This window comes from Arachis hypogaea, chromosome 17, assembly GCF_003086295.3.
Source record: "Arachis hypogaea cultivar Tifrunner chromosome 17, arahy.Tifrunner.gnm2.J5K5, whole genome shotgun sequence".
Lineage (NCBI taxonomy): Eukaryota > Viridiplantae > Streptophyta > Magnoliopsida > Fabales > Fabaceae > Arachis > Arachis hypogaea.
In genome coordinates, this window is record NC_092052.1 from 15420665 (window position 1) to 15492753 (window position 72089).

At 36.7% G+C, this 72089-nt stretch overlaps 1 protein-coding gene and 1 non-coding gene across 2 annotated transcripts; one reads left to right on the forward strand and one right to left on the reverse strand.

Annotated features, from left to right (window-relative positions):
* Positions 1-3026: 3026 nt before the first annotated feature.
* On the reverse strand, positions 3027-3134 carry LOC112768097 (small nucleolar RNA R71). Its single transcript, XR_003185535.1, has one exon. It is a non-coding gene; the product is annotated as a small nucleolar RNA R71 (small nucleolar RNA).
* A 10508-nt stretch (positions 3135-13642) lies between these two features.
* LOC140180500 (uncharacterized) lies at positions 13643-14116 on the forward strand. The gene has a single exon (XM_072221710.1). The coding sequence runs from the start codon at positions 13643-13645 to the stop codon at positions 14114-14116; it is 474 nt and encodes a 157-aa protein (XP_072077811.1).
* Positions 14117-72089: the final 57973 nt, after the last annotated feature.

Here is a 72089-nt window from a genome sequence, read left to right on the forward strand (position 1 = left end):
GCAAAAGGAGGGTGAATCCTATTCTAGTATGATCGAGAACCTCCAGATGATTAACCATGCAGTGATAGCGCATCGGACCATTTTCACATAGAGGATGGGATGTAGCCATTGACAACGGTGATGCCCTTACATAAAGCCAGCCATAGAAAGGAGTAGGATTGATTGGATGAAGACAGCAGGAAAAGCAGAAGTTCAAAGGAACAAACGAATCTCTATACGCTTATCTGAAATTCTCACCAATGATTTACATAAGTATTTCTATCTTTTCTGTTTATTTCTTTATTAATTAATATTCGAAAATTCCATATCCACTTAATATCCGCCTGACTGAGATTTACAAGATGACTATAGCTTGCTTCATACCAACAATCTCCGTGGGATCGACCCTTACTCACGTAAGGTTTATTACTTGGACGACCCAGTGCACTTGCTGGTTAGTTGTGCGAAGTTGTGAAGTTATGTTTGGACCATGGTTCTGTGCACCCATTTTTGGTGCCATTGCCAGGGAAAAGAACGAACAAATAATTTTACAAATTCAAAGATCTGAGTAAGAATTTCGCATACCAAGTTTTTGGCGCCGTTGCCGGGGATTGTTTGAGTATGAACAACTAACGGTTCATCTTGTTGCTCAGATTAGGTAATTTTATTTTAATTTTAAGTTTTTGTTTTTTTTTCTTTTAAATTTTTGAAAAAAAAATATATTTTAAATTATTTTATGTTCTTCAGAATTTTTAAGAATGAATTCTAGAGTTTCATGAAGCATGTTGAAGCCTGGCTGACTGTAAAGCCATGTCTAAATTCTTTTGGACTGAGGCTTCCAAACCATCAGCATAGAGGCAAGTTAATTTGATAAGTAATGAGCAGTATATTCTGATATTACATGCTGAAGCTTGGCTGGCCATTGGCCATGTCTAGTGTTTTGGACTGGAGCTTTCATTGAAAGCTTGGCTGGCTAGTGAGCCATGTCTAATTCCTGGACTAAAGCTTTAGACTAAGAATGCAAGATTCCTGGAATTCATATTAAAAATTTTGGAATCCTTATTTTTCTTTTTCAAATACTTTTCGAAAAACCAAAAAAAAATTTAGAAAATCATAAAATCAAAAAAAATATTTTTGTGTTTCTTGTTTGAGTCTTGTGTCATATTTTAAGTTTGGTGTCAATTGCATGTTTTCAAGTTTGCATAAAAATTTCGAAAAATTCATGCATTCATAGTGTTCTTCATGATCTTCAAGTTGTTCTTGGTAAGTCTTCTTGATTGATCTTGATGTTTTTCTTGTTTTGTGTCTTTTCTTGTTTTTCATATGCATTTTTCGTTTGTTAGATTCTAAAAATGAAAGATTTCTAAGTTTGGTGTCTTGCATGTGTGTCTTTTCTTAAAAATTTTCAAAAATATGTTCTTGGTGTTCATCATGATCTTCAAAGTGTTCTTGGTGTTCATCTAAATATTCATAGCATTCTTGCATGCATATATTGTTTTGATCTAAAATTTTCATGCATTGAGTCTTTTTCATGTTTTTCGCTTTCATTATTAAAATTTAAAAATAAAAAAATATCTTTCCTTTTTTCTCTCATAACTTTCGAAAATTAGATTTGACTTTTTCAAAAAATTTTAAATTTAATTGTTTCTTATTAGTCAAATCAAATTTTTAATTTAAAAATCTTATCTTTTTCAAATCGTTTTCAAAAATCATATCTTTTTCAATTTTCTTAATTAATTTCAAAAATTTTTAAAAAATATTTTTCAAAAATCTTTTTCTTATCTTTACCTCATGATTTTCGAAAATATCATCATAAATTAATGTTTTGATTCAAAAATTTCAAGTTTGTTACTTGCTTGTTAAGAAAGATTCAAACTTTAAGTTCTAGAATCATATCTTGTGATTTCTTGTGAATCAAGTCATTAATTGTGATTTTAAAATTCAATTATTTTTCAAAACTAATTTCAACCATATCTTTTCAAAAATATCTTTTATCTTATCTTTTTCAAATCATATCTTTTTAAAATTTTATCTTTTTCAAAAATTTGATTCTAAAATATCTTTTCTAACTTCCTATCTACTTATCTTTTTAAAATTGATTTTCAAATCTTATCTTTTTGTTTCAATTATATCTTTTTCAAAACTATCTAACTAATCCCCTCTCTCTTATTTTCGAAAATTCCCTCTCTCCTTTTTCAAAATTCCTTTTTAATTAACTAATTATTTTAATTTTAATTTAATTTCAACTTTAATTTTCGAAATTTAACTTTAAATTTTAATTTTTAATTTAATTAATTTCGAAATTCTCCCTCTCTCATCTCCTTCTATTTATTTATTCATCTACTAACACTTCCTCTCACCCAAATTCGAACCCCTTCTTCTATCTGTGTTCGAATTTTCTCTTCTTCCCTTCTTTACATTACATTCTTTTCTTCTTCTACTCACATAAGGGAACCTCTATACTGTGTAAAAAGGATCCCTATTATTATTTTTTCTGTTCCCTCCTTTTTCATATGAGCAGGAGCAAGGACAAGAACATTCTTGTTGAAGCTGATCCAGAACTTGAAAGGACTCTAAAAAGGAAACTAAGAGAAGCTAAATTACAACAATCCAGAGACAACCTTATTGAAAATTTCGAACAAGAAAAGGAGATGGCAGCCGAAAATAATAATAATGCAAGGAGAATGCTTGGTGACTTTACTGCACCAAATTTCAATTTACACGGAAGAAGCATCTCTATCCCTACCATTGGAGCAAACAATTTTGAGCTGAAACCTCAGCTAGTTTCTCTAATGCAACAAAACTGCAAGTTTCATGGACTTCCATCTGAAGATCCTTTTCAGTTCTTAACTGAATTCTTGCAGATATGTGATACTGTAAAGACTAATGGAGTAGATCCTGAAGTCTACAGGCTCATGCTTTTCCCTTTTGCTGTAAGAGACAGAGCTAGACTCTGGTTGGACTCTCAACCTAAGGATAGCCTGAACTCTTGGGATAAGCTGGTCACGGCTTTCTTAGCCAAGTTCTTTCCTCCTCAAAAGCTTAGCAAGCTTAGAGTGGATGTTCAAACCTTCAAACAAAAAGAAGGTGAGTCCCTTTATGAAGCTTGGGAGAGATACAAGCAACTGACCAAAAAGTGTCCTTCTGACATGCTTTCAGAATGGACCATTCTGGATATTTTCTATGATTGCCTGTCTGAATTAGCTAAGATGTCATTGGACACCTCTGCAGGTGGATCCATTCACCTAAAGAAAATGCCTGCAGAAGCTCAGGAACTCATTGACATGGTTGCTAATAACCAGTTCATGTACACTTCTGAGAGGAATCCTGTAAACAATGGGACGCCTCAGAAGAAGGGAGTTCTTGAAATTGATACTCTGAATACCATATTGGCTCAGAACAAAATATTGACTCAGCAAGTCAATATGATTTCTCAAAGTCTGAATGGAATGCAAGCTGCATCCAACAGTACTCAAGAGACGCCTTCTGAAGAAGAGGCTTATGATCCTGATAACCCTGCAATAGCAGAGGTAAATTACTTAGGTGAACCTTATGGAAACACCTATAACTCATCATGGAGAAATCATCCAAATTTCTCATGAAAGGATCAACAAAAGCCTCAACAAGGCTTTAATAATGGTGGAAGGAACAGGTTTTAACAATAGTAAACCTTTTCCATCATCCACTCAGCAAAAGACAGAGAACTCTGAACAAAATACCTCTAATTTAGCAAACTTAGTCTCTGATCTATCTAAGACCACTCTGAGTTTCATGAATGAAACAAGGTCCTCCATCAGAAATTTGGAGGCACAAGTGGGCCAGCTGAGTAAAAGGGTCACTGAAATTCCTCCTAGTATTCTCCCAAGCAATACAGAAGAAAATCCAAAAGGAGAATGCAAGGCCATTGATATAGCAATCATGGCCGAACCCATAAGAGAGGAGGAGGACGTGAATCCCAAGGAGGAAGACCTCCTGGGACGTCCAGTGATCAACAAGGAGTTTTCCTTTGAGGAACCAAAGGAGTCTGAGGCTCAACTAGAGACCATAGAGATTCCATTGAACCTCCTTATGCCATTCATGAGCTCTGATGAGTATTCTTCTTCTGAAGAGAATGAGGATGTTACTGAAGAGAAAGTTGCCAAGTACCTTGGTACAATCATGAAGCTGAATGCCAGTTTATTTGGTAATGAGACTTGGGAAGATGAATCTCCCTTGTTCACCAATGAACTGAGTGATCTGGAGCAACTGAGATTGCCTCAGAAGAAACAGGATCTTGGAAAGTTCCTAATACCTTGTACCATAGGCACCATGATCTTTAAGGCTCTGTGTGAGCTTGGTTCAGGGATAAACCTCATGACCCTCTCTGTAATAGAGAAACTGGGAATCTTTGGGGTGCAAGCTGTTAGAATCTCATTAGAGATGGCAGACAATTCAAGAAAACAGGCTTATGGACAAGTAGAGGACGTATTAGTAAAGGTTGAAGGACTTTACATCCCTATTGATTTCATAGTCCTAGATACTGGGAAGGATGAGGATGAATCCATCATCCTTGGAAGACCCTTCCTAGCCACAGCAAGAGCTATGATTGATGTGGACAGAGGAGAATTAATCCTTCAACTAAATGAGGACAACCTTGTGTTTAAAACTCAAGGATCTCTCTCTGCAACCATAGAGAGAAAGCATGAAAAGCTTCTCTCACTACAGAGTCAACAAGAGCCCCCACAGTCAAACTCTAAGTTTGGTGTTGGGAGACCACAACCAAACTCTAAGTTTGGTGTTGGAAAGTCTCAACAATGCTCTGAACATTTGTGAGGCTCCATGAGAGCCCAATGTCAAGCTAATGACATTAAAGAAGCGCTTGTTGGGAGGCAACCCAATTTTTATTTATCTAATTTTATTTTTTATTTTATTGTTCTTTCATGTTTTATTAGGTTCATGATCATGTGGAGTCACAAAAACTACACAAAAAAAAATCAGAATGAAAAATAGCATTGAAAAATAGAACACCCTAGAGGAGAGCTTACTGGCGTTTAAACGCCAGTAAGAAGCATCTGGTTGGCGTTCAACGCCAGAACAGAGCATGGTTCTGGCGTTGAACGCCCAAAACAATCAGCATCCTGGCGTTCAAACGCCAGAAATGCACAATGAGGAAAGCTGGCGCTGAACGCTAGTAAGAAGCATCTGGCTGGCGTTCAACGCCAGAAACATGCTGCATCTGGGCGCTGAATGCCCAGAACAAGCATCAATTCGGCGTTTAAACGCCAGAATTACATGCAAAGGCATTTTACATGCCTAATTGGTGCAGGGATGCAATTCCTTGACACCTCAGGATCTGTGGATCCCACAGGATCATCTCAGCATCTGTGGACCCCACAAGATCCCCACCTACCTCCACTCATACTCTTCCCTCTTCTCAATGTTCATCTACTCTTCCCCATAAACCTACCTCATAAACTCCACCTACCTTCAAAATTCAAAATCACTTTCCCACCCAAACCCACCCCATATGGCCGAACCTTACCCACCCTCCCTTCCCTATATAAAGCCTTCCATTCTTCTTCATTTTCACACAACATAACCCCCTCTTCTACACCTTGGCCGAATACACATCTCCCCTGCTCCTCCATATTTTCTTCTTCTTCTTCTCCTCTTCTTTCTTTTCTTGCTCGAGGGCGAGCAATATTCTAAGTTTGGTGTGGTAAAAGCATAAGCTTTTTTGTTTTTCCATTACCATTGATGGCACCTAAGACCGGAGAATCCTCTAGAAAAGGGAAAGGGAAGGCAAAAGCTTCCACCTCCGAGTCATGGGAGATGGAAAGATTCATCTCCAAAGCCCATCAAGACCACTTCTATGATGTTGTGGCCAAGAAGAAGGTGATCCCCGAGGTCCCTTTCAAACTCAAGAGAAATGAGTATCTGGAGATCCGACATGAAATCCAAAGAAGAGGTTGAGAAGTTCTAACAAACCCCATCCAACAAGTCGGCATCCTAATGGTTCAAGAGTTCTATACTAATGCATGGATCACTAGGAACCATGATCAAAGTAAGAACCCGAACCCAAAGAATTATATCACTATCGTTTGGGGGAAATACTTAGATTTTAGTCCGAAAAATGTGAGGTTGGCGTTCAACTTGCCAAACATGGAAGAGAACGCACGCCCCTACACAAGGAGAGTCAACTTTGATCAAAGGTTGGACCAAGTCCTCATGGACATATGTGTAGAAGGAGCTCAATGGAAGATTAACTCAAAAGGCAAACCGATTCAACTAAGAAGACTGGACCTTAAGCCTATAGCTAGAGGGTGGTTGGAGTTCATCCAACGCTCCATCATCCGCACTAGCAACCGATCTGAAGTTACTGTGGATCGGGCCATCATGATTCATAGCATCATGATTGGAAAGCAAGTAGAAGTTCATGAAATCATCTCCCTTGAACTCTAAAAAATAGCCAAAAAGCCCTCCCCCTTGGCAAGGCTAGCTTTTCCTCATCTCATTTGCCATCTATGTTACTCAGCTGGAGCTTTCATAGAAGGAGACATTCCCATTGAGGAAGAAAAGCCCATCACTAAGAAAAGGATGGAGCAAGCAAGAGAGCCCACTCATGGAGCCCAAGAAACGCATAAGGAAGCTCATCACCAAGAAATCCCTGAGATACCTCAAGGAATGCACTTTCCTCCACAGAATTTTTGGGAGCAAATCAACACCTCCCTAGAAGAACTGAGTTCCAACATGGGACAACTAAGGGTGGAACATCAAGAGCACTCCATCATCCTTCATGAAATTAGAGAAGATCAAAGAGCAATGAGGGAGGAGCAACAAAGACAAGGAAGAGACATAGAAGAGCTCAAGTACATCATTGGTTCCTCAAGAAGGAAACGCCACCATCACTAAGGTGGACTCATTCCTTGTTCTTATTTTTATCTGTTTTTCGTTTCTTTATGCTATATGTGTGTTTATGTTTTGTGTCTTATTACATGATCATTAGTATTTAGTAACTATGTCTTAAAGTTATGAATGTCCTATGAATCCATCACCTCTCTTAAATGAAAAATGTTTTTAATTCAAAAGAACAAGAAGTACATGAGTTTCGAATTTATCCTTGAACTTAGTTTAATTATATTGATGTGGTGACAACACTTTTTGTTTTCTGAATGAATGCTTGAACAGTGCATATGTCTTTTGAAGTTGTTGTTTAAGAATGTTAAATATGTTGGCTCTTGAAAGAATGATGACAAGGAGACATGTTATTTGATAATCTGAAAAATCATAAAATTGATTCTTGAAGCAAGAAAAAGCAGTGAATACAAAGCTTGCAGAAAAAAAAAAAAGAAGAGAGAAAAAGCAAGCAGAAAAAGCCAAAGCTCTTAAAACCAAAAGGAAAGAGCAAAAAGCTAAAAGCCCTTAAAACCAAAAGGCAAGGGTAATAAAAAGGATCCAAGGCTTTGAGCATCAGTGGATAGGAGGGCCTAAAGGAATAAAATCCTGGCCTAAGCAGCTAAACCAAGTTGTCCCTAACCATGTGCTTCTGGCGTGAAGGTGTCAAGTGAAAACTTGAGACTGAGCGGTTAAAGTTGAGGTCCAAAGCAAAAGAAGAGTGTGCTTAAGAACCCTGGACACCTCTAATTGGGGACTTTAGCAAAGCTGAGTCACAATCTGAAAAGGTTCACCCAATTATGTGTCTGTGGCATTTATGTATCCGGTGGTAATATTGGAAAACAAAGTGCTTAAGGCCACGGCCAAGACTCATAAAGTAGCTGTGTTCAAGAATCAACATACTGAACTAGGAGAATAAATAACACTATCTGAACTCTGAGTTCCTATAGATGCCAATCATTCCGAACTTCAATGGATAAAGTGAGATGCCAAAACTATTCAAGAGGCAAAAAGCTACAAGTCCCGCTCATCTGATTGGAGCTATGTTTCATTGATAGTTTGGAATTTATAGTATATTCTATTTTTTTTATCCTATTTGATTTTCAGTTACTTGGGGACAAGCAACAATTTAAGTTTGGTGTTGTGATGAGCGGATAATTTATACGCTTTTTGGCATTGTTTTTAGTATGTTTTTAGTAGAATCTAGTTACTTTTAGGGATGTTTTTATTAGTTTTTATGATAAATTCACATTTCTGGACTTTACTATGAGTTTGTGTGTTTTCTGTAATTTCAGGTGTTTTCTGGCTGAAATTGAGGGAGTTGAGCAAAAATCAGATTCAGAGGTTGAAGAAGGACTGCTGATGCTGTTGGATTCTGACCTCCCTGCACTCAAAGTGGATTTTCTGGAGCTACAGAACTCAAACTGGCACACTTCTAATTGCGTTGGAAAGTAGACATCCAGGGCTTTCCAGCAATATATAATAGTCCATACTTTGCTCGAGTTTAGATGACGCAAAAGGGCGTTGAACGCCAGTTCTACGCTGCGGTCTGGAGTTAAACGCCAGAAACACGTCACAAACCAGAGTTGAACGCCAGAAACACGTTACAACCTGGCGTTCAACTCCAAAAGAAGTCTCTGCACGTGGAAAGCTAAAGCTCAGCCCAAGCACACACCAAGTGGGCCCCGAAAGTGGATTTATGCATCAATTACTTATTTCTGTAAACCCTAGTAACTAGTTTAGTATAAATAGAACTTTTTACTAGTCTTTTGGACATCTTATGATTGTTTAGTTCATCTTTGGGATCATAGAGATCACGTTTGGGGGCTGGCCTCTCGGCCATGCCTGAACCTTTATCACTTATGTATTTTCAACGGTAGAGTTTCTACACTCCATAGATTAAGGTGTGGAGCTCTGCTGTTCCTCATGAATTAATGCAAAGTACTACTATTTTTCTATTCAATTCAACTTATTCCGCTTCTAAGATATTCATTCGCACTTCAACCTGAATGTGATGAACGTGACAATCATCATCATTCCCCCATGAACACGTGCCTGACAACCACTACCGTTCTACCTCAGATTGAATGAGTATCTCTTGGATCTCTTAATCAGAATCTTCGTGGTATAAGCTAGATTGATGGCGGCATTCATGAGAATCTGAAAAGTCTAAACCTTGTCTGTGGTATTCCGAGTAGGATTCAGGGATTGAATGACTGTGATGAGCTTCAAACTCACGAGTGCTGGGCGTAGTGACAGACGCAAAAGGAGGGTGAATCCTATTCTAGTATGATCGAGAACCTCCAGATGATTAGCCATGCAGTGACAACGCATCGGACCATTTTCACAGAGAGGATGGGATGTAGCCATTAACAACGATGATGCCCTTACATAAAGCCAGCCATGGAAAGGAGTAGGATTGATTGGATGAAGACAGCAGGAAAAGCAGAAGTTCAAAGGAACAAACGCATCTCTATACGCTTATCTGAAATTCTCACCAATGATTTACATAAGTATTTCTATCTTTTCTGTTTATTTCTTTATTAATTAATATTCGAAAATTCCATATCCACTTAATATCCGCCTGACTGAGATTTACAAGATGACTATAGCTTGCTTCATACCAACAATCTCCGTGGGATCGACCCTTACTCACGTAAGGTTTATTACTTGGACGACCCAGTGCACTTGCTGGTTAGATGTGCGAAGTTGTGAAGTTATGTTTGGACCACGGTTCTGTGCACCCGTTTTTGGTGCCATTGCCAGGGAAAAGAACGAACAAATAATTTTACAAATTCAAAGATCTGAGTAACAATTTCGCATACCAAGGGACCTGAGCAAAAATCTGATTTAGAAGCTGAGAAAGGACTGCAAATGCTGATGGATTCTGACCCTTTTGCACTCGAAATGGATTTTCTGGAGCTACAGAAGCCCAATTGGCGCGCTCTCAAATGCGTTAAAAATTAGACATCTTGGGCTTTCCAGCAATATATAATAGTCCATCTTTTTCCCGAGATTTGATGGCCCAAACTGACGTTAAACGCCAACTATAAACTTTCTGGCGTAAAACGCCAGAACTGGTATACTTTTTGGCATTAAACGCCCATTTTGGCACCCAGGGTGGCGTTTAACTCCAATGTAGGGGATATGCACGTGGAAGATTGAAAGCTCAGCCCAAACACTCACCAAGTGGGTCCCAGAAGTGAATTTCTGCACTATCTGCACTTAGTTACTCATTTTCTGTAAACCTAAGTTACTAGTTTAGTATAAAAACTACTTTTAGAGATTTATTTTGAAACTCATAGACATTTTTACATTCCATATTGTATCTTTGACGGCATGAGTCTCTAAACACCATAGGTGGGGGTGAGGAGCTCTGCTGTATTTCAATGGATTAATGCAATTACTATTGTTTTCTATTCAATCACGCTTGATTCCATTCTAAGAAACTCACGCGTACTTCAATCTGGAGAAGATGATGATCCGTGACACTCATCATTATTCTCACATTTATGAACACGTGCCTGAAAACCACTCCCATTCTATCTAAACTCAATGTAGTCATTGGGCGATAGCTTGAGTGCGTATCTCTTGGGTCTCTGATCCACGGACCGAGTCCGTGAGATCAGAACCTTCGTGGTAAAGGCTAGAACCAATTGGCAGCATTCCTGGGATCCGAAAAGTCTAAACCTTGTCTGTGGTGTTCCGAGTAGGATCTGGGAGGGGATGACTGTGAGGAGTTTCAAACTCACGAATGTTGGGCACAGTGACAGTGTGCAAAAGGATAGAGAGATCCTATTCCGACACTAGTGAGAACCGACAGATGATTAGCTGTGCAGTAGCTGTACCTGGTATTTTTCATCCGAGACGAGAAATTCGACAGTTGATTAGCCGTGCAGAGACCGTGCCTGGTATTTTTCGTCCGAGAGGATCATACAGCTTGCCATTGAAGGAAGCCATGCGTGTTTGGAGAAGAAGGCAGTAGGAAAGCAGAGATTCAGACGACAGAGCATCTCCAGAACCTCAACCTGTTCCTCATTACCGAATCACAAGTACCTTTTAATTCATGTTATTTACTTTTCATAATAAAATCATTTTTATCATTAATCTCCTGACTAAGATTTACAAGATAACCATAGCTTGCTTCAAGCCGACAATCTCCGTGGGATCGACCCTTACTCACGTAAGGTATTACTTGGACAACCCAGTGCACTTGCTGGTTAGTTGTGCGGAGTTGTGAAAAGTGTGATCACAATTTTGTGCACCAATAAGCGGATATTTTATACGCTTTTTGGCATCATTTTCATATAGTTTTTGTCATATTTTGTTTAAGTTTTATTATATTTTCATAGGTTTTAGTGCAAAATCCAAATTTTTGGATTCTACTTTGAGTTTGTGTATTTTATGATGATTTTAGGTATTTTCTGGCTGATATTGAAGAGTTTTGGCAAAGTCCGATTCAGAGGCAAGGAAAGCGTAGCAGAAGCTGTCAGGATCTGACCTCCGTACATTCAAACGAGCATTTCTGGAGCTACAGAGGTCCAAATGATGCGTTCTCAACGGCGTTGGAAAGATAACTTCTAGAGCATTCCAGAAATATATAATGGTTTATACTTTTCTTCAAAGAAGTATGCCCATTCTGGGCATTAAATGCCAAGGAGCTACCCCCTAGCTGGCGTTCAACGCCCTAAAGGAGCCCCAAAGCTAGTGTTGAACGCCAACCACCCCCCTAGTAGGCGTTCAATGGCCAAAACAAGCACAAGGCAGCACTAATCACTCCCCTTATAGGCGTTCAATGCCCATTCCTCCAAGTGGACGCCAAGCTCAGCCCAAGTACTCATCGCACCTCTAGTCTATTCTATCATAAATTTTTGTACTTCTTAGTTATTAGATTAGTATATATAGGAGAAGATCAACCATGTTTAGGATCTTCTTCCCCCACTTTTACTTTCAAACATTATTATACAGTATGAGCAACTGAACCTACTAGGTTAAGGTTAGGAGCTCTGATAATTCTTATGGACTAATAATATCATTGTTCTATTTCAATCTATGCTTGATTCCATTCTAAGATGTATCTTCGTTCTTCATCCTAATGAATTGAGAGTGTAACTTGACCGCCATCCCTATTCTACATGGGTTCTTGTGAGTCCTTGATGGGATAGTATTGAACCGCAACCGTTCTTATATCATTGATTTCACACCTATTCAATAACACTTTATTTATTCTATTTTTATGCGTTTTTCACAACAACGATCTTTTCTAATCGCCTGACTAAGATCCACAAGGTATCCATTGCTTGCTCAATCCGACAATCTCCATGGGATTCAACCCTCACTCACCTAAGGTATTACTTGGACGACCTGTTGCACTTGTCGGTTTATCCGTGCAAAACTTGCGGAGTTCAATTTCGTGCACCAACTACACCGGCCTCAACAAAGCTTGTCCAAAAGACCTATATCCCCTACCCAATATTGATGCTTTGGTGGATTCTTCCTCATGATACCAGTACCTATCATTCATGGATGCGTACTCGGGATACAATCAAATCCCGATGTATAAGTCGGATCAGGAGAAGACATCGTTCATCACGCCCAGAGCAAACTACTACTACATGGTCATGCCTTTTGGATTAAAAAATATAAGGGCCACATACCAAAGGTTGATGAATAAGATGTTTGCACCTCACCTCCGAAACTTAATGAAGGTATATGTGGATAACATGTTAGTAAAAACCAAGGATGAGGCCAACCTTCTATCCGACCTCTCACAAGTCTTCGACACCATAAGAAGACATGGGATGAGGCTAAATACCATCAAATGCACCTTCACAGTAGAGGCCGAAAAATTCCTAGGTTTTATGCTCACACAAAGGGAGATTGAGGCTAACCTTGATAAGTGTAGAGAAATCTTAGAGATGAGGAGTCCAACTTGTTTAAAAGAAGTCCAACAACTGAATGGCCGACTCGCAGCCTTGTCCAGATTTTTGGTAGGATCAGCCTTGAGATCCTTGCCACTTTTTTCACTACTTAGAAAAGGATGCCGATTTGAATAGACCTTTGAATACGAAGAGGCCTTTCAAGAATTTAAGAAATTCTTAAGTGAACCACCCATCCTTACCCGGCCACAAGCGGGACAAGAGTTGGTGTTGTACCTAGCTGTCGCTGAAAAGGCAGTAGCATCAGCATTGATACGGGAGGATGAGGTTGGACAACACCCAATTTATTTCACTAGCAAAGTCTTACAAGGGCCAGAGTTAAGGTTCCAAAAAATAGAAAAATTTGCATACGCCTTAATCATGGCATCTAAGAGACTCTGACCTTACATCCAAGCACACAACATAAGAGTCTGGACAAATCAACCCATGAAGCAGATACTCCAAAAGACCGACATAGCAGGTCGGATGGTGCAATGGGATATAGAGCTATCCGAGTTCAACCTAAGATACGAAACTCGGATAGCCATCAAAGCTCAATGCTTCACCGACTTTTTCGCAGAAATATACAGGCGATCAGATTAAGACCTCCACGACTTGGGAACTCTATGTAGATGGGTTCCAATAAGGTCAGAAGTAGAGCGGGCATAATACTGGTCAATAAAGAAGGAACTCAAATAGAAGTTTCTTTGAAATTTGAGTTTTCCGCTTCCAACAACCAGGTCGAGTATGAAGCCCTGATTGCAGGACTAAAACTTGCCAAAGAAGTAGGAGCGACCAAAGTAGTGATCTTCAGTGACTCCTATATAGTAACTTCACAAATCAATGAAGAATACTAAGTAAAAGACTCTAATATGAAGAGATACTTAGAGAAAATGCTTAAACATCTTCAACAATTTAAAGACACTGAAGTCCGACATATAATTCGGAAACTTAATAGCCAAGCAAATGCCCTTTTTAAATTGGCAAGTACCAAACCTGGGGGAAACAACAGAAGCCTGATACAAGAAACCCTCAAAGAACCCTCCGTTATCAAGTTAGATAATAAATTGGATGTTCTATCCATTTTCGGCTTAAACCTCGGATGGATGGTTCCCTTTATCGAATATCTAAAATTCGACATCCTTCCCGAGGAGCAAAAGGAAGCCAAGAGGGTTTGGAGGAAAGCCCAGAACTACACCTTGGTACAAAATGTTCTCTATAGAAGGAGAGTATCTGCACCTTTACTAAAATGTGTTCCGACTGATAGAACTGAAGAAGTCTTGGAGGAAGTACATAATGGCATCTGTGGAAACCACCTCGGGCACGGTCTCTGGCTAGAAAGGTAATCCGAGCTGGTTTCTTCTAGCCGACTTTGTAAAAGGATGCTACTGACTTTGTTAGAAAGTGTCCACCCTGCCAAATGCATGCCAACTTTTACATCGCTCCACCCGAAGAGGTCATCTGTATAACCTCTCAATGGCCTTTTGCGAAATAAGGGTTGGACCTACTCAGACCGTTCCCTCAAGCGCCTAGACATGTTAAATACCTAATTGTGGAAGTGGATTACTTTACTAAGTGGATAGAGCAGAGCTATTAATTACTATCACAGCTCAAAGAAGTCAGAAATTCCTATACAATAATATCATTACTCGGTTCGGAGTCTCTCACTCCATTACCACAGATAATGGTACATAATTCACCGACTCTACATTCAGGAATAACAAGTTTGAGGATCAAGCATCAGTTCACGTCGGTAGAACATCTTCAAGCTAATGGGCAAGCTGAAGCAGCCAATAAAGTCATATTAGCTTGGTTAAAGAAAAAGCTGCAAGATGAAAAAGGAGCTTGGGCAGAAGAACTCCCGCAAGTCCTATAGGCCTATCGAACAACACCTCATTCCACGACTGGAGAAATATCCTTCCGACTTACATATGGAATAGAAGCCATGATCCCAGTAGAGGTAACTGAGCAAAGTCCAAAGGTGAGATTTTATGATGAGGGCAGAAGAAATGTTGTAGCCCATAAAGATGAACTCGAATTCCTCCCAAAAGTCTGAGAACAAGCCCAAATAAGAGAAGCAGCGTTAAAGCAAAGGATGTCAGCCAGATACAACAAAAAGGTCGTACAAAAAAGTTTTTCCACAAACGACTTGGTCCTGATAAGGAATGACATCAGAGTAAACAAGTCGAGCGAAGGAAAGCTCACTGCTAACTAGAAGGGACCTTATAAGATCTCTGAAGTCTTAGGGAAAGGCTATTACAAAGTGTCTGACCTGAACGGAGCTGAACTCCCAAGGTCATGGCATGCGTGCAACTTAAAAGATACTATAGCTAGAAAAAAAAATAAATTATTAATTATAATACTTTTAAAATTAAAAATAAATTATTAATTAATAATATACTAATTTAATTCTCTAATTTAAAAACAAATAGTTTTTCACAATTATAATATAATTTGTATAATTTACGTTTACTGTAATTAGTAATAAATTAAAATATTATATTTCTCCTAATAATACCATCATATATATTGTTAGCATTAATTAATTTAAAATATTAATAGTTTAATAACATATAAATATTATCTTGCTTATAATTACATAATAATATTCACATTCTTTTCGTAAATATAGTTCTTTTAATATTAGAATAAAAATTATTAATTAATGGTATAATAAAAAACATCAAAATAAAATCATACCCAATAAATCAATACATTAAAAAATAAAATCTCAAACTAATTACCTATAATAAACTAATTCCCTTAAAAAAATAAATTATGATTAATAGACTAATTCCTTTAATTAGAGTATATGTATTTAACTATAATATTGTTAAAATTAAAAAATAAATTATTAATTACTGATATAATAATTTGATCTTTAGTTTAAGAACAAATAATTATGTACAATTGTAGTATAATTTGTATTATTTATATATAATATAATTAATATAAATTAAAATATTATTTTTTTCTAATAATATAATTATATATATTCCTGCTGTTAATTGATTTGAAATATTAATATACATATTTTAATTTTAATAATATATAAATATTATCTTTTTCATAATAATATATTAATATCTATATTTATTAAATAACATTAGTTATTAATATTAGGTTTAATTACTATGTTGGTCCCTATAGTTTCGTAAAATTTTCAATTAGGTCCCTATACTTTTTCTCTTTTTAATTAGGTCCCTGCACTAATTTTTTTTTTCAATTAAGTCCCTCTTAGTAGTAATTGGCTTAATTTATAAGGACCTAACTAAAAAGGAATTGGTATAAGGACCTAAATAAAAGGGAAAAAAAAGTGTAGGGACCTAATTAAAAAAAAATTTGGTGCAATGACTCAATTAAAAGGAAAAAAAATATAGGGACCTAATTAAAAATTTCGCAAAACTATAGGAACCAACAGAGTAATTAAACTTTAATATTATATAATATATTAATATGCGTAAAGTGTTATACAGAACACTGTATTTAAAAATATTTTTTTCTTATACATGTTTATTATTATTGACAAAGAAATAATATTATTATTTTAAATAATTTAATTTTTAATTATTGGTGGATTAAAAATATATCAAAATTATATGATATATTATCATATTAGTAGTATTTTTTACTAAATTATTTGGATATATTACTGATAAAATACACTAATAAAAATATAAAATTAAAAATTAATAAATTAAATATTATATATCTAAATTAAATAGACTTAACTAATAACATGAGATCAACTTTTAAATTTTTTTTAATCTAAAATCAAATTCTAGTATTATAATTAAGTTATTTTAATAATATCTATAATATTCAATTCTAGACTTTAGATTCATATACATTAGAATCATTTTTATAAAAATAACTAGCGAAAATAGTTTGATCAGATTTAATATGTAATCCATGCAAATTCAGACTTTTCTCTTTTTAAATAAATTTCATCATTTGTTAGCCATATAATACGACAAGACAAGAATAACCACATTTAGCTCAATAATAAATTCAGTTTTTCTATGAAATATAATTTCACCAACATTTTATTATGTTGATTATAATATATAAGAAGATCTAACCATCTTTCAGTAAAATAAAGTTTATTATTTTAACTGTATTAAACTCTTACATCCATATATAACTAACACCTGAATCAATAAAACAACTTGAGATAGAACATGATGGAGGTGATGCATTATAAATTATTACGGTAAAAGATAATTTTGTTGCAAAGACAAAAAAAAAACAAATTAAGTAAAAACACTCGTTATATAATTAAAAGAATAAAAGTAAGGTTGGGTATATAAAAAAAAAAGATAAAATTTTAATTTATATTTTAAAAAAATCAATTTCAATAAAAAAATTAAAGAATATATTATTATTGTATGAAAATAACAAAAGAAAATTCAAAAACAAAACAAAAAATTTTGACTCTAATTAACCTTTAAATTTAATTTTACAAAATTATCCCCTCAGTTAAACTAGAGGCCAGTTTGTAAGCAGAGTTATGAAGACAAAATAATTGAAGCCAAGGAATTTGGAAATAATAAAGAATTAAGAAAAGAAAGAAGACAGAGGAAATTGGTTAGTTTGTTAAGCTTGGCGGGAAAGTTAGTTGGAGATATTTTATGATTGGTTATTGATGAGAATGAAGTAGTACTAGTATATAAGGTGATAGTGGAGTCAGAGTCTGTGTATTTTGCGCTCTCTTGAAATAATTCTGATTTCTCTCTCTCTTCTCCAATTCATTCTCATTCCATTTCTTCGATCTTTCTCTGTTTCTTCAATCATGAACCAGGTAGTGCTCAGGGTTCTCCAGGTTGGAGGTGTGGTTCTCTTTGGTATCTTCATATACGTCCTTCGACGGCTCTGGCTTCGGTTCCATGGGCCACCACCTCAGGTGCATTCGATTCCGATGGGGCTCCAGCTGCATGAACAGCCACAGGGCGGTGGCGGTGGCGGCGGAGCAGGTCGAGGTGACGGTGGCAACGGAGCAGGTCGAGGTGACGGTGGCAACGGAGCAGGTCGAGGTGTCGGTGGGGGCGGAGCAGGTCGAGGTGACGGTGGCGGCGGAGCAGGTCGAGGTGACGGTGGCAACGGAGCAGGTCGAGGTGTCGGTGGCAACGGAGCAGGTCGAGGTGACGATGGTAGCGGAGCAGGTCGAGGTGACGGTGGCAACGGAGCAGGTCGAGGTGGCCGTGGCAGCGGAGCAGGTCGAGGTGGCCGTGGCACCGGAGCAGGTCGAGGTGGCCGTGGCAACGTAGCAGCCCGAGGCGGCGATGGCATTCAAGTGATTCAACAGGTTGATCCTCAGCAAGAAGCTGACTTAGGCCACCGTCAACATCTTCCACTCCTTCCCGATAGTGAGTGAATTTTTGCATGAAATTCTTGATTCAATTTAAGTTGCTACATTGTGATGATAATTCTTGATTCAATAGGATCCTCAAATCAAGCTCCAAGAACTGCCCAAGTGAAGCCAATTCAAGATGGAACTCTCCCACCTGTTGATGAACTAAAAGAAACCTCTAGCTACGATGCAGCAGAAGAGTAAGTTCTTGGTCATATCAATTGACATGCTTCATGTTATTCCCTTGTGCCAACCAATTCCATATTCCTTTTATGTTACTATTAATGCAGATACGCAGTGAGCGGCAAATTGAACGATAAGAGTGCTGCTCTATACAATTTGACTGTTGTCCTTCTCAAGCTTTTGGCACGAAAGAAACCAAGTGATCAGCAGCAGGGCGTATCTTCTGAGCCTTTGTTGAATGCTGCTGTTTATGCAGCGCAATGAGTGGGAGATTGAGTGTTGTCCTTCACAAGCTTTTGGCAAGAAAGACATCACCAAGTGGGCAGCAGAGCCTAGCTTCTGAACCTTTGTTACGTTGAATAATGCAAGACCAGCTGGTTAAGCACCAAATTAAACTAGCTACACTCTCTATATCTCTTTTTACCTACTCTATCTGTCTATCTGTACGTACATTTTAATTTCTTGCAAAAACTCGTGGTAATAAATTCCCATTGTTTACATACGTTTCATTCATTTTGTTCATAATCCATAACGGTTTTTGAGGTATACTTGCTTCTTTTTTGCTGCTTGTTTGATCTACATACCTACCTTTTATGATGGATTATTATTGCCTTCTTACTTGGAACTATTGGCAAGAAACTGCAAAAACATGCATAAATGAGATTGGTGCAGATCAAATAGAATGTGATTATTAGCATATTTATTCTTTGAAAAAGAGAGTGGGAATCACCAAAACCCTATTCTTTGTAAATTAATTCTTATGTATATGGATGACGTCAATTAAGTAAAAAAGGCAACACAAAAAATGTTCCAAGATTTCAACTTGTTAGTGAACAGAACCAACTGCAAAATATAATGTGGCTAGAGGCAATGAATAACGCTATTATATATTCTGCTCAACATTTGAGTACTTATACAAGAGACTCTTGAGTGTGTTAAGTGTTAACAATTATGCGTTGTTCTGATAATGTGGTTGTCAACTTGTCATGCATGCACAGATAATTTTCATTTTCCACTGGTAAGTCACTGTATCACAATCATGAAAGACTTGCACACACAACACAATCGATGACGGCAATGTGTAGAGCATCACCCTTAACCAAGTTCTCTTTGCTTGTATTTTTCATTTTTCTACAAAGTGGCAAGTAAAAAATTACTATGTTTTACAGGGCTACGTGTACACCAAAATCAGTCACCAAAATCAACCACTAGTATAAAATACATGCTAAAATATAAATACACATTAAAAATAAAATAAATCACACATGTATTTATATACAAATACATTGGTGGCTGATTTTAATGGCTGATTTTGGTGTACAAATAGCATTTTTCATGTTTTACTAATGATAATTTGGATCCAAACTCGAGCAAGAGTGTGTTTATATTAGTGATTGCACAGCCACGAGGTTCCAAAAATCAAGGATAACTTACACCTTACTCAAGAGATAAAATCAATCACAAATGCTTAATTAAATGGCCACAATCTATTAAATGTTTGATTGAAAAGGAAACTTCATAATATTATTTGAGAAAGCCTATATGCTGAACAAGGAAACTGTATTTATCCTTTCTCGTACAGAATTTAGAATGGTCTAATTGAAATTCATCATTAACATATCTTTATCTATCTTTTCAGTTTTCACACACTGTTTCATCTTAAATGTTAATGTTGAGTTTCTTATCTCAAATGGAAACTTCACATACAGGAACATTTGTAAGAAATTTGAACAAGATGACTTCTGGTCAAAGAATAACTATCGTAGTTATTTGCTATCCTTCTTTGCAGTTCATTACACCATCGCATATATGAGAATGCCAACAAATATAGTTAAATCTGCTAACTGTACTTACTGCTTAAGAAATTTGCAGTTCATTACTCAAGATGAGTCCATTATTGATTATGTTTGTAAAGTAATTCTAAATTTCTTTATATATATATGCGCGTGCCAAGAATATTCTAAAATAAATCAAAAGATATTTTGGAATGAAATTAAATTATTATATTCGTTCGTTAAATTGTAAACTTGAATTTAAAACTTAAAATTGACTATGTAAAATAATGACTAAATTAATAAAGTGATTTTTACCATGCCTAAAATTAATGTACGTATCCATTTTTTTAAAAGTAATATTATATTATCAATATAATAATTTTTTTAAGTAATTTATCAATAATATTTAAAAATATTAACTTAAAAGTATGATATTAAATTACTAATTAAATTAAAGATATATTGAATTGTGAACTAAAAATATTGATAAATATAAACTAAAATTTCTGAAATTTAAATTTTTTTTCATAAATAAATAAAAGATGAACATACATTAGAAAAATGATGTAGTATTGCAAGTTTATTGCTTGTAATTGTATTTGAATAAAAACACGATAAAATATTATTCATATCTTTATAATATATCTAATATAATCTAAGGATAACTAACGATACTGTTAACCTAATTAAAAAAAGGAAGAAGAGAAATGCAGGATAAACAATAAGAAGAAATAAAATAAGAATAAGGAAGAGTTAAGGAAGAAATTTAACAAAGTCAAGATTATAGTTCAAAAGAGAAGAAAGAAAGCGACTATGACATGTCACATTCGTTTTCAAGTGCATATTAAACTCTACAGCCACCGCCATCGCCAAGAGGACAACCGCGAAAGCAAAAACCGTCGAAGTTATAAACCAGCCCCACCAAAGATACAAGTCAAATTTGGTTTTATTGTAAAAAGATAAGGCGCGGGTAACCTCTGCTAAGAAAGCAGAGAACAAGAAGAAGAAGAAGAAGAAAAAGGAGTAAAAAGTAACGACAATGTTGGTGCAACCAAAGTTGATGTTGTTATGCGACTGTTTAGGGGTCCATAGCAAACCCATTAAAACTTCCGAAGCGGAAAAAGTGTTCAACTTTACTATGTCCTTACAAGTTTTGGCAACTATAGAATTAAATCGAAAAGGAGAACTCATTTTTGTAAACCACATAACTAAATACTTAACTCACTTGCTTTTAAATCTTAGAATTTAGAACTATTCTCCTCCTCATCCGAGAATAATACCGTATAATAAATTGTAGTCATAACTAATTATTACGCTTTGTTTAGAATTACGACTAAGAAATAATAAAATGCTTTTAATTATTTTATAAAAAAAAATATAATTTATACCCACATCTATTCTACAGAATTTGTATAGAGATCCATAAAAAATATTCACGCATAAATTATTATTGTTTGTACATCTTTATCATACATCTTATATCAAAATTAAATAAATAATATATAGTTCCAGGTTTTGCTCCATTTTTTGTTTGTTTGTTATTTTTACCATAATTGTTTTATTTGTTAAGAATTTAATTTGAGGATGTTTGGTGTTATACGTCCAAAAATATCAGCCACCTAATAAGATTCTTTATTTTAATTTATTAAATATAAGTACTTCGTTAAGTTATTATATGTTTAGGTATAGGATACATTTTAAATATAACTTATATTTAATATCCATTCGATATATATTTAATTAATTGTGTTTTAATGAAATTTAAAAATATTTTTTTAAATATATTTAAATATAATTACGTATTAATATATTCAATATTATTCGTGATTATATTTGAATTAGTATGTACAAAAAATTATCTAAAATATTTTATATAATTAAAAATATTTAAAAAATTAATTTATAATATCATATATTATTATAATTTATCTAAACATTTCTTTACCTTATGTCTTATGTTGTGTTGTGTACTTGTGTTGCATATCTCTCTACTTGTGTCAATGTTCATGCATCCATCATAAATTTTAATTAACAAAATATATTATTGTCTTATTTATTTTGTTTATTTGTAAAGATATGTTACAATTATATTATTATTATTATTATTATTATTATTATTATCCTTAAACTCAATATATATATATTTCTTTTTATATTTTTAACAAGTTCTTCGGAATACTTAGCTTAGCTTGTTCACACAACTTTTAATAATATAGCATATGCTATCTACATGTGGGGTATTAAACCTTAAAATAATAATAATAATAATAATAATAATAATAATAATAATAATAATAATAATAATAATAATAATAACGGGCCTGCTACACATACAAGTTTACAAGCATCCAAGTTGGCCCAGCCCAAATCGAAGACACGCGCATAACGAAGCATAACATGGCGCGTCAAAATCACGCGCTCAACACAAACGGTTACGTATGGCAGACTCTTCCACTTCCTCCACTTCTTCCACTTCTCAAAACGCTTCGAAAACAAGGAAACGCTCCCATTTTCGAGCAAAAATCAAAGTTCAAAATATACAAATCTTGTTCGAAACCTCCATCAAAACAACATCAAACTCTCCGTGAAGAATCTGAAGAGAAAACAAAGCAACAACACTCAACGTAAGTTCATTAAGATTACTGTATATTCTACTTTTCTTCTACGTCGTTCTTCTAGGGTTTACTGGGCTATTATTCTTGCTTCTTTGCTACACTGTTCTAAGTTCTACGTCGTTCTTCTAAGTTCTACATCGTTCTATGTTCTTGTTCTAAGTTCTCCTGCTACTGTTGTTGATTTTTGGGGGTTTATTCCGTAGATTGGGGGGTGTATACTGCTTGAACTTGTAATGTGGCTTGATATTGAAGCATATTTGACTGATATCTGACTGATATATATGAATGTATCTGAATAATATCTATCTCATTGTTATCAATGGGTGTATCTGATTCTTACATATGGGTGTATCTCACTGTTATCAATGGGTGTATCTGACTCATATATGCGTGTATCTTACTGATATCTTAATTAATTTGATATTAAAGCATGTTTGAGTGATACCTGACTGATATATATGGATTTATCTGAATCATATCTATGGGTGTATCTCACTGTTATCAATGAGTGTATCTGAATCATATCTGTGGGTGTATCTTACTGTTATTAATGGGTGTATCTGACTCTTATATATGGGTGTATCTTACTGATATCTTTGGGTGTATTTTTCGTTTCAGATAAAATGGCAGCAAGAAACCAAACGAAAGACCTTAAGTGTGCCACACATCTCCTGAGTGATAAGTTCAGAAACATGACTGAGGAGAAGAAGGCAATTGTCAGGGATCTCGGATTTGGTGGGTTGATGCACGTCCCACCTCTAAGGGTGGATCACCAACTCTTAAGGGAACTGGCAAACAACTTCAAACTTGGGGAGAACAGACTGAAGACAGGATATGGTTCTTTCCAAATAACACCAAAGACAATAGGTGATGCGCTTGGCATCAATGGAACAGGTAACTAGCTCAAAATTATAGGTGTATATTAAGTTCATGCTTGGGTGTATTTAAGGTTGATGCTTGGGTGTTTTTGAACCGATTTTGATACTTTGTCGTTTTCTTTTTTGTAGGAAATCTGTTTCCTGAGAAAGTTGAGTATAAGCAACTTTCTGATGATGACAAAATAATTTATAGAAGATTCCAGGGTAAGACCTTCAAAAGTCTTACCGATGAAATGATGGAAATAGGCGTTGGCAGCGAAGAGGAACGCCTGATGTTCAAGAGGATATTCATCCTCTACATACAGATGGCGTTCCTTTTTCCAACGACGATAAACAAAATATCGCCCGTGCACCTCGCCCCAATTTTTAAGATGGACGGCATATCGGAGAGAAATTGGGGGGGCATGTTTTGACCTTCTTGATCAAGGGCATCACAGACTACCAGGAGAAGAAGAAGAAGGCAATTGATGGCTGCCTCTTTGCCCTCATGATAATATACTTTCATCTTTTTGAAAACAAAGGCAAGAAGAGGGCTGAAAGACCACCAAAGCCTTGGATTGCCAACTGGACTAAGGAGCAGTTGGTGGAAAGAATGACTGCAGAAAGAGAAAAATTTTGGTAAGTAAACATAATATGTTGCTTGTATTTTATTTACCTGAATGCTGCTAGCTAAAATATCTCATGTTTCAGGGGATTGTGAAGATGGCGGAGACAAGAGCAAGAGAAAAAATGAAAAAAAAAGAAAAAAAGAAAAAAAACAAGAAATCAAAAAAACAAAAAAAAGGAAGGCGAGTCCAACATCGTCTTCGGAGACAGAAACAGCTACTGACAGTGACACTTCTACCTCTGAGTCTGAGACTCAACAAGACTCAGAGGATTCAGCAAGAAAATACCCCATCAAAAAGGGGAAAAGTAAGTACCATACTTGGGTGTAATTTCTTTTTCGAGTTGGGTGTATTTTGTTGATCACGTTGGGTGTATTTTTAGTATGTTCTAAATAATCATTCTTTGCCTTCCAGAATGGACTCCAGAAAAAGAAAGCAGAGGCAAGAGGAGTCAGATTCTGATTCAGAATCTGAATCTGAACCAAGTGATGAGTAATGTCCTGAAATTATTACTCCTTTCTTTTGGCTTCATTATAAAGATTTCGTGTATTAACTGAAGTGTCTATTATTAACTTATAGGAGCGAAGAATCATCACCTGCAGAGAAGGAGAAGAAAAAGAAAAAAACAAAAACAACAACAAAAAAGTAAGCACTTCTTTGCATAATATTCTGTGATAAAATTAATTTTTTATTTCTGATTGGTACTCTTTTTTTTCCACCCAGAACACAACCAAAAAAGAAAAAAGTTGTCGTGGAGGATTCACCTCCTAAAGAAGACCAATACTTTGACGGGTACAGTACCTCGTAAGCTATATTACCGTCTATCGTCGTAATTATTTTTGTTAACATCTTCTTTTATGAATGTAGTGAGACATATGAAATATCAAGTGACGAACTGGATGAATGGCTAGGGCAAAACGTTGATAAATCTGCTGTAGAGGGGTATGTCTTGCTGGGCTGTCTATTTCATATTTTGTTGTGTTTTGTATGCTAATAATTGTTTCTTTTTTCGCAGGGAGAACCAACCTGACCTGCGATCGACAGAAGGTCACTATGTGTCGTCTGAAACGTAAGAAGCTTTATTATTTAATAAAATCTTGTTATCATGATTTGGGTGTATCTTGTGGAACCATTTGGGTGTATTGTGTGGATCAAGTTGGGTGTATGTTGTTTAATAAGTTGGAATATTAAGTTTGTTGTGTTGGGTGTATATTGTCCATTCGGTTGGTTGTATCTTGTGCATTCATTTTATACCTGTATCTTATTTTGTCTGAATAACATGAAATCTGTTATAGAATACCGGCTGTGAACTTGGGAAGTGATAGTCCTTCCTCTCAAGGACACACAGAACAGAGTAGTGTAAACCAGCTGTCACAGAGCATGTAATTTCTCTTTCAAATAACCGTTACTTTTGTTCTTCTATTACCCTTCTACTTCTAATTCTGTATATATTTTTTTTAGAAAAAAAAGCCCTTTATTATTTTATTCAAGAAAAAAAAGGCAGGAAAAAAAAGCAAAAACTGCAAGTATGTAAGTTCTCAAAAAAACAAAGCCTGTCTTCTTTTTGAATTGTTCGGGTGTATTTCTTGAATTTCTTTGGGTGTATTCTAGGTTGAGTCCGTCTGATTTGAATATGATGGTTGTGAGGGAACAGACACCGTCGGAAGCGCTTGCAGTGTGAGTTTTCCAATAATATTTCAACCTTATAACCTTATTATTTTCAAAGGCGTTGTTAACCTTTCATTTTTCTTCTTGTTTAGAGTCCCGATTCAGGTTTTTGTGCCGGCATCCCAAACAACCACTGAGACAGATTTTGAACCAACCCCTATGCTACAGATTGAAGGGACTACAGAAACGTAAGAAATAGTATTGAGTGTATATTTGTTTAGAGTTTGGGTGTATATTAGCTAACAGTTTGGGTGTATATTGTTCCTGATTAGTTTCTTTTACGCCGTGATTAATTTTTTGTAACTGTGCAGCACTCCTGAAACCCCCAAACAACTTCAAGAGACCACACCCACGGTTCCCCCAGCTCCAACTAAAATGTAAGTTCATCAGACTAAAATCAATCTTTGCTTATCATCCGTATATTCTTATTCTTATTCTTATTCTTATACATGATGACGCAGTCATCCAGACGCAGAAGACGCTGCTGCCCTGTTGATGATGGCACGGACAGCATCCTATGTTCCTAAAACAGATCCAGGGGTGCCATCATTCAGCCTTGGATTGACTGATTCAAGCCAGGAGGGGGCGTCAACGCAGGAGACAGAAAGGAAAAAATCTCCAGAAGCTGCAAATTTGATAGAACAATTGGACAGTTTGGTCCAAAGAATAGCAAGCAGCGCGGCGAAGGGAAAAAACACAAGTCCACAAATTCAGAGGGAGACTGGGGGAGAAAGTTCTGCAAAGTTTGAAACTCCTGGGGGAATGAATCAAATTCCAGATGATATGAAACAAAAGTGCTACATCTGGGGGACGAGACTGAAGGAAGATGCAGATGGCAATACTAATGAGTATGAGGAAATGTGCACTCTGATTGGCCAAGGAGAATACATTTTGATGAGAATGCACCTTGCCTCCCTACAGGCAAAAAGTGATATAGAATCTCAGGTAATATTAGAATAACATTAATCTTTTTACACCAAAGTCAATTACAATGCTTATTAATGTAAAATTGATTTTGGCATATATTTCTAGATTGTATCTGCCATCTGCCTCATCCTCAACAAAAAAAATGAAAAGAGGTTTAAAGAACAAATATACTGTCTCCCCCCCCCCCCCCGATATTGTGGTAAGTGTTACTTCTCCGAACTTTGGGTGTATTTTCTGTATTGATTTGGGTGTATTGTTTACGTTCCATTGGGTGTAAGTTTAGTATTTCATTTCTTGATTCGCAATTCTTGCAGTGCATGGCACTTTCGGATCACCCAAACGGGGAATTCGTATCACCAAAAACGAAAAAGGAATTCAGGGTGGAAGCCTACCCGAGTTTCATTCCCTTCATAGATATAAAAAAATTGACTTCGCACCCATATGTAAGTTTTTGTTTGCTAAATTTGTTAGTATGCTTATTTACTTATTTGCAAAATAAAATAACACACTGTTCACGTGTGGCAATCCTTCAGATTTTTGCCCCTATCTGCTACTCGGGGCATTGGTGGTTATGGCTGATAAATACAAGAAAGCGGAAATGTCAAATACTTGACCCGCTACACAAAAAAGCTCCCACCGATGAGAGAAAGGCCATTAATAAATTCACTATAAGTTGCCTCTGTCTTCTTTACTTTAATAGATAGGTCTATTTCTTTAGTTCTGATGGGTGTATATTGTCCATTCAGTTGGGTGTATCTTGTCCATTCATTCGGGTGTATTACTGATTTGTTTTCGTATTTAAGGGATACGTATTTTCAAGATTGATAACATATGCCGGCGGGGGACCTCTGCAGAAAGGGGAGAGGGAAAAGGAAATTAAATCACCATATGTTAAAATATCAGGCCAAAAAACAAGGTATAAATTTGTGACTCTGACCATTAAACTTTTGTAAATGAGATTTGTAATTTATTTTCTTCGTTTTCAGCTATGACTGCGCTGTGTACGTTATGAAGTGGATGGAGTTAATTGAGCCGGAAAACATCAAAAAGGGAAAGTATCAATGGGATAATTGGCCACAGGTAACTGTCTTTAGAATCATATAACTCTGTATTACTTTACTGAATTAATATTGCTGTTTAAACAGAATATACTTTTTAATTGTAGGAGGAGGTGGACCACTATAGAGTGGAGTACGCTTCCCGGATACTATTCAGTGAGATGAATACACAGAGAGATCAGGCAATTAGAGAGAGTAGTGCTATAAGGCTGTCGAAGCCATCCTCTGTATTATTAAGTCCATTTTGTCAGATTAATTCTGCTGATATTGAAACTGGGTAATCCAACTGCTTGGTAGTTTGTAAATTGAACAAATAATGTAAATATTTGCCATTTATCAACAACTTCTATTCCATGTATATTTTTTCCCATAGTTAAACTATCTGTGCTTGTAAACTGTCTGTGATATATTCAAAAGCTGTATTACAGGTGGTAAAATATGAAGGAAAAATCAAGGAATATATAAACGCAAATTATAAACTGTTACACCCAACGCAAGTCTAATAATACACCCAAGATTGGATAAAATATACACCCAAACTGTCTGTGCTGTATTCAAAATGTATGAATTACATGTACTAAAATATGAAGAAAAACATCAAATCAAATATAAACCTATAACCTGAGAATTTTTACAGCTTTTGTTCTATATGTATCTATATATGTGTCTATATGTAAATTGTGAATTAACGAAAATACACCCAAAATAACCGTGCTTTTACACCCATATTCTGTAAAACTATACACCCAACGAGTTATCCCCTGCTCCTGGTACCCTGAACTGATAACTCATAACGTGTCCTTGATATTGGCTGCAATTTGAATGCGCCGCTGATGCAGCATCAAATAGGTTTATCTGAAATATAACACACACACATTACCTAAACTATTAACGAGAAAAATAAACTCAATCGCCACAAATTTAAAGAACAGTACTTTTACCTCGCTTAAAACTTTCGTCTTCTTCTTCTTTGTGGCATTTGCGATCTGTTTCTCCAGCTTTGAACCTAGCCTGTTTTTTGGACGTCCTCTTGTTCGAATCCTTGGCGGGCTTTGAAGCTCGTTAACGGATTCCAAGTTGGCGTCTTCGTGGGATAAAGAAGATGTCCCCTTCCTTTTGGCTTTTAATGATTCCATCTCGGCCATGACGTTATCGTACGCACGGTGCAGAATTGCAGTCAGCTCCTCCGATTCGGAGGCAAATTCGCAAGTATTTTGCGAACGAAAAACCAATTGGTCGAACCTCTTGCTTCTTGGCTCCATTAGTGGCTCGTTGTGGCTGCTCTTGATGTGTGTGTGTCGCCTCTTTACCTTCTTGCTCCATCATTCCAGTATGTATCTCGGTGACACTTGGCTTGCTTGTTCGAAGCTTAACACGCTTAGTGCGTGATGGCACAGTATCCCTCTCGACTCGAATAATAAGCATTGGCATTTTACCTCGGCTGCCACTGAGTCGTAAGTAACCACGAACTTGTTGAATATTGAGCTGGAAACTTGTTCTTCGACGTCGTATACTGAATAGCCTAGAGCAGAATTCTTTAATCTGGTGATGCAATTCGCCTTTCCTCTGAATTGCGCTTGGACTTCCCTAAACTTTGCGTGAGTGTACGCATCTTGAAACTGAGCTTCAATGCAGGATTTGGTTGCACACGGTATGAGCGTATGAAAATCTGCAGCATCTGATTCTCTCTCTGCTTGCTCCCTGCTTCCGAGGCAATTATCGTATTGTTTGACGAACTGAATAAGCGAGCTGTTCCGGGTGATATACTTGTTAAAAAATGAATGCATGCTCTCGCTCCTTTGTGTGCTTCTCATCCCTGCCCAGAAGTGGTGATCCAGATAGATAGGAACCCATATGTGACGGTCTTCGTACAGATCTGCATAATACACCCAAACACAGTCTATAAATACACCCGAGAAAACATGCAATTTACACCTCTGATGCAGATTTTAAAAAGATATTACCTGAAAGCCATTTGTTGTCCGCAAGACCAAAATTCAGCAGAAAATCCTTCCAATTCCTATCGAATGAGTCTTTGCTTTGAGAGTTCCAAACAACTTGGCTCATTTCTTGTTCGATATCGGCATGTCCCTTGTACCCGTTTAATTTGCTTGGAATCTTCTTCATGATGTGCCAAATACACCAGCGGTGAACTGTTGTTGGCATACAGGCCTCTAAAGCCCTTTTCATGGATGCGCACTGATCGGTGCGTTTCCTCCCATGCAACGAAGCCAGCTTTGAAATAACCATTTGAATGATTCAATTTCTTCATTCTTCATCAAAGAGCATCCGAGAAGTGTTGATTGACCGTGGTGATTCACCCCGACAAAAGAACCACAGACCAAATTATACCTGAAACAAATTACCATGGTCCAGAATGCAAAATCATTAGTTACACCTTAACAAATGCTTCGCATACACCCAATGATACAGCCAATATACACCTCTGATGCGGATTCGTAAAAATAAATTAATTTAGCATCATAAACAGGGGCAGTTTGTTACCTGTTTGTGTTGTAGGTGGTGTCGAATGAAATGACGTCTCCGAAATACTCAAAGGCGGCTCTGCTTCTTGCATCGGCCCAAAAAGCCAGCTTAATCGATTGATCCTCTTCGAGTTGGAGCTCAAAAAAGAAATTCGGATTCTTCTCTTTCATTCTTAACAAATATTTCCCGAATTCCTTTGCATCTTCTTGTTCGGAAACATTCCGCACTTCCCTGGTAATGTAATTCCTCACGTCCTTTTCGATAAAATTTAGCTCGCGGTGACCCCCGGCAGCCGCAACAAATGATTGGTAGGTTTTGCTAGGTCTGATACCAGCCTCCTTGTTATTCTCTATCGTACGACGAATGGACATGCTTAGTTCCCTGTGCTGTTTGAGCATCTCTGCTTTGCTTGGACAGCAGGGGTGTGAATGATCCAGCACAACCTTTGAAATGATCCAAGCACCGACATCCTTCAATGTGTGTATATAAATTCTTGCAGGACAGTTTAGACCGGCTGTCGGATTGGTCTTCTCGGTCGGAGATATTTTAGATTTCCATTTTCCCTCTCTGCTACATGTAATCAGTTGGTTCTTAATCTCGTTTCCCTTCCTATTTGTGCACCGAACTCTTGTAGAGAAACCTGCAGCCTTGGCGTAGTTCCTGTAAAATTTTTCAGCATCTTCAAGGGTGGTAAAGGTCATTCCGACCTTTGGAACAAGCTCGTCATCAACAACTGAGAGAGGCTGCAAAATACACCGTGTCAGAACTGTAAATACACCCATAGATATGATTCAAATACACCCAATCATGTCTAATACGATACACCCGAACCGCAACAACTCAACTACAGAATGACTTTTAAAGTCATAAACTGTAAATACACAGCCTGCAGATATACACCATCTCAAAAACTAAAAACACACCTAATCATGTCTGTTATAATACACCTGAACAACAACAAGTCAATCAAAATAACAAAAAACCAGTAAAGTGTAGATACACCCACACTTCTAGCTAAAATACACCCAAACAAGAATTGATCTACACCCGAGCGTCTGCTACAAATTCCAGGTAATTAATCACAACTAATACATTGAATCGACAGATTCAGGTAAACGTGTTACTTTCACAGTCAATGTTCAGCAATTTTTCAACTACACAATGCTATACAAATTACTGAAAGAAAATTCATACTAATCCTATGTAAATCAAACCTCAGGGACTTCGTTAGATTCTGACTCATAATCCACTTCGCCTGCATTCAACTGACAATCTGAGGTTGAATGATCCATTATCTTCAAAACGAGATCAAACTTTGATTTCAGAAAACAACAAATCAAAAATAGAAAACGAAGCTCGAGTTGCAGAGAGAGAAAAAGGTAACCTAAACGAAGAAGATGCTAGTGAGAAAAGGAGAGGAAAAGAACGATGGAGAAGAAGGAGGGAAGACGCGGGAGATGAAGAACAACGAAATCTCAAAATAACGAAAACGAAAAGGGAAAGAAATATTTTAAATCTGGTTGTTAGATATACGCGCGATGTTATATAGCGCGTGTAATCAACGTACCTGAAGCAGCGCATATTTTGATTTTATTGTTTAATGAACTTGTAAAGCATACAAGCCGCAGAGCTTTTCCGTAATAATAATAATAATAATAATAATAATAATAATAATAATAATAATAATAATAATAATAATAATAAGTAACTTTCTTGATTTAGTAGCTTGTAATTTTTTGTTTGTAGCGGTGACTTGTGCTCAGCTTGTATATCTTTTGGTTTTGTTTGTTGTACCATCTGCCAATTTGGCGTTTGGGAGGTTCAAAAATAATAATAATAATAATAATAATAATAATAATAATAAATAGATGAAAAAAGTTATTGAATTCAAAGTTCAAAATTTTTTTAACCAATAAGTGAACTCAATTAGCATTTTAACATATTTTTGTCTAATAATAAAGATTTCAAAAATAGAATATCATTTATTTCTTTTGGGTATTGTGATATATACCAATATCATTTGAAACAAATATATAACTTTTCTTTGTTTCATTATTTTAAAAATATTATAAACTTTTTTAATTATTTAAACTTGAATTTAAAATGATTAAGGTACCAAATTGAGATACTAGTTACCAACTTAATTAAACAGAAATTTATTACTATTATACTACATACATTATATGAAAGAGTAAGTATTGTTTTGGTTCCTAACGTTTAAGGTCAGAATCGAAATCGTTTCCAACATAATTTTTTATTTAAAATCGTTCTTAACGTTTTTTCATATTAAAATCGTCTTTTTAATTTTTTACAGACAAAAATATTCTCCACCACCACCAGCATCTTTACCATTACCACCATCTCTCTTACTCCACTACCACCACCTCTTTTACTCTCATCAAATACTAATAATCAGATTTAAGAACACCAACAATAATAACACATTATTTAAATTCAGAAATAACAACATCAAATTCAACAAACAAAATTAACACACAACAACAATAAAATTATAAAATAATAAATCAAAATTAAAATTAAAAACAAAATAAAAACAAAAACAGACACAAAAACACAAAAAACAAACATAAAAATAGAAGCAGAAGTATACTTGTTTTTTTTTTATATTTCTTTCATTCATTTACTTTTTTGATTTGCTGCTTGTTTAGTCTTACATATGATAAATTATTATTGTCTTCTTACCGTAAAACACATGCATAAATAAAATTGTGTAAATCAAGTAGATTGTGATTATTAGCATATTTTTAGTAAAGGATTTAGATTTTAGATACTTGTGAGTGGTAATAAAGAGGGAAATGATTTGAAAAAGAAAAAGTCTACGTTACCAACAGCATATCTGCCAACTTTTACCAACTCTTATTTATAATTGTGTTTCATGGAAATGTATTCGTAGATGTGTCTAATAATTAATATATTTTAAATACATATATAAAGAAACACATCCAAAAAATATATGTATAAAGACACTTCTATTGAACACAACTATAAAAAAACATTTTTATTAGACACATCCACGAACACACTTCCATGAAACACAATTATAAATAAGAGTTGGCAGAAATTGGCAGATATGCTGTTGGTAACGTAGCTGAACCGTTTGAAAAAAGAGAAATTATTGCAGTAGCAGCTTATACACTACATTATTCTGATCAATAATAACTAATTACAAAATATCTGTAACTAACTTTCCCGCTAAACTTAACAAACTAACTAACTTTGCTGGCTTCTTACAAAGTTGCCTCTTAAGCTTCCACTACTAATATTATTCACGCTAAGTTCCCTGTGGAATAACTACTTAATGCTTTGATTCTCTTATCAGAACATTATATCATTTGGTGAATACTATGGTGCCTATTATTTTTTACCTAACTTACTAAAAAAAGTAAATAAATAATATTTAATAAATTTTACATAATTTATTTTTTATTTTAAACATTTTATTTTTTACTTTAAAAGGGAAGTTAGGCAATTTAGGCACCATATAACTCACCATATTATTTTCTCAAAATTTGTTTGGAAAACGGGAAACTCAAAGAGGGGAGTTGTCTTTCATGTTTAAATTGATGGGAGCCACTCACATAAAGACGCTTAAAACGTCTTTTTTTTTAAAGACGCTTTTTAATAATTAAAGTTTAACCTATATAATCGATGAAACTATGTTATTTTTGTCAAAATTAGACCAAATAAATTGATTTGACCGAAAAATTGATAAATCTTGAATCAATCTAAATTAATATTCTTTTTTATAGAAAATGACTATAATACTCTTATAATAAAAAATGACTAAAATATTCTTATTATATATATTAATTTTGAAAATTCTAAATTATAATTCAATGATGGCATAGAAAGAAGAAAAAGATTAGGATTTAGAGTTTTTAAAATATATAATAGAAATATTTTAAGTCATTTTTTATAATAGAGGTATTATAGTCATTTTCATAAAAATATTAATTTAAATTGGTTCAAGATTTAGTTTATCGATTTTTCGGTTAAACCGATTTATTTCGTTTAATTTTGACAAAAATAACACATTTTGATCGATTATATAAGTTGAATTTTAATTATTAAAAAAATATCTTTAAAAAAAGACGTTTTAAGCGTCTTTATGTGAGTGGTTCTATAAATGGATAGCGAAATTATGTGTTATTCCAAATCTAGCTCTATTTTAAAATGATTTAATTGATGGGATAATAAAATTAAATTTTATAGGTTAAATATTTTTTAATAATATATTTTTCACATATTAAAAAAAAGATAAGAAATATCTTCCAACAAAAAATATAAAATATAATGAAGAGTACATTATCGGATAATATATATTATTGATTATGTTTGTAATGTAATTCTAAATTTCTTTATATATATATATATATATGCGTGCCAAGAATATTTTAAAATAAATCAAAAGATATTTTGGAATGAAATTAAATTATCATATTCGTTCATTAAATCGTAAACTTGAATTTAAAATTTAAAATTGACTACGTAAAATAATGACTAAATTAATAAAATAATTTTTACCATACCTAAAATTAATGTACCTATCCAGTTTTTTAACCAAAATACTTTACACTAAGAATAATAATGTCAAAATTTTGACTCATGTATTTATTAGGAGTGAATTGATTAGCATGCTTGAACTTGGCTAGAACCAATAATAAGATGCTTGTTTTCAATTGTAAAATTAATAGTAAAATCTTTGACACTCATCCAACAAGATCAATAAAACAAATGAATTATTTATGTAACAAAACACATTGAAATATAAAATGATCAAATTTTACAAATCATATCATCAAACTTGAGAAATAAATAAAAAGCAATATTATTATATTATCAATGTAATAAATTTTTTTGAGTAATTTATCAATAATATTAAAAATATTAATTTAAAAGTATGATATTAAATTACTAATTAAATTAAAAGTATTGAATTGTGAACTAAAAATATTGATAACATAAACTAAAATTATTGAAATTTAAACTTTTTTTATAAATAAATAAAAGATGAACATACATTAAAAGAAGGATACAATATTGTAAGTTTATTGCTTGTAACTGTATTTAAATAAAAACACCACAAAGTATTATTTATATCTCTATAACATATCTAACATAATTTAAGAAAATTTTTATTTTTTTTTTGGAGTTCTATTTTAGTGCAAAAAGTGGGGGAATTAGAATATATATCGCATATCCAAAAATTTTCAAATGGAAAATATTTTACTGCTAGCCAAAAGCTAATTGTAGAGGAGAGAATTAATGGTAACTTGTTGGTCTCAAACGAATAAGTGTTGCGGCATGTAAAATAGCATGCCTCCAAGTCGAGATTAAAAGATTTGTTCTCATAAGTAAGGGTCTAACAATTAATTGGAGGCGTTTAATAAGTGATTCTGCTAACCTATTTTATGTGTGAACATGAACTACTCAACACTTATTCCGTTAGTCATACAATAAGTATCAAAGGTTTGGAAAGTAAATTCACCAGCATTATCAAGATGAATTGTTTTGATTGGATTTTTTAGAAATTGTGCTTTTAATCGAATAATTTGAGCAAGTAATCTCGCAAACGCCAGGTTGCAAGAAGACAATAAGCACACATGTGACTATCTCAAAGATGCGTCTATTAGGACTATAAAATATCTAAAAGATCCACATGGTGGAGGAATAGGTTCACATATGTCGCCTTGAATCCTTTCTAGGAATTCAGAAGACTCAAATCCAATCTTTACTGGTGATGGCCTTAAAATTAGCTTGCCTTTAGAATATGCAACACAACAAAATTCACTAGATTTAAGAATCTTCTGATTCTTTAGTGAATATCCATGAGAGTTTTCAATAATTCTCCGCATCATGGTTGTTTCAAGATGACCCAATGGATCGTGCCAAATTATAAATTCATTTGGAAAGTAAACTTCTGATTTATAATGGCATGTGATTCAATTGCACTAATTTTAGTATAATATAACCTAGATGAAAGTGATGGTAACTTTTCTAATATAACATTTTTATTTGAATCATGAGTTGTGATACATAAGTACTCATGATTTCTCTCATTTATTGTTTCAATATGATATCCATTCCAGCGAATATCTTTAAAACTCAACAAGTTTCTTAGATACTTGGTAGACAAAAGTGCATTGTCTATTATGAATTTTGTTTCTCCGGAAAACAAAATCATGGTTCTTCCGAAGCCTTCTATCACATTGTCTGAGCCAATAATTATAATAATATTAACATATTCTTCTTTTGGTACAAAATGTGTAAAATATATATTACTTTTGAGAATGGTATGAGAACTTGCACTATCCGTAAGAAAAATATTTTCACTATATGTCTTTGTCATTTTCTTCAAAGACAAATAATAATAATAATAATAATAATAATAAAATGAGTAAAAATATATGCACAATAAATTTATTTTCTTTGATTGAAATCATTTTTTTAAGTACTGTACATAGTATCATATGCTAAAAATTTTGTTATTATTACTATTTTAGTACTTAGCACATTTAGTAATTTTGAAATTCATAAACATAAATATTTTATTAAATATTATTTATATACATCACACTTGAAATTTAAATAATACTAACTTAAAAGTTTTTTACATTATTTATTTACATAAGTACTGAACTCAAATATCAAATTTTTTTATCATTGATCAAATTAATGACTATTTTCTTTAAGATGTTTAAAAAAATCAAATACTTTATAATGAGTGATATAATTTTCAACATCTTTTGAAACAAAATTCATCTCCCTAATTCAATTAAAGAAGTCAGAATGATATATTTCTACCTACTCTACTTAGTCATTTTAATTTTTAAACAAAAAAAAAATATTATCTTTTTATTATATTAAATACAGAATCTCATTGTGGACTTCAAAGTCCAAAACAACATATTTTTTTACTAATATACCACTCTCTTAAACTTATTATTAACATATCATTATTTTTAAATTATTTATTTCATAATTTTAAACACCAGACAAAATAATTTATCGAACCAATCATTATGACCAATTCAATTCGGGCCCAAAAAAAAATACAAAAAATTAAAAAGTTATTGGTCAAAGAATCAGTTATTGTGTTTTATTCAAAAAACGCTATATAAAAAGTGTCTTTAACTAAAATGATGTCCAAATGCATAATTATTCAAAATGGCATAATTTATATATTATTTATATTATTTTTGCAGTTCATTCTTTGTATTTGAATATAATATATTTAATTATTTGAAAAGTTTATATAATATTATAATAATATAAAAATATACATGTATACAAAATATAAAAATAATATCATGATGATTTTAGTTCAATTAAAAGAGCGAGAATGATGTATCTCTGTCTACTCTATTTAGTCATCTTAATTTTTAAACAAAAAAAATTATGTTTTTATTATTTTACATACACATTCTCAGTATTGACTTTAAAGTCCAAAACAACATATTTTCTTTTATTATTATATCACTTTCTTAAACTTATTATTAAACATTCATTATTTTTAAATTATTTATTTATAATTTAAAAAAATCAGACAAGATAATCGACCAATTCAACTGAAAATCGACAATTATCTGACCAATCCAATTTCAAACAAAAAAAATATATATTACAAAAAATTGGCCAAAGAATCAATTAACACCTTTCATTCTAGAGACGTTATTACAAAAAATGTCTTTAACTAAAATTATATCCAAACATATAATTATTAAAAATAGCATAATTTGTGTATTATAATATTTTTGTAATATTTTTTATAATTGATTAAAATATATTTATATTATTTGAAAAGTTTATATAAATATTATTTTATAATATAAAAGTATACATGTATACAAACTATAGGAAGTATAAAAATAAAAATTGTTATAAAATACATTAAAAATCAGTTATTATATAATTTTGTATAAATATATGTATTATTATTCAGTTTTAATATGTATTTATATTTATATTGAAGTGTGGAATTTAGAAATAATAAAAAATTAAGAAAAGAAAGAAGACAGAGGAAGTTGGTTAGTTTGTTAAGCTTGGCGGGAAAGTTAGTTGGAGATATTTTATGATTGGTTATTGATGAGAATGAACTAGTACTAGTATATAAGGTGGTAGTGGAGTCAGAGTCTGTGTATTTTGCGCTCTCTTGAAATAATTCTGATTTCTCTCTCTCTCTTTTCTCCAATTCATTCTCATTCCATTTCTTCGATCTTTCTCTGTTTCTTCAATCATGAACCAGGTAGTGCTCAGGGTTCTCCAGGTTGGAGGTGTGGTTCTCTTTGGTATCTTCGTATACGTCCTTCGACGGCTCTGGCTTCGGTTCCATGGGCCACCACCTCAGGTGCATTCGATTCCGATGGGGCTCCAGCTGCATGAACAGCCACAGGGCGGTGGCGGTGGCGGCGGAGCAGGTCGAGGTGACGGTGGCAACGGAGCAGGTCGAGGTGACGGTGGCAACGGAGCAGGTCGAGGTGTCGGTGGCAACGGAGCAGGTCGAGGTGACGGTGGCAACGGAGCAGGTCGAGGTCGAGGTGACGGTGGCAACGGAGCAGGTCGAGGTCGAGGTGACGGTGGCAACGGAGCAGGTCGAGGTCGAGGTGTCGGTGGCAACGGAGCAGGTCGAGGTGGCGGTGGCAACGTAGCAGCCCGAGGCGGCGATGGCATTCAAGTGATTCAACAGGTTGATCCTCAGCAAGAAGCTGACTTAGGCCACCATCAACATCTTCCACTCCTTCCCGATAGTGAGTGAATTTTTGCATGAAATTCTTGATTCAATTTAAGTTGCTACGTACATTGTGATGATAATTCTTGATTCAATAGGATCCTCAAATGAAGCTCCAAGAACTGCTCAAGTAAAAGAAACCGATGCAGCAGAAGAGTAAGTTCTTGGTCATATCATTTGACATGCTTCATGTTATTCTCTTGTGCCAACCAATTCCATATTCCTTTTATGTTACTATTAATGCAGATACGCAGTGAGCGGCAAATTGAACGCTAAGAGTGCTCTATACAATTTGACTGTTGTCCTTCTCAAGCTTTTGGCACAAAAGAAACCAAGTGAGCTGCAGGGCGTATCTTCTGAGCCTTTGTTGAATACTGCTGTTTAATCACCCAACTAGATTCTTTTAGTCTACTCTTTCTATCTCTGTATGTGCACATTTAATTTCTTGCAAGAACTCGTCGTAAATAAGCACGCCTCCCATTGTTTACATACATTTTGTTCATAATACATGAGGGGTTTTTACTTTTTTGAGGTATACTTGCTTCTTTTATATTTCTTTCATTTATTTTACTCTTTTGATTTACTGCTTATTTGGTCTTTACATATGATGGATTATTATTGCCTTCTTATTTGAAACACATGCATAAATGAAATTGTATAGATCAAATAGAATATGATTATTAGCATATTTATTCTTTGTAAATTAATTGTTATGTATGTTGGTGGGACATCTCTCTGGGATATGTGGGTTTGGCTTTCGTTTTGTTGTCAACAATGGACAGAGTTATTTTCTTCTTTCAAATCGATATGGATAAAAAAAAGGGACAATTATTTACTACGCCTGAGATGAACAAGTAAAAAAGCAACACAAAAAAATGAAATCCTATATTGTATCCAATTAGACGAAGGCGCTATGCGTATTTATACCGGGATTAACTTTTGTTGTTAACTCCTTGACTAATGGATATTTGATCTAAATTTAGAAATTTTTTATAATTTTTTGCGCGTCATAAAATTCTTCTCAAAAAATCAGGCTCACATACGTTTATGTGTGTAAAGGTAAAAGAATAAATTCCTTGTGTTGGTTTCTCACCTTTTTCCTCTATTCTTGACATACATATATATAATATGAGATTTATTATTGCTTTTAAATTTGAATCTCAATTCAAATTTGAATCATATCTTACTATTTTAAACTTGAATCTTTCAAATTTATGAATAAAATCATAACTCAATTTAAAATAGAATCAGTTAGGATCTCATCCAAACATAGAATTCAAATTTAGAAATAGAATAACTAATTATTCTCAAATCTTATTTAATATTCTCAATTATCATACTATTACTATATTCTTGGTGCTAGTAAAGAATATAATAATATTCTATTTGAATTAATATAATTATTTATTTGATCAAATAAAAAATAATAATTAAATAATTCTACAGCAAAGATTATAACATTCGTTAGTGTGTGACCCCCATATGTTCAATACTAAGCAGGTAGTAAATTAGTCATACTAAATTTACTAATCAAGGTTGGCATCTAGCAACACTCCTTAATGATCTGATAGTATGAAATAATATATTTTTACTAAGAACTCGAGAAGAACAAAGTATAATTCCTTCCATCTTTCCAGCTTTTGGTTAACCCTTAGAGTATGGTTTAATTATCAAACTCTAACTTGTTACCATTATTATAATGAATTGTGAATGACCTAAAACACTCATTTCTTCATTCATTCAATCCTCTTAACCAAGGTTGTTCCGAGGGTTACCTAAAACTGGAGGTCGATCTCGGACGAGATCTTCTGTACTGGTCGGTGCTGACGTGTCCGGCTGGTGGGAGTCGGCCAGAGCTGTTGTGTCCGACTTGTTGGACTGACTGTCCTTCTGATCCTTGGACACCGGAGGGTGGGGGGTACCTGCAAGAGACTCCGATGCTTAAGTTAGCACGGGTATTAAGCAGGTTTTTAGTAGAATCAGAGTATAAGTTATACCTGGGTGCTCCAGTGTATTTATAATGGTGAGATGTGACCTTTTGGATAAGATAAGTTAGTTATCTTATCTTATCTTTATCTTTGAGTTGAGGTAAGCATATCTTCAATGGAACCGCCTTTATCTCTATTAGGCTTGGGCTGCCTTAGGATTTGGGTCGTGTTCCTCTATCTGGGCCCTTTATTGGGCTCTCCTGTTGATTTGGCCGACTTCTTTTTAGAAGAAGTCGATCCGCTTGACCTGAAGAGGTCAGTCGCTTTGTCGTCAATCATCCCAGGTCGGGTAGCTCGACCCAGGGTATGAACAGTGCCCCTGCTTGAGCTCGGTCTTTTGTCGTGGTCGAGTTTATGACGAAGCCGAACTCAAGCATTTTGTCGATTTCTTCCTTTTGTAGAATTTTTGAATGTAGAACGTTTTTCCTCTAAAAAGCGCGCGTTTTTATATCAGCACTTTGTTCTTGGGAAGGTGAGAGGGTTTAATGCCTTCATTAATTGGTATTAATTGCCCTCGTTTTCTCTTGGCTTTTATTTTGAATTTCTCAATCAAAAAACGGTTTCTCTTCTTCGCTCCTCTTCGTAACTTCTCCCTTTACTCTCTCATTTTCTGTTTCTTTCGCAGTTTCTCCCGCAACGTCTGTTCTGTTACTGCTCTCTTGGAAAAAGGGGCGATTTCCATATTTCTCCTTCTATCTTCGCAATTTCTACTTCGAGGGGGTGGTTTTGCTTCTACTCTTCGGCTCTCTTTTACGGTCTTTCTTCTATTTCTCCAGGTTCGATTTTCCTTTCCCCTGTTTCTTTATATGTCTGTAGAAGTTTGATTTTTGCTCAGAGAAAGTTTGGGTCTTTCTGCTTTTACTGTTCCTGTTTGTTGCGCGTTCTGGGATTTCATCATTTTTTGGTGCGAATCTTTTTCCCTTTTGTTGCTTGAATCTAAAAATTAGGGCTTTTATATGTTGTCGTCGTTTCTTCTTGCGCTTTTGATGGTGGTTTTTGCTTGATTCCGAAAAAGGTTTGCGTCTTTGCTGTTTTTTCTGCTTGGCATATTTGGTGTTTTGACAATGCTTTTTGCTGATAAACTGTAGAAAGGTGGCGATTTTGTGTTTTTACTTCCTTTGTTTCCTTTGAGACTTTATTTTCTTTTTTTTTATGAGTGCCGGGATGTAAGCTGTAGAAATTTCTTAAAAACCTTGCTTTGTTACTGCCTCCAAGGGATGCCCCAGGACTTTTTGGCTTGAGTCTTGGGGTTTTCCCTTTTTGTTTATCCATCCGTCGAGATGTTTTGCCCCTCGTCTGAGATATTTTTAAGTAATCCGCTCTCCTTTTCTTTTTGTAGGATTTAGTTGGCCTCATGTCTTCCCGAAATAACGTTGTAGAGATGCCTTCCCAGGTTCCTGAGGGTATGGCCGATTGGGTGGACTCGATGGTTCTTATGTGTGTCTCTCTGGTTGATACTGAGTTTTGCGCGCAGCTTAGGCAGTTTCATAGTGTCTGTAGTAATCCTGGTGATGAGAAGAACTATGAACTTGTCCCTCCCTCTTCTACCGAGAGAGTTTGCTTCTCTACTCGGGTTGTTGACGATCGCCCTTTTTTCTATGTTTATGACTTTTTCTTTGGTCAGCTGGGTATCACCCTTCCTTTTACTAAATTTGAGACCGACCTGTTATGGTCCTGTAATGTCGCCCCCTCTCAACTTCACCCTAATTCCTGGGGTTTCATAAAAGTTTTTCAATTGTTGTGCAATGGCTTTGGTATCCCTGCTTCGCAATCCCTCTTTTTCTATCTGTTTGTCTTGACTAAGCCTGGAGTGGTAAAAAAGAAGGCAGCTTGGGTCTCCTTTCGATCTGCCCAGGGAAAGAAGGTCTTTTCCATGTTTGACGAATCATTCCACGATTATAAAAACTACTTTTTCAAGGTCCGAGCTGTTGAAGGAGCTCGGCCCTTTTTTCTGGATGAAAATGATGAGCCCTCCTTTCCCTTGGAATGGCAAAAAGATGTGAGGGTGTCCAGATACACGTGGAAAATGTTGGATGAGGCTGAGCGAGCTTTTGCGACTGTCTTGGAAGAACACTAGAGTCAACCTCCCCATCTCGACACAAAGAAATTTTTAACCAATCCCTCTCTTCTTCAAACTGAGCTGGGTATTTTATGTTTCCTTTTTATCTGTTTATATTGCTTGTGAATGTCTTGTCCGACTTGCAGCTTAATTTCTTACTGTCGTGTTTTATTTGCAGAGGCAATGAAGAATAATGAATCCATGAAAGCTTTTAAAAGAGCGCAGAGGGCGACTGCTGCTAGAAACATCTCGGCCAAGGCGGCTGGGGAGGGATCCTCCCAGGTGCGTGTGAAACCGTCTGTGCCGAGTTCCCCTGGGGTGAAGAAACTGATCCCCACTCCTCGAGTTCGTCTAGCTGATCCTCCATCAACTTCTGACGCTCCTTCTGGTGCTCCTCCCAGTAAAAAACAAAAAACAGCTGAACCTTTCAATTTTGATGCTCCCGATTTCAATGCTATCGAATTTGTGGATCAGCAAATCGGTCCCTACGGTGCTCTTCCTATGGACGATGTGTCTATCCTTCGCCACCTGGAATTTATGGCCCGGAACAGTGTGAAGATGACTTATATGGGGGCTGCTTTGTACTGGACTGCTCAGAATATTCCTCTCCATGCCACCAAAGAGTTTATGGAAGAGGTGAAGCAGGAGTTCGACCAGATGAAAGGCCTTAAGGAGGAGCTTGAAGTAAGGGTTGCTAAGTTGGAGAAGGATCTAGAGAACGAGAAGGCGAGTTCCCTTGCACTGGCGGCTTCTTTGAGGTTGGCCGAGGACACGGCCATGATGCATAAGGAGAGTTATGTTACATCCTATCAGGAGGTGTCGCGCCTGAGGAGGGAGCTGGATAATGCCCGGGAAGATTATTCTGAGCTCCAAGACCATCTCGTTGGCAGCGTGACTGCTGCTTATGAGAACTTGAAGGAGCAAGTTTGGGTCATTGCTCCCGAGGCCGATCTCACCCTCTTCAGCCTGGACAACGTTGTCAGGGACGGTAAGATTGTCCCTTATGACGAGGGTGATGATGATGTTGACCCTCCCCATGTGTCCTCTGCCAAAGTGTTGACCTCTTCTGTTCCTCCGGTTGCGCCTGATTCGGATTGCCAGATTCTGAACCGGGAGGATAGAACTGTAGATGCTGTGCCTATTCAGACTCACCCTCCTTCTCCTTGTCCTGATGCTGCCAAGAAAGCTTCTGATGTTTGCTAATCTCTTTCTGGATATTTATGTAGTTGGCCCGGCTTGTGGGCTCTTAAAACTTTTACTTTATTGCTGACGTTTTCTAGTTGCTTGTCTAGCAACTTTATTTTGAAAAATAAAAAAGTAGCTCGCTATCCTTTTAGGGTAGATGTTGGTGGCCTCTGAGCCTTTATAACTTTGTAGATTAAAAAAGAGTAGTTTTTGTCTTGGTATCTCTTCTGCTTTCTGAGAATGTTGGAACCTTGTAGCTCGACCTCTTTGGATTTGCTTTATTGTTTGTAGCTTGGATCCTTTGAGGTTGTGACTGTGTGGGTCCGACTTGTTTCTTGGTTTTCTCTCTTTTGTACGTACTTTTAGCGCTTCCTAACCGATTCCGTTGCGTTGGTCCCCTTCTAAGTTATTTCTGTAATCCTCTTTTTTGGACCTTTGTCAGGTCTCTTTCAGGGATTACTTTTATAACTTTGTTTTGTAGGAGACCGACTTTGTTAGGTCGATCTCTTTCTAAGTTATTTTTGTAATCCTCTTTCTTGGACCTTTGTCAGGTCTCTTTCAGGGATTACTTTTATAGCTTTGTTTTGTAGGAGACCGACTTTGTTAGGTCGATATCTTTCTAAGTTATTTTTGTAATCCTCTTTCTTAGACCTTTGTCAGGTCTCTTTCAGGGATTACTTTTATAACTTTGTTTTGTAGGAGACCGACTTTGTTAGGTCGATCTCTTTCTAAGTTATTTTTGTAGTCCTCTTTCTTGGACCTTTGTCAGGTCTCTTTCAGGGATTACTTTTATAACTTTGTTTTGTAGGAGACCGACTTTGTTAGGTCGATCTCTTTCTAAGTTATTTTTGTAATCCTCTTTCTTGGACCTTTGTCAGGTCTCTTTCAGGGATTACTTTTATAACTTTGTTTTGTAGGAGACCGACTTCGTTAGGTCGATCTCTTTCTAAGTTATTTTTGTAGTCCTCTTTCTTGGACCTTTGTCAGGTCTCTTTCAGGGATTACTTCTATAATGAGATCCTTTTCAGGAAAAAGAGTGCATCCAATAATGAGATCCTCATTAAAAAACCTTTTCAGGAAAAAGAGTGCATCCAATAATGAGATCCTCGACCTTCTCTAACTGTAGTACCTTCTTAGGTTGCAGGCATGCCATGATCTGGGAAGCTCTCGTCCATCGAGTTCGGACAGTCTATAGTAGCCCTTCCCAAGTACTTCTATAACTCGGTAGGGTCCTTTCCAGTTTGCCGCCAGCTTTCCTTCTTCTGGTCGAGTTGTTCCAATGTCATTTCAGATTAGGATGAGATCATTCTCCGCAAAACTTCTCGGTACTACCCTTTGATTATATCTGGAAGCCATTCGACGCTTTAGAGCTTCTTCCTTGATCCGAGCTCTTTCTTGGATTTCAGGTAGTAGGTCGAGCTCTTCCCTCTGAAGTTGGGAGTTTACTCCCTCACTGTAATGACTACTCTAGGCGATCCTTCCTCAATCTCTATTGGAATCATTGCCTCTATTCCGTTTGCTAACCGGAAGGGGGATTCCTTTGTGGTGGAATGTGGCGTCGTTCGATATGCCCATAGGACCTGTGGAAGCTCTTCTGCCTAGGCTCCCTTTGCATCTTGTAATCTCCATTTTAACCCTGCCAATATGACTTTGTTGGCGGCTTCGGCCTGTCCATTGGCTTGTGGATGTTCGACGGAGGTGTACTGGTGCTTTATATTCAAGTCGGCCACTAGTTTTCTGAAGCCTGCATCTGTGAATTGAGTGCCATTGTCTGTGGTTATTGAATATAGAACTCCGAACCTTGTGACAATGTTTCTATATAAGAATTTCCGACTTCTTTGGGCGGTGGCGTTGGCTAGGGGTTCTGCCTCGATCCACTTTGTGAAGTAATCTACCCCTACTATGAGAAATTTAACTTGTCCTGATCCCTGGGGAAAGGGGCCGAGAAGATCGAGTCCCCATTTTGTAAACGGCCAAGGCGAATTTACGCTGATGAGCTCTTCTGGTGGTGCGATGTGAAAGTTGGCATGTTTCTGACAAGGTGGACATGTCTTTAAGAATTTTGTAGATTCTTTCTGTAGAGTTGGCCAATAAAACCCTGCCCGAAGTACCTTTTTGGCGAGAGCCCGTGCTCCGAGATGATTGCCACAAATGCCACTGTGTACTTCTTCTAACACTTCCTTTGTGTGGGAGGTCGGCACGTATTTTAATAATGGTACTGAGATGCCTCTTTTATACAGGATGTTGTTTATGATGGTGTAATATTGTGCCTCCCTTTTTAGCCTCTTTGCCTCCTTTTCTTCTGTGGGGAGTGTTCCTGTTTTGAGGTAGTTGATTATGGGGGTCATCCATCCTTGGTCCTGGTCTACTATGGCTAGGATTTTTTCCTCTTCCAAGATTGACGGGCTCTGTAACATTTCCTAGATGAGACTTCTATTGTTGCCCCCTGGTTTGGTGCTGGCTGGTTTTTAGAGTGCGTCAGCTCGGGCATTTTGTTCACGGGGTATGTGGCAGATCTTATATTCCCCAATTTGTCCGAGCTGTTCCTTGGTCTTATCCAAATACTTTTTCATGGTGGGATCTTTGGCCTGATAGCTTCCTGTTATTTGTGATGTGACTACTTGCGAATCGCTGTAAATGTTAAGTTTTTGAGCTCCAACCTCTTTAGCCAGCTTCAAACCAGCTAACAATGCTTCGTATTCCGCCTGGTTATTTGAAGCCAGGAACCCGAACTTGAGGGAGAGCTCAACTTGGGTTCCCTGGTTGCTTTCTATTATCACGCCTGCACCGCTTCCAGTTTTATTTGAAGAGCCGTCCACATATAGATTCCATTTTGTGAGGGTTTCCAGGGCATCTGTGAATTCTGCGATAAAGTCGGCCAGATACTGTGATTTGATGGCCGTCCGAGCTTCATATTGGAGGTCAAACTCTGACAGCTCAACTGCCCATTGTAGAATTTTGCCTGCTAAATCTGTTTTCTACAATATTCTTTTTAAGGGCTGGTCAGTTTGAACCTTGATGGTGTGAGCCTAGAAGTAAGGGCGGAGTCGTCGAGATGTTAGGATGAGAGTATAGGTGAATTTTTCTATTTTCTGGTAGTTCAGCTCGGATCCCTGCAGTGCTTTGCTAATGAAGTAGACAGGTTGTTGTCCATTTTTGTCCTCTCTGACTAGTGCTGAGGCTATTGCCCGGCTTCCTACTGCGAGATACAATATAAGTGGTTCTCCTTCTCGTGGTCGAGATAGGATAGGTGGCTGTCCTAAGAACTTCTTAAAGTCTTGGAAGGCTTGCTCACATTCTGTCATCCATTCGAACTGTTTTCCCTTTCTTAAGGTAGCATAAAAGGGGAGAGATCTTATTGCGGCTCCTGCTAAGAATCGGGATAGGGCGGCCAATCTCCCATTGAGTTGCTGTACTTCTTTGACACATGTTGGGCTTTTCATGCTGAGTATGGCCTGACATTTGTCTGGATTTGCTTCAATTTCTCTTTGTGTGAACATGAAACCTAAGAATTTGCCCGCTTCTACTGCAAAGGTACATTTCGCAGGATTGAGTCGCATGTCATGCTTCCTTATGGTGTCGAACACTTTGGCTAGGTCAGACAATAATGTCTCTTCGCTTTGTGTTTTTATTAGCATGTCGTCCACGTATACTTCCATGATCTTTCCAATGTGATCCGAGAAGACTTTATTCATTAGCCTTTGATAAGTAGCTCCTGCGTTCTTGAGACCGAAAGGCATCACAATGTAGCAGTAGTTTGCTTTCGATGTTAAGAACGAGGTCTTTTCTTGATCTGGTGGATACATGGGAATTTGGTTGTACCCCGAGTATGCGTCCATAAACGAGAGATATCTATATCCGGAGGAGGCATCTACCAGAGCGTCAATACTTGGGAGTGGGTATGGATCTTTTAGACAAGCTTTGTTGAGATCGGTGTAATCAGTGCACATTCGCCACTTCCCATTTGATTTTTTCACCAAGACGACGTTGGCTAGCCATAGTGGGTATTTGACTTCTCTTATGAATCCTGCTTCTAGTAGGTCTTGTACTTGTTCTTCCACAGCCTGGGATCGCTCTGGCCCAAGTTTTCTTCGTCTCTGCTGCACCGGCCGAGATCCTGGGTAAACCGCCAATTTGTGATACATTAGCTTAGGATCTATGCCTGGCATATCTGCGGCTTTCCATGCGAATAGGACAACATTATCTCGTAAGAATTGTATCAGTAATTCTTTTGAATCTCCTCTTAGGTTTGTGCCGATGTTAGTTGTTTTTCCGAGGTGTCCCCGATCTGAATCTTCTCTATCTCACCTTCTGGCTGTGGACGAAGCTCTTCTCGTCGTTGAATTCCTCCCAACTCGATTGTGTGGAACTCTTCTCCTCTGCCTCTGAGGTTTAGGCTTTCGTTATAACAGCGACGTGCCATCTTTTGATCTGCTTTTATCGTGGCTATCCCTTTCGTAGTTGGGAATTTCATACATAGATGTGGGGTTGAGACTATTGCACCGAGTTGGTTGAGTGTTGTCCGACCTATGAAAGCATTGTAAGCTGAACTTACATCGACCACGATGTAGTCTATTTTGAGGGTCCTGGATTGGTTCCCTTTTCCGAAGGTTGTATGTAGTGGTATGTATCCCAGTGGTTGAACCGGTGTATCTCCTAGTCCGAACAGACTGTTTGGATATGCTTTAAGTTCTTTTTCTTCTAAGCCGAGTTTATCGAAGGCTGTTTTGAATAAAATGTCGGCAGAACTCCCTTGGTCTATTAAGGTGCGGTGTAGATTGGCGTTTGCCAATATGATGGTGATGACCATGGGATCGTCGTGTCCTGAGATGATGCCGGATGCGTCCTCTTTAGTGAATGTTATTGCCGGGATGTTGAGTGCTTCCTCCTTTCCCTCGACATGATATACTTTTTTGAGATATATTTTGCGAGATGATTTAGAGGTCCCACCTCCTGCAAATTCGCCATGTATCACGTGGACATGTCTCTCTGGTGTCCGAGGTGATCGTTCAGTTCATTCGGTATCTTCATCCCTTCGTCTCTTTCTTTGATCATCCTCTCGGGTGGCCAGAAATCGATCTAATTTTCCTTCTCTCACCAATTTTTCTATGATATTTTTTAAGTCGAAGCATTCGTTGGTGGAGTGTCCTCGATGGTATTCACAATATTTCTTCTGGTTTCCTCCTCCTCTTTTGCCTTTGAGTGGCCGCGCTGGGGGGATTTTTTCTGTGTGGCAGACTTCTTTGTATACGTCGACCAAGGATGCCCTGAGAGGAGTGTAATTATGGTATTTTTTGATTTTGTCCCCTTGTCGATCTTCTTTTCTCTTGGATTCCTTGTCTTTGTCTCGGTAGGGGGCCCCTGATTTTGAGGTCTCTCCTAACCGAGCGTTTTCTTCCATGTTGATGTATTTTTCTGCTCGTTCCTGTACTTCGTCTAAGGAGGTCGGGTACTTTTTTTATATAGACTGGCTGAAAGGTCCCTCTCGTAGGCCATTGATGAGTCCCATGATAGCGGCCTCCGTTGGTAAACTTTGTATGTCCATGCACGTTTTGTTGAATCTCTCCATGTAGTTGCGGAGGCTCTCCCGATCTCCTTGTTTGATCCCTAGTAAACTGGGAGCGTGCTTGGCCTTATCTTTCTGGATGGAGAATCTGGCTAGGAATTTTTTAGCTAGGTCGTCAAAGTTTGAGATGGACTTTGGAGGTAGGTTGTCAAACCATCGGATTGCTATTTTTGTGAGAGTTGTTGGAAAGGCTTTACAGCGAACAGCATCTGGGGCATCGGTGAGGTACATTCTGCTTCTGAAGTTGCTAAGGTGGTGGTTGGGGTCTGTGGTGCCATCTTACAGGGTCATATCCGGGAGTTTGAAGTCCTTTGGAATTTTGGTTTTCATGATTTTCCTGGTGAACGGGTCTTGCTCTTTGCGTGAACTTTCTTCAACATTGGTCTGAGGGGCTTTTTCTTTGAGATCGGCTTCCAATTGTTGTAGTTTTTCTTCCAACTCTCGACGTCGCTGCACCTCTCTTTGTAGGTCTTTTCCGATTTCTCGTTGTTGTTGGGTTTCTTTTTCAAGTTGTTTTAGGCAATCTAGGAGCGCTTCTATTGCCCCTGAATTTGGTGATTCTTTGTCCTTGTTGGTTTCTGGGGTATCTTGTAGTGTGACATCCGCGTTCTTGTGCGGTGTTCTCTCTTCCAGACCTGAATTGTGGTCGTTGTCATGGTCGTCCGCCATGGTGATGGGATGACTTCCAGGTTCCCCGGCAACGGCGCCAATGTTCCGAGGGTTACCTGAAACTGGAGGTCGATCTCGGACGAGATCTTCTGTACTGGTCGGTGCTGACGTGTCCGGCTGGTGGGAGTCGGCCGAAGCTGTTGTGTCCGACTTGTTGGACTGACTGTCCTTCTGATCCTTGGCCACCGGAGGGTGGGGGGTACCTGCAAGAGACTCCGATGCTTAAGTTAGCACGGGTATTAAGCAGGTTTTTAGTAGAATCAGAGTATGAGTTATACCTGGGTGCTCCAGTGTATTCATAATGGTGAGATGTGACCTTTTGGATAAGATAAGTTAGTTATCTTATCTTATCTTTATCTTTGAGTTGAGGTTAGCGTATCTTCAATGGAACCGCCTTTATCTCTATTAGGCTTGGGCTGCCTTAGGATTTGGGTCGTGTTCCTCTATCTGGGCCCTTTATTGGGCTCTCCTGTTGATTTGGCCGACTTCTTTTTAGAAGAAGTCGATCCGCTTGACCTGAAGAGGTCGGTCGCTTTGTCGTCAATCATCCCAGGTCGGGTAGCTCGACCCAGGGTATGAACAAAGGTTTTATTCATCTCAGTCATTATAATCATAGAGTTCAAACTCTTTATCGAGAGTTGACGGATTCTTTATTGACAAATCTTAATTCTACAAGTATTTAAATCATACCCAATATCCATTCAACTAGTACCCTAGGGTATTAGGTGTCCGGAATCAAAGCATAATAAATACATAGTTAATTACTATAATAGTCACAGGTCAAAGGAAACTCTATTACCATGTTCATCTTGAGAATATCCTATTGACAAATATGTGGTAATTATAATCATTAGCAATTTTCAAAGTGAGTCAGTTCAATGGTCATATCTCTATATGCACTATCTATATATATATATAATTTAATAAAAGAGATCTATTAATCTTCATCCAATGAAGACCATTATATATATATATATATATATATTGATCTTTTCGGATTATAATATCCTTTTTAATAATCCTATGACCAAGAACAATTTAGATTAAATTATAAAAGATTTATTTCTCAATATTATGATCACTATTACAATGATAAATCTCTAAATTTAACCAATGACTTTATTGTATTAACATTTTAATATAATAACAATAACAAATTATTTGACACATGATTGATTGGATTGTGGTCATACTATTTATTCCCAACAATTACTTTTGAAAATGGTATGGGAACTTGCACTATCCGTAAAGCAAACATCTTCACTATATGTTTTTGTCATTTTTTTCAAAGACAAATAATAATAATAATAATAAAATGAGTAAAAATATATCTGCAGTAAAATTATTTTCTTGATTGAAATCGTTTTTCTGAGTATTGTACATAGTATCATATACAAAAAATTTTATTATTATTACTATTTTAGTACTTAGCACATTTAGTAATTTTCAAATTTATAAATATAAATATTTTATTAAATATTATTTATATACATCACACTTGAAATTCAAATACATAGGGAATAAAACTTAAAAGTTTTTTACATTATTTATTTACATAAGTACTAAACCCAAATATCAAACTTTTCCATCATTGATCAAATGACCAATATTTCTTTCAGGATCCTCAAAGAAATTAGATACTTCATAATGAGTGGTGTAATTTTCAGCAACATCTTTTGAAACAAAATTTGTCTCCTTTCCTTTGTCATCCTTTTTTCAAGAATACTTGATAAAGATCAACTAGATATCTCGAGGTACGACAGGTATGCGACCAATGGCCTTTTCCACCACAATGGAACATTTATCCTCTGTTGATTTATTTTACCCATTTTTTTCTTTATCCCACTTTTGGTGAGATCCTTTCTTGTGAATATAATTTTTCTTCATTCCATAATTTTTTTTGTTATTAAAACCTTGCCATTTACCTCTTCTAGGGTAATAATTTGCTGCACTTGCTTCAGGAAATGGAGCAGCGCCAGCTGGGCGCGTTTCATAATTTTTTAAAAGCAACTCATTGTTGTGTTCAACAATAAGAAGGCAAGAAATTAGCTATGAATATTTTTTAAATTCTTTTTCTTGATACTGCTGCTGCAGGAGCACATTCGAGGCATAGAAAGTCGAGAAAATTTTCTCTAATATGTCATTATCAATTATCTTTTCCCTACATAATTTCATTCGTGAGATAATTCGAAACATTGCTGAATTGTATTCATTTATGGATTTAAAATCCTATAAATGTAAGTACGTCTACTCATATCGGGTTTGAGAAAGTATCACTGTCTTTTGATGATTATACCTTTCTTCAAGGTTTTCCACAGATTTGTAGGATCTTTTAGTATGAGATATTTATTTTTCAATTCTTTGTCAAGATGACGACGAAGGAAGATCATGGCTTTGACTTTATTCTTCTGGTATGCATTATTTTCAGCCTTAATGGTATCTCTTAGATCCATTGAATCGAGATGGATTTTGGCATCTAGTATCCATGATAAGTAATTGTTTTCAGATATATCAAGAGCATTAAATTCAAGATGAGAGAGTTTCGACATAATGAAAATTTATTACCTGAGTCTTCCTAAATTTTGATAAGAGTTTCATGCTAATAACGTGTTATAAAATAAATAAATAAGGAAGAGGAAATAAAGGGCAAATGACACATATACACCAAATGCGGCTGGATATTACATAATTCTACCAAAGTAAAAAACGTTATAAGGATCACCCAAAAGCAGTATCCTTTGTAATTCGAATGAGCTCAATTCGAATTATACAAAGCAATAGAAATTTGAATTAGACAAAGTCGTATTACATGTGACCATGATAATTCGAATCACCTTGATTCGAATTATGCATGTGATGCGTGAGCATCTTGTCTATCTTTTCCTAGTGAATTTGCATCTAATTTGTTGAATTTAATTAAGAATTAATTATATTTTAGACACTATGGATGCTATTTTGAGTTTTGTGTAGATTTATTTATTTTAGGTAGCATTCGGATGGATTTGATGAAGTTCTGCAGAGAAAGAGAAGAAACCAAGGAGATGATCAGCGAATACCGACGCAGACGCATGGCTCACGCGACCGCGCGGAATGGAGAAAATCGCAATGACGCGATCGCGTGCCTGACGCGAACGCGTGGACTGGAATCTGCACAAATGACGCGAACACGTGGACGACGCGGACGCGTCACATAAGCGATCTGCAGAATTAACAGAAAATGTTGGGGGCGATTTCTGGGCTATTTTGACCCAGTTACCAGCCCAGAAAACACAGATTAGAAGCTGCAGAATGGACAATTCAAGTGGTCCCCATCCATCCATTGAAGATTTGATTATTTAAATTAATTCAAATTTAAATTCAAATTTTAATCCTAGGAAAGATATTATTTTAATTTTTAGTTTTAGATATTAGATTTTAAATTTATTAGAATTAGTTATAAAAAGGGATCTGAGGCCATCAGATTGGCACACTGTATATTTTACCTGAATCTTTATTTTTTACTCTGAACTATGAGCAACTAATCCTCCACTGTTAAGGTTAGGAGTTCTGTCTATTTCTATGGATTAATTTTATTGCTTTTTCTATTTTAATTTATGTATGGATTTATAATTTAAGAATTGTTTTCGCTCTTTATCTTATGAATTTGGGTGGAATGGAAGTATGACCCTCTTTCTATTTGAGTTCTTGTAAAACTTGGAAAAGCTGTAAGACCCGGTTAATTAACGGCTAATTAACCCATAAATGAGAATTTATTCTAGAAAGCCAAAAATGTTATTTTTATGGCTTAATATGATAGAGGAGATTGAGACGAGAATTTCGGTACCAATTTTATAGAAATCGGACCAAGATTGGACCGAACGGGCCAAACCGGACCGACCGGACCCAAAGTGGGCCCTTGGCCCAACTAAACTAAACTAAAACCCTAGTTTTCAGCACTCTCTCTCCTCACAACACACTCAAACACGCTGAAATTGAAGAGAGGGGAGGAAGAACACTCTCTCAAGTTCTTTCTCTCACTTGATCTTCAAACCACCATAACTTTTGATCTAGAGCTCCGATTGCCGCTCCGTTTGCGGCCACGCGTTCACCGTGGAGAGCTCTACAAAACCCATACAATTAATCTTGAGGTAAGCTACGTTTTACTGTTCGAAATTCCAGACCTTGATTTCGAGTTTCATGAGCAAAAATGTTGAGATTTTGGGTTCTTTGATGTTATAGGACCCAACTCTCTTGAAGGAGAAGGTTAATCTTGTCTTCTTGGACCTTGGGTGTGGTAAGATTCTCAACCCTAGTATAATTTGTTGTTCTATGATGTTTGGGTATTGAGATGTTGTGTATGGGTATGATGATTGTGGCTTAGGTTGTGTATATGTGAATATTGGAGCTTGATTGGTGATTTTGGAAAGCTTGGAAGAGGGTTTTGTGTGATAAAATCTGTTCTTGGAGGTGTTGATACCTTGAGAGCTTGTGGACAAGTGGTTTGGAAGTGCTCCGGTTGAGCTTGGGGAATCGGCTAAGGTATGGTTTTAGTTTCCCGTATCTAATATGTAATGTGGTAGGAAATACTTAGGCTAGAGGCCCTAAGATAGGCATTGAATTGTTGGTGTTGTTGAATGGTTGAAATATATGATGTGTTCATATATGTGATTATGAATATTGATGCCTTGATTGTGTGAAATATGAGAAATGCATGTTGTGATATATACTTGATGGATGATTGAGGTTGAATTGATGGGTGGTACCATGTTGATGGTGAGTATGATGTTGATTATGTATAATGATGGTTAATTGGAAATGGTATTATTGGAAATTGGGATGAGGAAGGATGTATGACATGATATTGTGTTTGTCCTTTAGCCATTTGATTGAGAAGTGTTAAAATGGTTGGATGTGGTTTTGGAAACCTTGGTAAAGTGTCAATGTGTGAGTTGAGGATGGCTTGTTGTTGATTTTGGTACATTTTGAATGATTTCAAAGAGAAGGATTGAAATTGGCATGTTTGATTGATTTTGAAAAGAGTTGAAAGTGGCTTGTTTTGAAAATGGCACCTTGTGGTTTTGTATGAAAACATGGTTTTTGGGCATACTTTGACGGGACATAACTTGGACTACGGATCTCTGATTTGTGCCAAATCTGTTTAGAAATGAAATTGGATCCAGGATGTCCATGCCGTTCGAAGAACGAGTGAAAAACGATTTAAAATGAGGAAGTTATATCCGTCGGAAGATTGGGGTTTGAATCTGTAAATTCTGCAGCTTTTAACTTAGAAAATTTTTAGCAGAATGACCCCTCGCGCATAGGCGCACTTGGTGCGTACGCGCCGTTCTTCGAGAAAGCGCCATCCACGCGTGCGCGTGGAGTGCGTGTACGCGTGGACCTGTTTTCATCCCAAAGTTGATTTTTGAGTTTTAAAAGCCAAATTTCATACTTCTAAGCCTCCGATCTCACCACTTATGTCTTAAATCATTATGATATGCCTAGCATTAGAAAAAGGGCTAGTGAATGTGGTAACTTGCGAGTGAAGCAAGGGAAAAATGAATGATCATTGAGGATCAAAGATGATTATGTGAGATGCGGAGAATGGCGGTGGAAGTGCTTGTTGTGCCATGGGCCGAAGGGCCGTATTTGCTAATGAATTGGCTGGTTATGGATTTAACCGTGAGCCGGATGGCTAGATTGTTGCCGTGTTACGGCGGAGCCATGTTTATGGCTAAGTATAAATGCATATATGCTGTTGAATGAATTGTGAATGTTGCACTTCCACCATTGGAGATGAGGGTTTCCCTGGGTAGTAGCAGTGGCTAGCCCCCACGTGCTCCAGGTTGAGACTCGAAGCTCTTTTGACCCTATGTCGTAAGTGTGGCCGGGCACTGTGAAAGGCCCGGATGAGCTCGCCCCCGTAAATATTCACCAATGATGGTGATGGATAAATATTCACCAGTGAGGGTGATGGATATGGATCATGATTATGATCAAGTTTATGATGAGTATAACTCGAGTTGGGGATGCACGACAGAGGGACAGTCCAATGGCTAGCTACCAGGACTTGTCGGGTTGGCTCTATAACCGACAGATGATATCATCAGCCACTAGGGACAGGCATGCATCATAAGCATACTACATGAATTGTTTGAGATTGCCTATTTGACTGCATATTACTTGCTAATTGCCTAAATGCCTTATCTGTTCCTATTTGTAAATCTCTTGTCTGATATAACTGTGTTTGCTATATTATACTCCTGCTGGTGGTTGGGAGGTCTGAAGGAATTGGAAAGGGAAGTATTAGTTAGACTGAAGAATCTTTAGTCAGTTGCCACTTACGGTTTAGCTTGTCTATAAGCTTTGATATTATCTGAAGGAAGTTCTAGGATTGCCTTCGGCTTTCCTCTATTATTATGTATTATATATGTGGAAGCTGTTACCGTACTGGGGACCTCTGGTTCTCACCCATGCGGATTTTGTGGTTTTCAGATGCAGGACGCGAGGCTTCTCGTTGAGGCATGCTGGGGACTTCTGGATTAGCGAAGATTCTTGTTCTCGGGACTCTATCTTGATTTATATATCTTGTTTAGATACTTTTATCTCCATTAAATAATACAAACTGTGATGACTCCTTCTAGAGGGGATTTTGGAGATTAGGTTTTCGGTATTTGTGTCCCTTTGGGTTTCCTTTGGGGTTTTCCTTATTTTATCATATGTATATATTGCTATGCTCGGACCGGTTCTCTTCGCAGCCGGGTTTTGAGTCTTGATATTCTTGTTTTTGACACTCTTTATATATATGATCTTGCGTTAGCTTATCCTTTGCTCGTTGTGTTAGTGATCGGAGCGTTGCGCTTTGAGTTGCGGTTTTTGTTTATCCTTTTTTTCTACAAGGCTCCTAGTTATAATCAATCATTCATACTACTATACGTACTAAATTTTTGTTTTAGAGGTCGTAATACCTTGCCATCTCTGAATTATGACTTAAGCATAAGACTTTGTATGGTAGGGTGTTACAAAAGCTCTTTACTTGAACAACAGTTTGAAAACATATTCTCCTAAATTTTAATTATCTGAATTTAACCAGATACGTGACATATAATCCTTTTATTTTTGGGTAATTAGAGTTTTTGTGGCATATAAACTGGAATTTGATCTTGTAGATTCTAATTGGAATTAATTGACCAAGGAATTGGCTGTTAACAAATTTTAGAGGAGACTAGGAAGGTCTAAGGAATTAGGGTCTAGTCACATATAGTTTGGCATAAATTAAATCCTACATAATTAAAATAGTCAGTAAGAAAAGTTAATCCGGAAAAATAGATAACTCTGAAGCCTTAACTGTTTTCTCCCATATTTTATTCCCAACTTATTTATCTGTCTATCTTTAATATTTTTTATATTATTTAATATCTTTTATATTGCATCTCAACACTCCTTTCTGTTTGTCTAACTAAGCCAAATCAATTAACCATTGTTGCTTAATCCATCAATACTCGTGGGATCGACCCTTACTCACGTAAGGTATTACTTGGTACGACCCGGTGCACTTGCCGATAAGTTTGTGGGTTATAAAATACCGCACCAAGTTTTTTGGCGCCGTTGCCGGGAATTGACTGTGATTAACAACTATAAGTTGTTTGATTGCTTAGATTAGGCGTTTTAATTTTAATTAGTTCTATTTTATTATTATTAATTTTTATTTTTTATTTTTTTATTTTATTTCCCGTACATTTTGTTCGTCCCCCTGTTTCCCTACGTCCTTTTGCTTTGATCTTTCTTTCTTTTTTTCCTTAGTTCGTTTTTATTTGTATATTTTATTATTTCATTTTTATTTCTTTCTATTTTTACTTTCTTTTATTTTTGTTTTTTGTTTACTTCCACTATTTTATTTTTTCTTTCTACATTTTATTAGTTTTATTTTATTTTTATCTCTAAAGAAAAATAAAAAAATAAAAAAATATATTTTAATATTAATATTTTTTCTTAATTTCTGAAATTAAGTTTGATGTTACCTAATTGATTTTATTTTAATTTTTCTGTTTATTTTTTTCTTTTAAATTTTCGAAACTTTTATTTATTTTCAATTATTATTTTCGAAATTTTATTTATTTATTTAGTTAGTATTTTTATTTTATTATTTTACATAGGTTACCTCACAGGGACTTCTCTGCACTCTGACGTAGAGAGTCCCATTTTTTTTCTTATTTTCTGCTTGTGTATGCGCAGGAATAGAGACAAAGAACATCTCTTAGACTTTGATCCTGAACCTGAAAGAACTTTCAGGCGACGTTTACAACAAGCAAGACTTTGCAAGGCTGCAGAATCCACTATGGCAAATAATAATGCTAATGCCAATGTGGTAAATCCGAATGGGGATGATCAGCAGAGAAGAGTGCTTGGCTCTTATTCTGCCCTTACTGCGGATCTCTATGGAAAAAGCATTGTGGTGCCTCCTATAACTGCAAACAACTTTGAATTGAAGCCACAATTGGTCACCCTGGTGCAACAAAACTGCCAATATCACGGACTTCCTCATGAAGATCCGAATCAGTTTATTTCTGATTTTCTGCAGATATGTGATACTGTGAAGACAAATGGAGTGAACCCAGAGGTGTACAAACTCATGCTTTTCCCATTTGCTCTGAGGGATAAAGCAAAGCTTTGGCTAGATTCCCAACCCAAGGAGAGTTTGGATACTTGGGAAAAGGTTGTTACTGAGTTTCTTACTAAAATTTTCCCACCTAAGAAGTTGACTAAGCTTAGGTTGGAGGTTCAGACCTTCAGATAGAAGGATGGTGAAACTCTTTATGAAGCTTGGGAGAGATACAAGCTACTGACTAGGCAATGTCCTCCAGACATGTTCTCCAAATGGACCCAGCTGGATATCTTTTATGAAGGCTTGGGTGAAATGTCCAAGATGAGCTTAGATTTGTCTGCAGGTGGTTCATTACACAAGAAGAAGACATCAGAGGAGACTATTGAGCTGATTGAATTGGTTGCAAGCAACCAATATTTATACTCATCTAATAGGAATCCTGTGAACTCTGAGGCCGCTCAGAAGAGAGGCATGTTGGAAGTAGAAGCTGTTAATGCTCTTCTTGCTCAGAACAAGCTTATGTCTCAGCAGATAAATCTAATTACTCAACAGATGGGTGGTATGTAAGTCTCAGCTATCAACACTCAAAATCCACCCCAAGAGACCTCCTATGACATGGCAGGTAATTTTGTGCAAAATGATAATTATGATTATGCTCAACCTTCTTCTGAACAGGTGAATTACATGGGGAGTGGCCCTAGGAATCCCAACAATGATCCATATTCTAAGACATACAACCAGGGATGGAGAAATCACCCAAACTTTAGGTGGAGGGACCAACCTCAGAAACCTCATAACTTCAACAATAGTTCTCAGGGCAGTTTCCAGCAGAACAATGATTTGGAAGCAATATTGACAGGTTTTAGACAGGAAACCAGATCATCCATCAAGAACCTGGAGATTCAAATGGGTCAATTAGCCACAAAGGTTAATGAAATTGATCAGAGGACCACTAATAGCCTTCATGGTAACACAATTCCAAATCCAAGAGAGGAATGTAAGGCTATCACCGTAATAAGTGAACAAGTGGCAAGTACAGAAGCACAAGTTATGCAGGAAACCATAGCCTCCATTAGAAACTTAGAGGTGCTAGTGGGCCAACTGAGCAAGCAAATACTTGAGAGGTCTGCAAGTACATTTCAAGGTGATACAGTGGTGAACCCAGGAGAAGATTGCAAGGGTATTCAATTAAGAAGTGGTAAAGTAGCTGGCTCTGAGACCAAGGCCAATGAAGAGCTAGTTGAAAAGGAAGCTCCAGAGGAGAAGAAGGAAGAAGTAGAACACGCCCCTCCAAAGCGTGCGGACAACCCATTCCCAGACTCTCTTGACACTTATCCTACTTTGCCAAAGGCTCCTGAGTACAAGCCTAAAATGCCATATCCTCAGAGACTTCAAAAGGAGACCAAGGTCAAACAGTTTTCAAAGTTCTTGGAAGTCTTCAGAAAGTTGCAAATCAATATTCCTTTTGCTGAGGTTTTGGAACAAATGCCTCTCTATGCCAAGTTCATGAAGGAGCTGTTGTCAAAGAAGAAGTCTTTAAAGGGGGATGAGACAGTGGTCCTGACTAAAGAATGCAGTGCCATCATTCAGAATAACTTACCAAAGAAGATGCCAGATCCAGGGAGCTTTCAAATTCCATGCACCATTGGGAGCACAACCTTTGAGAAAGCGTTATGTGATCTGGGAGCAAGCATCAATTTAATGCCCTTGTCTGTGATGAAGAAGCTGCAGATCCAAGAGGCACAACCCACAAAGATAGCATTACAGATGGCGGATAAATCTATGAAGCCTGCATACGGATTAGTGGAGAATATCTTGGTCAAAGTAGGTAAGTTCTTCCTCCCAGCAGATTTTGTGATTCTTGATACAGGGGAGGATGAGAATGCCTCTATAATTCTAGGAAGACCATTCCTAGCCACTGAAAGAGCTCTGATTGATGTAGAAGTGGGTGAATTAGTGCTTAGAGTGCATAATGAGCAACTGGTCTTTCATGTCTTCAAAGATGTGCATTCAACAGGTGAAGAAGAGAGGTGCATGCAGGCTGAGCTTATTGATCCAAACCTTCAAGAACCCCCTGATGATGCACAACAGAATTTGCAACTCAAACCTCCTGTGGTGACAACCGATAAAATTCCGCCTGACATCAAACCTAAGTTTGGTGTTAGAAATGCATCATCCACCAAGGAGGAGGTTCCCAAAAAGAAGAAAGTACCCAGAGGATGGAGAAACAAAAACATCCCCACTGAAGGTTTCTCCCCAGGAATGAAGGTGGTGTTGACCAGCAATCCAGCATGGGTTTATACAGTAATCAGAATCCTCTCTTTGGAGCATATTGAGCTACGTTATGGAGACCCAAGAAAGAAGTTCAAAGTAAGGGGTGAAGAGCTGAGCCCCTATGATCCTCCTCCTTAGAGGAGCTGACCGTCAAGTTAATGACGATAAAGAAGCGCTTGTCGGGAGGCAACCCGATAATTTCGTATCCTTAGCTATTTTTCGTTGTAGTAATTTTCTTAGTTATTTTATTTTATTTTTATTGAGTTCTTACTAATTTTCTGATCATGCAGCTATGTTCTTCCAGGAACCGAACACCTCAAGCTATTTTTCAAAAAAAAAAAGGAGGCACACGACGCGCAAGCGTCATTGACGCGAACGCGTCAATCATGTGTGTGTGAAAAATAAATTTGACAGAGAGTTGCGAGGGAGTGGCGCTGGAATAGTGCCTTTAGCATAAATTGTTCTACGCGGCCGTGTCGATGACGCGCTTGCGTCATGTGGAAAAACTGCCTCTCACGCATCCGCATGGCTCACGCGAACGCGTGACCTACTTAATGACGCTTCAGCGTTAGGCACGCGTCCGCGTGCCCTGGGTTTTGCGCGATTTGCGTGAAGCCAGCCGCGCGCAAGCCGACATCTACTCAAAGAAGAATAGTATTAGAGTCAAGACCGGTGCTATCCCCTTCCCCTGCTACGCTTCCTTACTCAACAATCAAAGAAGAATTTTCGATTCCCCGATCGCGATTTTCTGTTCGCATGGCTTGGGAACCAAATCTTCATACGACGTGTTCGCGTCAGGCACGCGATCGCGTCATTGCGATTTCCTCCATTCCGCGCGGTCGCGTGAGCCATGCGTCCGCGTCGGTATTCGCTAGTCATCTCCTTGGTTTCTTCTCTTTCTCTGCAAAACTTTATCAAATCCATCTGAATGCTACCTAAAATAAATAAATTTGCACAAAACTCAAAATAGCATCCATAGTGGCTAAAATATAATTAATTCTTAATTAAATTCAACAAATTATATGCAAATTCACTAGGAAAAGATAGACAAGATGCTCACGCATCACAACACCAAACTTAAACTGTTGCTTGTCCTCAAGCAACCAAAACTAATATAAGCTTAGGATGTGAATTTGCATGAGGATGAGAGTTCGCTTAAGCCCATGTCTCTTCTTATAGTGGGGTTTACACTGCAATCCTGAACAGTTTTGGCATCTCACTTTTTCCTTTGAAGTTCAGAATGACTGGCATCCATAGGAACTCAGAATTCAGATAGTGTTATTGATTTTCCTAGTTCAGTATGTTGATTCTTGAACACAGTTACTTTATGAGTCTTGGCCGTGACCCTAAGCATTTTGTTTTCCAGTATTACCACCGGATACATAAATGCCACAGACACCTAACTGGGTGAACCTTTTCAGATTGTGACTCAGCTTTGCTAGAGTCCCCAGTTAGAGGTGCCCAGAGTTCTTAAGCACACTCCTTTTGTTTTAGATCACGACTTTAACCGCTCAGTCTCAAGCTTTTCACTTGACACCTTCACGCCACAAGCACATGGTTAGGGTCCGCGTCGCTCACGCGAACGCGTCGTATGAAGATTTGGTTCCTAAGCCATGCGAACAGAAAGTCGCGCAGGCGCGCGACTGGCTTCGCGCGGGCGCGCGGCTGGCTTCGCGCGAATCGCGCAAAACCCAGGGCACGCGGACACGTAAATGACACTGACGCGTCATTAAGGAAGTTCCGCGACCCACGCGATCGCATGCCGTACGCGAACACGTCGTTTGCGCCGCCCAGTTTTCTTTCTCTCTCTCTCCCAATCCTAATTCTCTCTTATTCTCTTATCCTTTTATTTTTCTTTCATCTTAATATTTTTCTCTTCTATTTTCAGTTCTTATTTGCTTGAGGACAAGCAAACCTTTAAGTTTGGTGTTGACGCTTCGCGTAAAGATTTTCTGTTTATCCTTATAGCACCAAACGGGAGGCGAATCATCCTCACTAAGGAGCACAACCTGAAGAATAAAATGTCCGCTAGGATAACTAAGGTGGTTGAGTTCCTTTCATTTTTTATTCCTCCCCTCTTTGTCTATATTATGTTCCGGTTTTCTGCTATTTTGCTTTGTTTGTTGCATAATCCTTTATTAGTTAGAATCCTAGGACTAGTTTAGTTTTCTTTTAATTGCTTTAATGCTGAAAAGATGTTTTATGTACCACTCACTGAACTTGAATCTAAAAAGAAAAGAAAAAGAAGTGATGTATTGCATGAGAAATTGAGTTAATTTTAAGAATAGTCTGATTTACTTAAATGTGGTGGTATTTTCTGTGATTCTGAATGCATGCTTGAACAATGCATATTTTTTGATAGTGAAGCTTATGAATGTTGATGAAAAAAGAGAAATGCTATTGATAATCTGAAAAATCATAAAATTGATTCTTGAAGCAAGAAAAAGTAGTGAAAAACACAAAGCTTGCGAAAAAAAAATAAATAAATAAATAAATAAATAAATAAATAAATAAAATAAAGAAAAGAGCAAGCAGAAAAAGCCAATAAAGGCAAAGGGTAAAAAGGATCCAAGGCTTTGAGCATTAATGGAGAGGAGGGCCCAAAGGAATTAAATCCTGGCTTAAGCGGCTAAATCAAGCTGTCCCTAACCATATGCTTGTGGCGTGAAGGTGTCAAGTGAAAAGCTTGAGACTGAGCAGTTAAAGTCGTGATCCAAAGCAAAAGGAGTGTGCTTAAGAACTCTGGGCACCTCTAACTGGGGACTCTAGCAAAGCTGAGTCACAATCTGAAAAGGTTCACCCAGTTAGGTGTCTGTGGCATTTATGTATCCGGTGGTAATATTGGAAAACAAAATGCTTAGGGTCACGGCCAAGACTCATAAAGTAACTGTGTTCAAGAATCAACATACTGAACTAGGAAAATCAATAACACTATCTGAATTCTGAGTTCCTATGGATGCCAGTCATTCTGAACTTCAAAGGAAAAAGTGAGATGCCAAAACTGTTCAGGATTGCAGTGTAAACCCCACTATAAGAAGAGACATGGGCTTAAGCGAACTCTCATCCTCATGCAAATTCACATCCTAAGCTTATATTAGTTTTGGTTGCTTGAGGACAAGCAACAGTTTAAGTTTGGTGTTGTGATGCGTGAGCATCTTGTCTATCTTTTCCTAGTGAATTTGCATCTAATTTGTTGAATTTAATTAAGAATTAATTATATTTTAGCCACTATGGATGCTATTTTGAGTTTTGTGTAAATTTATTTATTTTAGGTAGCATTCGGATGGATTTGATGAAGTTTTGCAGAGAAAGAGAAGAAACCAAGGAGATGACCAGCGAATACCGACGCGAACGCATGGCTCACACGACCGCGCGGAATGGAGGAAATTGCAATGACGAAATCGCGTGCCTGACGCGAACGCGTGGACTGGAATCTGCACAAATGACGCGAACGCGTGGACGACGTGGACGCGTCACATAAGTGATCTGCAGAATTAACAGAAAATACTGGGGGAAATTTCTGGGCTATTTTGACCCAGTTTTCAGCCCAGAAAACACAGATTAGAAGCTGCAGAATGGACAATTCAAGTGGTCCCCATCCATCCATTGAAGATTTGATTATTTAAATTAATTCAAATTTAAATTCAAATTTTAATTCTAGGAAAAGATATTATTTTAATTTTTAGTTTTAGATATTAGATTTTAAATTTATTAGGATTAGTTATAAAAAGGGATCTGAGGCCATCAGATTGGCACACTGTACATTTTATCTGAATCCTTATTTTCTACTCTGAAATATGAGCAACTAATCCTCCACTTTTAAGGTTAGAGCTCTGTCTATTTCTATGAATTAATTTTATTGCTTTTTCTATTTTAATTTATGTATGGATTTATAATTTAAGAATTGTTTTCGCTCTTTATCTTATGAATTTGGGTGGAACGGAAGTATGACCCTCTTTCTATTTGAGTTCTTGTAAAACTTGGAAAAGCTCTTTACTTGAACAACAGCTTGAAAACATATTCTCCTAAATTTTAATTATCTGGATTTAACGGGATACGTGACATATAATCCTTTTATTTTTGGGTAATTAGAGTTTTTGTGGCATATAAACTGGAATTTGATCATGTAGCTTCTAATTGGAATTAATTGACCAAGGAATTGGCTGTTAATGAATTTTAGAGGAGACTAGGAAGGTCTAAAGAATTAGGGTCTAGTCACATATAGTTTGCCATAAATTAAATCCTACATAATTAAAATAGTCAGTAAGAAAAGTTAATCCGGAAAAATAGATATCTCTGAAGCCTTAACTGTTTTCTCCCATATTTTATTCCCAACTTATTTATCTGCCTATCTTAATATTTTTTATATTATTTAATATCTTTTATATTGCATCTCAACACTCCTTTCTGTTTGTCTAACTAAGCCAAATCAATTAACCATTGTTGCTTAATCCATCAATCCTCGTGGGATCGACCCTTACTCACGTAAGGTATTACTTGGTACGACCCGGTGCACTTGCCGGACACATTTCAGACACGACACTCACCGACACTCGTCCGACACGCGTGTCTGCGGTGTCCAACCGTATCTTAATAAAAAATAAAAAGTTCTTCTCCAGACACGCCTGGACACACCTAAATACCATTACGTGTCAGCGTGTCCAGTCTTATTCTTAACATATATTTTTAAAATAAAATTAGATATAGTATATATTATTATTTATTAAAACAAAAATATTTTAAATACTTGATATAATTAAAATAAGACATTAAAAATAATTAAAAAAATTAATTTATATTTTAATATCAATAAAATATCAAAATATCATTACGATTTATGTAAAAAATACTTTATATTTTATATGTATGCGTGTCTCCGTGTCATATAAGATTTTAAACTCCGCGTGTCGCCGTGTCCTGTGTCGTGTCGTGTCCCGTGTCCGTGTCAGTGTCCGTGTATCATAGGACACACCTAGTAATTCGAATGAGTCAAATTCGAATTATGAGTGTGTAATTCAAAATTGACTGCTTCAAATTAGCAATCATGCAACGTGTATAAAATATGGTGTGAACATGAATTCCTTCCATTAGAGTGAAACACAATAGCTAGTGACGAGAGTTTTTTAGTATTGGTGCATTATAGAGGGTCAATTAAGAAAAAAACACATTCTGGTATTAAGTTTACAGATAAGGATCCCCTTAAGTATTTTTCTGAAACCTACAACGAGCTTCGCTGACTTCCTGAATTCTATAATGCAGAAACTGGGGTTGTAAGGCGTGAAATAGATTGAGAAGTTATTTTATCGCATTTCGATCTCAGTTCTGCGAGATGATGTGAAATATGATTCGTTTGTCATAGGGAGTGATGAGGATTTGGAGGTTCTGTTCCATTGTCGTTGGCAGTTTTTCGAGGCCAGGCCACCTGAGCTGTTGGCAAAGCTTGTGATGAGCGGATAATTTATACGCTTTTTGGCATTATTTTCTAGTAGTTTTTAGTATAATTTAGTTAGTTTTTACTATGTTTTTATTAGTTTTATGCAAAAATTACATTTCTAGACTTTACTATGAGTTTGTGTTTTTTCTGTGATTTTAGGTATTTTCTATGGTTCTGAAAACCGGACTGGACCGGCCGGTTCAACTGGAATAACCGAGAACCGGTTACCTAGCCGGTCCGGGTAACCTCGAAAACCGAATGGCAAAGAACCAGTGGAAAAACCGGTCAAACCGGCGGTTAACCGGCGAACCGGAAGAACCGTCCAGTTTTTTGGCGGTTTAGTGGTTCGAAATTCAGATGCCAAACGACGTCGTTTTGGCTTTTTTTTTTTAAAAAAAAAAATAGAAAGGCGTACGCGTAACATAACCTAACCCTAATCCACTATGCCACTGACCCCATTACCCCAATAAGCCAATCTCCCCTTTCTTCGCCCTTCACCCACCAAGGCCACCATTGCCACCGCCCACCAAGCTTCAGATTCCAGAAACCACCGAGCCACCCACAGCCATCCACAGCAGCAGCGCTCCTCATTCGCCACCCAAACCAATCCACAGCAGCCGCGACTACCACCGCGTTGAGCCCGCCTCCTCGTCGCTGAGCTCGCCGAGCTCGCCTCCTCATTCGCCGGTAAGACTCTATTCTTGTCTTCTTGATTTTGAACTTGCTTTCTTCTGAATTCTGAGCTTGCCTGTTCTGTTTGAAAAAAAAATAACAGGGCATCTGAGTTAAAAAAAAAACATATGAATCTAGTTAAATATCCTTCAGGTTCAATCTGTTTTTCAAGTCGTGTTGAGTCTCGAACACTTTTATTACCCTTTCAATCTGTTTGCTGCTTCTGAATATGTTCTGATCTTGATTTTTGTTTTTGATTTTCTATGCTGCCTATTCTGTTTGCTGCTTCTGTTTGCTGCTTCTGAATATGTTCTGATCTTGATTTTTGTTTTTGATTTTCTATGCTGCCTGTTCTGTTTGCTGCTTCTGTTTGCTGCTTCATGAATATTTTTGTTGCTTCTGAATGGAAATAGTTTGAAATTTTTATTTTACCTGAATCAATTGATTTCTGTGACTGTCAAGCTGCGTGAACAAATTATAGATGTTTTCTGAATGTTATAGATGGAACAATCACAAAGTAACCCACAGCCACAAGATAATGCTGTTCAAGATTCTCAAACTGGTTCATCAGAGGTAAATCTGATCCAGCTTGGCAGTATTTTACAGTGAAGTATGACAAAAATAACAAGGCTTAATATACATGTATTTTCTGCTTGAATACTTACAATGGAGGGGGATATATAGAATAAATATCATCTTGCAAAAATTCTGGACAAATTAAAGTTTGTAACAAAGTAACTGAAGATGTTGAACTTCAATTCAAAAGGCTTTTGGAGGAAAACAAAAAAATAAGCAGAAAAAAGAAAATTTACAGCTGATTGTTATGATGTGGAAAGTGAAACACAAGCGGAAGAAGAGGGTGAAGCACTTAATCCTGTACAACCTCCGCTCCTGCAACAATGGGAGACAAAGGAAAGAGAAGAGCGATTGCTGCTACTCCAATTGGAAGTTATTTTAAGGAAAGGACTACGCTAGGCTCTCAACCAACTTTGAAAAGTGTCTTGGCCAGTAAACAAGTTAAACACAAGGTTAAGTTGGGGCTTGCAAGATGGATCATTGATGCACGGATTCCATTCAATGCAATTCAATCGCCTTACTTTCAACCTGCCTTGGACGGCGTTGCTGCAATTGGACCTGGTTTCAAGGGACCGTCGTATGACGAAATGAGAGTTCATTTCCTGGCCGATCTTAAGAAGGAGTGTCAGTTGCTTGTTGAAGGTTATAGGAGCTCGTGGAAAAGGACTGGTTGTACACTGATGGCAGATGGCTGGACTGATCAAAGGCAGTGTACGTTAATTAATTTTCTAGTTTATTGTCCTGCTGGTATGTCATTTGTTAAGTCTATTATGCTTCTGATATGATAAAAACTGCCAATACCTTGTTTAAATTTTTGCTGAGGTTATTGAGTGGGTTGGGTCTAGTAACATTGTGCATGTGGTTACTGATAATGCTGCGAATTATGTATCTGCTGGAAAACTCATTCATGAAAATTATCAAACATTTTTTGGTCTCCTTGTGCTGCTCATTGCATCAATCTTATCTTGAAAGACATAGTAAGTCTTCCTCACATAGCTGACCTTGCCTCTCGTGCTTCTAAAGTGACTGTGTTTGTTTACAATCATATGATTTTCTTGTCATGGCTTAGAAAAAGAAAAGAGTGGAAAGAAATTGTTCGACCAGGAGTAACACGTTTTGCTACTGTTTTCATTACTTTGAAAAGTATATATGATCATAAAGAAGACTTACAATCATTAGTGGTGGACAAATATTTCACTTCTTATAAATTATCCAAGAGTGTCAATGGGAAGATGGTTAGTTCAATTATCTTGGATAGTAAGTTTTGGGAGGATTGTTTTACTACTGTTATGCTTGTTGGTCCTCTAATTAAGTTATTGAGACTTGTTGATGCCGATGAGAAACCTTCTCTGGGTATTGTGTATGTGGGCATGCAAAGAGCCAAAATTAATATCAAGACAATGTTTAGAAATAGAAATTTGCATACACACCTTATACAAGTATCTTGAAAATGCAGTGGATAAGCATTTGAAGCGTGACCTCCATGCAGCAGCATACTTTTTGAATCCATATTTCTTCTATAGTGAGGGGTTTGTTGAGAAGGAAAATATCTTGAGGTCTTTGCTTGATTTATTTGATATTGAAACTCCTTGTGATGACTCGGTTGCCGCAATGCAAGAGATACAGTTGTATCGAGATCGAAAAGGAAGTTTTGGAAGGGAAAGTGCATTGAAAGCAATTAAGAGACTTGAACCTGGTAAGTATTTATATTTCTATGTTCAATTTACTTTGAATGTTTTTTAAATATTGAATGAGAATTGATGGTTGAATTTCATATCCTGGTAGATGAATGGTGGAGGCTACACGGTGGGAGTGCTCCTAACTTGCAAAAAATGGCAATTCGTCTTCTTCATCAAACATCTTTATCATCCGGCTGCGAGAGGAACTGGAGCCTCTTTGAACAAATCCATTCAAAGAGGAGGAACCGATTAGAGCATCAAAGGCTAAGTGACATTGTTTATGTCACTTATAATCTACGCCTTCAATCTAGAATGCATCGCAAGAAGAAGAATTATGATCCAATTGACATTCAAAGCATTGACATAGTAGATTTTTGGGTAATGCCGGATGAAGATGATCCTGAATTTACTAATGGAGACATCGAGGCATTGAAAATTTAATTTATACGGATAATGCTATGCTTCATATCTAAAGGTGATTGAAATAGCAAAACTTGTTTCATTTCCTCTCAATATCTGATGTAAAGTTGTAACTTTAATTTTTTCTTGGTTTTCTATTTTATTTTATTAGATGGAGGAGATGTGAACTTGATGTGGATTTCCCTAATGTTGCTGATTCTTCAAATACAGCTTCTTTTGGTGGTACTTCTGATGATGGTGGCTTTGGATTACCTGTTTATGATGGAGATGTTGGAACACTTAATGAAAATTATGATTTTTGATGAGTTGCACCTTTGATTAGTTGAAAACTTGCTAGTAATTGTATCTTTTGAATGTAGAACATTATGGGTTTGTCATTATGTACGTTTTATTTTTTGTTTAGTTATAAACTTTGATGTTTGAAGTTGTTTGTGAACCTCTAATCTTAAGTAATGGATAATTTATTATGTGAAATATTAAATTTTATTAAGTTAGAAATTATTGAATTTATATACTTAAGATTATTTTAAGTTTTTTAATAATTTTATTTAATATTTAATTAAACCGGTTGAACCCCGGTCGAACCAGTGAACCATTGAACCAGTGACCTCACCAGTTTATTGACTGGTCCGGTTCTCGCAACCTTGGTATTTTCTGACTAAATTGAGGGACCTGAGCAAAAATCTGATTCAGAGGCTGAAAAAGGACTGCAGATGCTGTTGGATTCTGACTCCCTGTACTCGAAATGGATTTTCTGGAGCTACAGAAATCCAACTGGCGCACTCTTAATTGCGTTGGAAAGTAGACATCCAGGGCTTTCCAGTAATATATAATAGTCTATACTTTGCCCGAGTTTTGACGACGCAAATTGGCGTTTAACGCCAAGTCTTTACCCTATTCTGGCGTTAAACGCCAGAAACAGGTTGCAAACCAGAGTTAAACGCCAGAAATAGGCTACAACCTAGCGTTTAACTCCAAGAGAAGTCTCTACACGTGTAAAGCTCAATGCTCAGCCCAAGCACACACCAAGTGGGCCTCGAAAGTGGATTTCTGCACGATCTGCACTTAGTTACTTATTTTCTGTAACCCTAGCTACTAGTTTAGTATAAAAATAACTTTTAGAGACTTACTATGGACCTCATGACACTTTCATGTTTTACATTGTATCTCTACGGCATGAGTCTCTAAACTCCATGATTGGGGGTGAGGAGCTCTGCTGTGTCTCGATGGATTAATGCAATTACTTATGTTTTCTATTCAATCACGCTTGTTTCTATTCTAAGATACTCGCTCGTACATAACCATGATGAATGTTATGATTCGTGACACTCATCACCATTCTCAATCTATGAACGCGTGCCTGACAACCACTTCCATTCTACCTTAGATTGAGTGTGTATCTCTTTGATTCCTGGTTCACGTTTTTGATTGCATCTCCTGACAACAGAGCATTCGAATTCGTGAGATCAGAGTCTTCATGGTATAGGCTAGAATTATTGGGGCCATTCTGAGATTCGGAAAGTCTAAACCTTGTCTGTGGTATTCGAGTAGGATCTGGGATGGGATGACTGTGACGAGCTTCAAACTCACGAGTGCTGGTGTGTAGTGACAGACGCAAAAGGATCAATGATCCTATTCCAACATGAGTGAGAACGACAGATGATTAGCCATGCGGTGATAGCGCATTTGGACATTTTCACTGAGAGGACGGATGGTAGCCATTGACAACGGTGATCCACCAACATACAGCTTGCCATGGAAGGAGCCTTGCGTGCGTGAAGAAGAAGACAGTAGGAAAGCAGAGATTCAGAAGACAGAGCATCTCCAAATCCTCAATCTGTTCTCCATCACTGCATAACAAGTATTATTTAATTTATGCGATTTACTCTTCATAAACCTAATCATTATTATTACTAATTTC

Bases quoted from the DNA above. Each gene is read 5' to 3' on its own strand.
- LOC140180500 (XM_072221710.1), top strand. From the start codon at position 13,643: ATGAAGAGATACTTAGAGAAAATGCTTAAACATCTTCAACAATTTAAA.